General features: G+C 46.7%; 3 protein-coding genes and 1 long non-coding RNA gene across 4 annotated transcripts; 2 read left to right on the plus strand and 2 right to left on the minus strand.

Annotated features, from left to right (window-relative positions):
• Nucleotides 1–2,147: 2,147 nt before the first annotated feature.
• LOC135533247 (U2 small nuclear ribonucleoprotein A'-like) lies at nt 2,148–5,310 on the minus strand. Its single transcript, XM_064960654.1, has 9 exons — nt 5,104–5,310; nt 4,794–4,941; nt 4,617–4,695; nt 4,331–4,377; nt 4,053–4,155; nt 3,603–3,682; nt 3,164–3,242; nt 2,703–2,796; nt 2,148–2,517 (listed from the first exon to the last, which is right to left on the minus strand). The coding sequence occupies exons 1-9, from the start codon at nt 5,183–5,185 to the stop codon at nt 2,270–2,272; spliced, it is 960 nt and encodes a 319-aa protein (XP_064816726.1). The 5' UTR covers nt 5,186–5,310; the 3' UTR covers nt 2,148–2,269.
• A 2,122-nt stretch (nt 5,311–7,432) lies between these two features.
• LOC135533250 (uncharacterized) lies at nt 7,433–16,728 on the minus strand. The gene is made up of 2 exons (XR_010454466.1): nt 16,584–16,728; nt 7,433–8,712 (listed from the first exon to the last, which is right to left on the minus strand). It is a non-coding gene; the product is annotated as an uncharacterized LOC135533250 (long non-coding RNA).
• Nucleotides 16,729–17,531: 803 nt separating this feature from the next.
• Nucleotides 17,532–23,775, plus strand: LOC135533248 (selenoprotein S-like). Its single transcript, XM_064960655.1, has 6 exons — nt 17,532–17,783; nt 19,963–20,094; nt 20,404–20,510; nt 21,445–21,534; nt 21,979–22,051; nt 22,813–23,775. Exons 1-6 carry the CDS (start codon nt 17,690–17,692, stop codon nt 22,893–22,895), a joined length of 579 nt encoding a protein of 192 aa, XP_064816727.1. The 5' UTR covers nt 17,532–17,689; the 3' UTR covers nt 22,896–23,775.
• Nucleotides 23,776–24,437: 662 nt separating this feature from the next.
• LOC135533251 (chondroitin sulfate synthase 1-like) lies at nt 24,438–28,636 on the plus strand. Its single transcript, XM_064960656.1, has 2 exons — nt 24,438–25,127; nt 28,096–28,636. Exons 1-2 carry the CDS (start codon nt 24,817–24,819, stop codon nt 28,634–28,636), a joined length of 852 nt encoding a protein of 283 aa, XP_064816728.1. The 5' UTR covers nt 24,438–24,816.
• The last annotated feature ends 42,306 nt before the right edge of the window (nt 28,637–70,942 follow it).

A 70,942-nucleotide genomic window follows, 5' to 3' on the forward strand; every position in this document is an offset into this window, starting at 1 on the left:
TCACACCCTTTTGTTTGCAAGGACCAGCTCCTTTGAAGTATAGATACAAATAGGGCAGGTTTCCCCTGGTAACAGATTAGACATAGTCCTGTACTAAAAAGCTATTTAAATGGACATGCTTCATAACCCAGGAGGAAGCGTAATCTGTGTCCTGAAACCCGCCCATAGGCTTTCAGATAGAACACATCAATTAAACATTTCTGTAGGTAGATTACAATTGTGGATTGTTTATGTTAGCCATACCCAGTGAAAATCTGAGGTAAGGAGAAACTTCAGCATTTTTCAACTTCATATGCATCATCTCTAGCACCACCCCAACATCAACATAAATGAAAATGGTGCATTTCTATGTTTTGTTGTTAAAAAGATAAAGTAAGATAAGTGTTTCCAATGACATCATCGATGTGCATCGTGTCATTTTGACCAATTGTGAGTATGCATTGCCTACTAATTGGCTGATGATGTCATTGGAAACACTTGTCTTTCTCAATATTTTTTACTACAAAACATATAAACGTGCCATTTTGACATATGTTGTAAAAACAGATCTGAACTTTGATTACTTCAATACATTTGACATACACTCACCTCCATACGCACAGTATTTGGACAGTGAAGCAATTTTAATTTTAATTGTCTCTACACTCCAGCATTTTGGATTTGAGATCAGTACAGAACATCACCTTTTATTTTTATACATACATATTTTATACATATCTGTTTTATGAATGAAGACACTTTATGTTCGTCTGGGTACCAGTATTTTTAGCTAACACTCCACCGCACATTCACTCCACAATCACAGGAGTAGCAAGGAGTGGAATGTATGGCTGAACAGAGACTGGCAACTGGGCTAACTTTACATATCTAGTCCTCCCATTTCAGGAAGTCATAAATATTTGGACAAATTAACTTAAAGTGTATTAAAGTAGTCAAAAGTTTAGTATTTGGTCACATTTGCCTTTCACTCAATGACTACATCAATCTTTTGACTCTACACACTTGTTGACTGCATTTGCAGTTTGTCCAATTTGTAAGTCGCTCTGGATAAGAGCGTCTGCTAAATGACTTAAATGTAATGTAAATGTATGTTTTGGGTTATATTTTTCCCAATAAGGAACTGAATGATGAATAATGTATTGTGTAATTTTGGAGTCACTTTTACTGTAATTAGGAATAGAATATGTTTCTAAACACTTTTACATGAATGTGGATTTTACCATGATTATGGATAATCATAAATTAACTGTGAATAATGATGAGTGTGAAAGTTAGAGGCACAAACATCATACCCCCCAAATAAATTATATTATTGGTAATGGTGAAAGGTTTTATTGCAGCCTCTGTAATCTTATCACTCATAATTTTTCATGATTTTTATTAATCACTTCATTTTGAAGTGTTCAGGAACATCATATCTACTCCAGTCATAATTTACCATTCAGTTCCTATTGGGTAAAACATCATCCAAAACACACAATGCATCCAACGAGTTTGTAGTCACAAGCGGGACGTAGTCATTACATGCTAAGAATATGGGACCAAATACTACACTTTTGAGGGGAGGACAGCTCATGTTTTTCCAAGTGTTTGATACCATTCCATTGACTCCATTCCAGCATAGGCAGACTGTATAGAATACAGTATATACATATGAGATGAATAATGTAGGATATGTTGACTAGTGATATCTTTATTAAATGTATTAAAATGTCAGGAGATTTGTTGGCAGCAGCCACTGTCAGTGACGGCAGATTTTCTGGGCTAACAATGTAAGAAATACTAACTTTACATATCTAAAAGCGAGGCGACCATCTCTGTCGGCACCATCTTACTGTTGATGTCGAATTATGTTTTTACAAATTAAACATTTAAAGCTGAAATGTTTTGTGTCAAGTATTCAATCCCTTTGTTATTGCAAGCCAAAATAAGTTCAGGAGTAAAAATGTGTTTAAGTCACATAAGTTGCATGGACTCACTGTGTGCAATAATAAGTGTGATATTTAAAATAACCCACTGATCAATAAAATATACCACACCATTTTAAAGTGAAATAAAAATCTGGAAATGTATTAACAGATGTATGCCTGTATTAGATAAGACCGTATAGACATCAGTTTATTCTGGATCAGTAATCATTGGTTGCATTGTTTTGTAAAAAAATGTTTATTGTATTTTCATTTCTCAAAATAACAAAAATGGCATTACATGCATGCTCAACAAATATAAACTTACAAATCAAGCAAGACTTGAGATCTGCATAAAACGATCATGATCCGTTCACCGGTGAGTCTTCATCCATATCATCGTCCTCAGACTCATCTTCCTCAGACTCTTGTTTTTCACCCTCCTCCCCCTTGTCTACCTCCTTGACATCTACTTCCTCCACCTTTCCCTGTACCTCCTCCACCTTTCCCTGTACCTCCTCCACCACATCCTCTTCCATCTCCTCCACTCCATTTCCTTCCTCTGTCTTCTCCTCCTCTTCCTCTTCCACCTCCACCATTTCCGGGGGGACTGCAACAAGAGAAATAGTCCGGAACCAGTCAAAGAACCATATATACAAACCCCTCTGCCCCATAATGCTGTTTACTTTGTCCATCGATGGCTCATTTAAATCCTCAGACAACGCAGGACATGACAGACACACAGTACATGCCTTGGACATGTCATATGGAGAAGATCTAGTCGCCTGTACACACCTTGTCTGACCTCCCGTCCGGGGATCTGACCAGCCTGCAGCATCCCCTTCAACCTCTCCACCTCGGCCAGAGACGAGGCGTTAGCTATTGCATTCTGGGTAGGACACAGAATAAATGTATTAGTTCATACATACAGAACCATTACATTAGATGGGCATTTCGGTTTTGATGAACAGACTCTTTTTGAAAGAACCATTAGAGTAGATTGCCAGTCCCGTTACATTCATTTGTTTAGCAGACCATAAATTGACCATTAAAATTGTGAACATTACATTAGGTCAATGGAATAGTGGTATAGAAACTGAGCTGTCTGAAAACAATGACGTAGGTCTAATCCATGTGTTGCAATGAGTTTGAACACACAATCTGTGGAATGAAAGCTAGCCAAAAGGAACAAACTACACAGCGAGTGTACATTTTCTGGCGCTAAATAAAAATGTATAAATAAAATTATCAAGTGCCTTGATCGCTTCCACGTCAGCGGGAGACGGTCCCATCTTCTTCTTCTCAGGCTGCTGCACAGCAGCTCCGGGGGTGAACCTGAGAACGCACACCAGCAGAGTTAGAGAGAACATGGAGGGGAGGGGTGCTTCTCTAGCCTCTCAACCAGTGTAGTAGCTCAGGTGTAGTATCTTTTCTTATTGAGTCAAATAAACTGATACGACAGGAAATGCCATTGAGACGGCACTCCTAAGAAACACTGTTGCATGGGGGGTGTTTACAGTAGTTGGGTCAACACATATTTAGATACTCCAGTTGCTACGCAACACCCCATCTACAAGAGTGATCGGTGGTGCAGATAGTCCAATTCTAGAGTGTTCCGGTGATTGTCCGACACCCCCACCAGCCAGTGTCCAGTGATTCTAAGGAGCTGCCGTCCGACAGGGACTTTCATCTTACGTTTTGGTCCGCTTGGCAATATCCTTTGCAAGCTGAGCACCTCGTTTGCCCTTGAACATTTTCTCCGCCTCCTGACGCTCCTATGGTAATACATCACAGTTAAAGTGAGAGCTTTTCCAATCAGACAACGACACCTTCACGAGAAGGATGGACAGAGGTTTGGGAAAAACATACAAATACAGCACTCTCTGTATGGAAGACAGAGCTCTCCTATACATTTCCTTCTATTCTGCAGGCTTCTTTATCATTGCACTGCAAAGATGAAAAACTAGGGCCTTCGTAGGCCAAGTCCAACGGTATGTGATTGTTTGCCCTGACTAAAGGCCTACATCATTACAAAAAACAATGTTGTTTCATACAACCTGACCTGTGTTATAGACGACCACCCTTTGGACCTGGTAATGACAACGCTTTTCTATATTTAGTTTCTGAACGATGGCATGCACTTACCTTTAACTTGACCTTCTGGAAGTCAAGCACGTGAATCTGGGGAATTTTGTTGATGACATAGAGCCTGTAGTGTTTCTTGTTGGTCACTGGATTCCTTAGGAGACTGAGATGTCATAAAATCAGAGATTACGATATTGACTCACAAAACACAGGATTTAGGTGCACAAATATAGCAACTCATCTTGTCCTGCAATTTACAGTGAAATTGATAGCAACCTAATGCATGAATCTGACTTAACTAGGTGTTGTAGTAGAGACAAGTATTGATCATGAGATACCTGAGAAGGGTCAATGTCTTCACTGAGGCTAGCGGATCCAAATCACCCTGGAGGTAAAAGCACATTTAAAAACATGCCAACACATTAAAAATAAATCGATGGTTCAACCGCTGTAATTGAACACAGGAGCACAATCATGTCACAAATATTGCTAAATAACAGCACAGGTCATATTTTTCCAATCAACAACATGCATAAGTAAAATGCTCCCAATCAGTAATTATTTTAAAAGATCTGATCAGATAAGGCCTTGACCCATTCACTGATGGGATGTATGATAACTCACCAATTCCTGGATGTTGTTGCTTGTGAGGATCAGCTCCCTCATACTCGGCAATGCCTGTTCAAGGTTTTCACCAACACGACTGTAGGGAGCACACAAAACACAGTGATAGCTAGCTAGGAAGCTAACCTTTAAACGAATTCTAGCAATCATAGACAACACAATTGCTGCGAAAGTTACCATATTCTGTTGTTGTTCATGAGCAACGTTTTGAGCCTCTTGAGCAAAGGGAAGCCGTCCAGTTTTCTGATTTCATTGTCAGAGAAATCGATGGTATCAAACTGGTCAAGTGTAGCCCCAAGGTTTTCAAGTACAGGAATTTTGTAACCTAAATGAGAGCAGAGCATACCAGCATAAGGTTAGCCAGATAGTGTTGGTGGTGTAGCTAGCAGTTAGCAATCACTATCCATCAGTTATTACAGTGCGAAGGCCTAGCCAACCAGAGTTAGCTTTTCTAGCTAGCTAGCATGAAATGCGCAGGTTTATTTACCTCGCAGATCCAGCTCTCTGTCGCGCACGGGGTTTGTGTATTGAGCAGCCTGCTCAATTAGCTCTGCCGACAATTTTACCATATCGACGGCTAATTGGGAAAGCAAAAAATTTTAATAAGCGGGTTTCTTGATTTAAAAAAAAATCCAGTCCTTACAATGCTTTTTCAACACGCTGCCGTCCGGAAGTAAGACTACTCCCACAATGCAACTCGGTGTAAACTAATAACTGGTCAAATTTCATCGAGCGCGCTCTAGCGCTGAGATCTGATGATGACTAATTATCATTCAAAGACAACTGTCAGGATCTCACCGGGGTGACTATGTATTTGTCTAGAAGCTTCCCAGAACCGTATTCACTTGATAAGGGTTTCACCAGACCGAGATCGATGCACATCTCTATTGCCCCTTCTTCTTCAGTCAGTGAGATCTGGAATCCTTGGGACGTCCCTACCCAAAACTTAACCCCTTCCCTTAAACATTTAAAATGTCATATGTTATGGGGTAGGGATGTCCCAAGGATCCCGGATCGTCTTGTAACTTTCTGGCGGACTTGATGCTTTCCGGCTTATTGCTGCCACCCACAGGTCAGTTGAGGTGTTATCCAACTGGTATTATCAGAGAGGAAGAGGCGAGATGATAATTGAACGGTCAAACTACATCTCTTCATTTGGTTGAATTTTAGTAATTTAGCAGATGCTCTTATCCAGAGCAACTTACAGTAATGAGTACCTATATTTTCACATTGCTTCCTACTGGCCCCCCATGGGAATCAAACCCACAACCCAGTTGTTGCTAGTGCCATGCTCTACCAACTGAGCCACACACATATCAATAAGTGAGTGCAGTGATCTTTTGGTTTCTCAGTTAAGGCAACTTATTTGAAAGTCACCTAGGCATAACATGTTTCTGAATTACAATTAGATATCCTCTGTTCATATACAATGATAATCCCATTTAGCGTGTTATTTACCCACAGGTAGGTTATTAATAGATTTTTCTCAGCTTCACCTCGCCCAAAGGAAGGTAAGCAGGGCAACTCATCCTCATCTTTGCTATAATTGGGACCCGTCTCCATTTCTTCCCTCTCTAATCCTCTGATGGTGTGGTCATACTTTTATGTGTTATAAACAGATTGGTGCCGTAGCTCTGCAATTGTGTGCTTATTGTGTTTTAAGGGAGTAGTTAAATAATGGACATGGGTTCTGAGGGGGTATCCAGCAACCTGCTAGGTCAGCATCAAAGTGAAAGAAATGATTTAATCTTGAAGGGTAAGGAAGGGTGGGACCCACATTTAAGGGATTTTGATACTTTAAAAAAAACTGTGGAGTGAATGAATGAATGTGTGTGGGACACTGATAGTGGAATATGTTGTGATGTGAAGATGAACATTAACATGCACATTGCCATGTTGTCTGTCTCTCTTGTTTGTGATGCTGGGAATAACATCCCCATAACAGTTCAGTTCATCCTAAAAGATGACTCATGCACACAGGATCTACAGTATATGTACATTCAAATAAAACAGGTGTTATAGACTTACCGTGACATCATTGCTGATGAGTGTTGTCAACATTTCTGTTGTCTGTCTTGTCTTGCTGGTTACTGACCAAAACGCGGCAATACATGTGCAGAGGTAATTGTGCGTGTGGATGTAATCTTTTACAAAGATAATGAACATACTAAACTGTATTAGTTTTACTAAGCTACCTGCCTTTCTTCTCTCTGGGATCTCTCTCTGTCCCATAGGTATGGGACACAGAGAGAGAAAACCCACAGACACTCAGCCCTCTGTGGAATGAGCTTGACGCGTGATTTAGAGGAAAGACCTTTACACCTCACCCAACAACAGTAATGATGGCATGACTGTGTGAGAGACGTCCTCATTAAAAAACTGCAGTGGATACAGACACTATGAAGCTTTTCAACCAGACTGGAGAGACACAGAATCAGTCTCTTTCTACAGTATCTATTTCTATGCTCATTCATCTCAGGGTTTGAAATTTTGAAGTGATTCACACCAAAGTTCAAAGGCGCAATACATTTGCCATTGTTGGTTGTAATTTTCCTGAACCAAATATATTCAACTTTTACAAGTTGTGAAATTATTCACTGCCCTTGCCTAGTTTACATTTTCGCCTTAAATCAAAATAATACCAAATCTAAGATGTCTTGATTGCATTAGTATTGCTGTGCCACACCAAAATTATTTCAGGTGCAAACATTTCTTTAAGTTGAATGTACAATAACAGTAGTTCACATCAGTCCACAGTAAATGATCCCCGCCTTTGCCAGGTCCCTCAACACATTTAAACATGGGGGAAAACAGCATGTTAATGCAATATATTTATTTTAGCTTTATTTTTACATTTATTGTAGACCAACAGAAAGAAGCATTATCACAAGATTTATCAGAACAGCCGTATTCACTATTCATTAACCGAAAGGCTTGATAATCCAAATGTGTGCATGCAACAAGGCAAACACCCTGGTCTATGACCCACTTTGTAAGAATTGTGTTCTCTGAGAACCGCCAAAGGTTATTTCTTTCTTGAAGTGAACTTTCACAAAACCTGATGACTTACTGTTCAAGTGAAAACACTAAGGGCTGGTTTCCTGGATAGAGATTATTAAGCCTAGTCCTGGACTAAAAAAGCATGCTCAATGGAGAATCTCCATTTAAATAGCCTTTTAGCCCAGGATTTTACTTAATCTGTGCTGTCTGGGAATGTGATTCAATACTTTGTGAAGTTAGATGTTCTGGTGATGTTTTAGACATTCAAACAAAGTGGACATGGAATCAGTAAGAATCACAAAACCTTCTAGGCTGAAATTGTTACTATCTAAACATTTTGAGTTTGACTTGACTGAATATTCCAATATAGTAAATGTCACAAGTAAAATAAAAATAAAAATGGCATTTGAATTATAAAGCAGATCCCACTGGGCACAGACGTTAGTTAAATTTCTAGTTTATATTTGGTTGAATTGTTAACAACAACAAATGTCACCATGTCATTGGATTTAGGTTAAAAGTAGGGTGATAAAAAGACAAAATGCCCTTACGTTGATCTCTTTTTGCAAATCCAATCAGTTTTCCACGTTGATTCAGACTTCTTCACAGATTCTTTTGGTTGAAATGAAGTGGAAACAACATTTATTCAACCAGCTTTTGCCCAGTGGGATTTTGGTTTTGGATATTACACTTCAGCTAAACCACATGAGTTACAGATAACTAATTACATATTGAGATGTCATTTATGATGTATCAGTATGATCAAAACATTGTAAAAGATCAATACAACGTATTGGCCACATCGCCCACCCCTACTTGAAAGTGATCAAGTACTCAGGATATGCCTGACTGTCATGGAAGATTATGAACATGGATGGTTGAGATACACTATCAGTCACACTGTCATAGAGATGAATACTTGTGGTGCTTTTAGTTGGAGGTACTTTCATCCCCGGTGTTCCTGTTATGAAATCTCCAGTCAGAACTCGACATAGGTACATGTACTTCTGGCCTTGGGGATCCGGTTTTGAGTATGTGTCACTGGCAGAGTATTTTGCATTTACAGCAAAGTAGGTGCCGTCTCCATACAATGCAGCTGCAAAAAATATTTTGGACCTGTTATGAAATTCTCTCTTATTGCATTTGAATAGAAAATGTGCAAAAACATCATTCCAATATATACAGTGGGGAGAAGAAGTATTTGATACACTGCCGATTTTGCAGGTTTTCCCTACTTACAAAGCATGTAGAGGTCTGTACTTTTTTATCATAGATAAAATTCAACTGTGAAAGATGGAATCTAAAACAAAAATCCAGAAAATCACATTGTATGATTTTTAAGTAATTAATTTATATTTTATTACATGACATAAGTATTTGATACATCAGAAAGCAGAACTCAATATTTGGTACAGAAACCTTTGTTTGCAATTACAGAGATCATACGTTTCCTGTAGTTCTTGACCAGGTTTGCACACACTGCAGCAGGGATTTTGGCCCACTCCTCCCTACAGACCTTCTCCAGATCCTTCAGGTTTCGGGGCTGTCGCTGGGCAATACGGACTTTCAGCTCCCTCCAAAGATTTTCTATTGGGTTCAGGTCTGGAGACTGGCTAGGCCACTCCAGGACCTTGTGATGCTTCTTACGGAGCCACTCCTTAGTTGCCCTGGTTGTGTGTTTCGGGTCGTTGTCATGCTGGAAGACCCAGCCACACCCCATCTTCAATGCTCTTACTGAGGGAAGGAGGTTGTTGGCTAACATCTCGCAATACATGGCCCCATCCATCCTCCCCTCAATACGGTGCAGTCCTGTCCCCTTTGCAGAAAAACATCCCCAAAGAATGATGTTTCCACACCCGTGCTTCATGGTTGGGATGGTGTTCTTGGTGTTGTACTCATCCTTCTTCTTCTTCCAAACATGGTGAGTGGAGTTTAAACCAAAAAGCTCTATTTTTGTCTCATCAGACCACATGACCTTCTCCCATTCCTCCTCTGGATCATTCAGATGGTCATTGGCAAACTTCAGACAGGCCTGGACATGCGCTGGCTTGAGCAGGGGGACTTTGCGTGCGCTGCAGGATTTTAATCCATGACGGCGTAGTGTGTTACTAACGGCGTAGTGTGTTACTACGTCATGGATTAAAATCCTGCATTTTTTTAAGCCTGTCACATCTGTGAATGTGGAATGTGTTTTGTTGGTTGATTGAAAAACAAGAAAAATTTAAATTTAATTTTTTTTGTTGAAAAAATAAATAATCTCCAGCACCATCACCTCCAACATCAACATGTGTAAACATCAACATGTTTAAACAGCAGGTATTTATTGCAGTCAAAAAGATAGAAGAAGATGCATGTTACCAATGACAGAAACACTGCCATATTCTAGTGTGCATCATGTCATTGTAATACTGGAGTGGGCTAAATCATGGTCACACAGAGTGTTTCTTGGTAGTCTTCAAAAAATCTACTTCGAAAACAAAGGTATACACCAAACACAAATGGTTAAAGACCTGTACCATGTCAGATATACAGTTGAAATGTATACCATTTTGAGTTTGCATCCCACACTATATACATCACAGACGACTGAGATATAACAAACCCGTTTAACTTTTCTTTTTTCTTATTTTACTATTTTCTACATTGTAGAATAATAGTGAAGACATCAAAACTATGAAATAACACATGGAATCATGTACTAACCAAAAGACTGTTAAACAAATCAAAATATATTTTAGATTTTAGATTCTTCAAAGTAGCCACCCTTTGCCTTGATGACAGCTTTGCACACTTGGCATTCTCTCAACCAGCGTCACCTGTAATGCTTTTCCAACAGTTTTGAAGGAGTTCCCACATATACTGAGCACTTGATTGCTGCTTTTCCTTCACTCTGCAGTCCAACTCATCCCAAACCATCTCAACTGGGTTGAGGTTGAGTGATTGTTGATGCCAGGTCATCTGATGCAGCACTCCATCACTCTCCTACTTGGTCAAATAGCTCTTACACAGTCTGGAGGTGTGTTGGGTCATTATTCTGTTGAAAAACAAATGATAGTCCCACTAAGCGCAAACCAGATGAGATGGCGTATCGCTGCAGAATGCTGTGGTAGCCATGCTGGTTAAGTGTGCCTTGAATTGTAAATAAATCACTGACAGTGTCAGCAGCAAAGCACCATCACCCCTCCTCCTCCATGCTTCACGGTGGGAACCACACATGCGGAGATCATCTTTTCATCTACTCTGCGTCTCACAAAGAAGCGTTGGTTGGAACCAGAAAATCTCACATTTGGACTCATCAGACCGGTCTAATGTCCATTGCTTGTGTTTCTTGGCCCAAGCAGTCTTTTCTTCTTATTGGTGTCCTTTAGAAGTGGTTTCTTTGCAGCAATTCGACCATGAATGCCTGATTCACACAGTCTCCTCTGACCAGTTGATGTTGAGATGTGACTGTTTCTTGAACTGCAAAAGGGCTGCAATCTAAGGCTGGTAACTCTAATGAACTTATCCTCTGCAGGAGAGGTAACTCTGGGTCTACCTTTCCTGTGGTGGTCCTCATGGGAGCAGTTTCATCATAGCTCTTGATGGCTTTTTGCGACTGCACTTGAAGAAACTTTCAAAGTTCTTTAAATTTTCAGAATGACTTACCTTCAGGTCTTAAAGTAATGATGGACTGTCGTTTATCTTTGCTTATTGGAGCTGTTCTTGCCATAATATTGACTTGGTCGATTACCAAATAGTGCTATATTCTACATACCCCATCTACCTTGTCACAACACAACTGATTGGATCAAACACATTAAAAAAGAAAGAAATTCCACAAATGAACTTTTAACAAGGCACACCTGTTTAATGTAAAGCATTCCAGTTCCTCATGAATCAGGTTGAGAGAATGCCAAGTGTGTGCAAAGCTGTCTTTAAGGCAAAGTGTGGCTACTTTGAAGAATCTAGTATTTTCACTTTTTTGGTTACATAATGATTCCATATATGTGTTAGTTCATGTAGAAAATAGTAAAAACAAAAAACAACCCTGGAATGAGTAGGTGTGTCCAAACTTTTTACTGGTACTGTATATATTTGCATTTTATTGCATGACATAAGTATATATTTGCATTTTATTGCAAGACATAATAATTATTATATATATATATATATATATATATATATATAATTATGTCATGCAATAAAATGCAAATATATACTTATGTCTTGCAATAAAATGCAAATATATACTTATGTCATGCAATAAAATGCAAATTAACTACTTAAAAATCATACCATGTGAGTTTCTGGATTTTTGTTTTAGATTCCGTCTCTCACAGTTGAAGTGTACCTATGATTTAAAAAAATTATAGACCTCTACATGCTTTGTAAGTAGGAAAACCTGCAAAATCGGCAGTGTATCAAATACTTGTTCTCCCCACTGTATATATACACTGCTCAAAAAAATAAAAGGAACACTAAAATAACACACCCTAGATCTGAATGAATTAAATATTCTTATTAAATACTTTTTTCTTTACATAGTTGAATGTTCTGACAACAAAATCACACAAAATGATCAATGGAAATCAAATTTATCAACCCATGGAGGTCTGGATTTGGAGTCACACTCAAAATTAAAGTGGAAAACCACACTACAGGCTAATCCAACTTTTATGTAATGTCCTTAAAACAAGTCAAAATGAGGCTCAGTAGTGTGTGTGGCCTCCACGTGCCTGTATGACCTCCCTACAAAGCCTGGGCATGCTCCTGATGAGGTTGCGGATGATCTCCTGAGGGATCTCCTCCCAGACCTGGACTAAAGCATCCGCCAACTCCTGGACAGTCTATGGTGCAACGTGGCGTTGGTGGATGGAGCGAGACATGATGTCCCAGATGTGCTCAATTGGATTCAGGTCTGGGGAATGGGCGGGCCAGTCCATAGCATCAATGCCTTCCTCTTGCAGGAACTGCTGACACACTCCAGCCACATGAGGTCTAGCATTGTCTTGCATTAGGAGGAACCCAGGGCCAACCGCACCAGCATATGGTCTCACAAGGCGTCTGAGGATCTCATCTCGGTACCTAATGGCAGTCATGCTCCCTCAGGCGAGAATATTGAGGGCTGTGCGGCCCCCCAAAGAAATGCCACCCCACACCATGACTGACCCACCGCCAAACCGGTCATGCTGGAGGATGTTGCAGGCAGCCGAACGTTCTCCACGGCGTCTCCAGACTCTGTCACGTCTGTCACATGTGCTCAGTGTGAACCTGCTTTCATCTGTGAAGAGCATAGGGGGCCAGTGGCGAATTTGCCAATCTTGGTGTTCTCTGGCAAATGCCAAACGTCCTGCACGGTGTTGGGCTGTAAGCACAACCCCCACCTGTGGACGTCGGGCCCTCATACCACCCTCATGGAGTCTGTTTCTGACCGTATAGAGCAGACACATGCAGATTTGTGGCCTGCTGGAGATAATTTTGCAGGGCTCTGGCAGTGCTCCTCCTGCTCCTCCTTGCACAAAGGCGGAGGTAGCGGTCCTGCTGCTGGGTTGTTGCCCTCCTACGGCCTCCTCCACGTCTCCTGATGTACCAGCCTGTCTCCTGGTAGCGCCTCCATGCTCTGGACACTACGCTGACAGACACAGCAAACCTTTTTGCCACAGCTCGCATTGATGTGCCGTCCTGGATGAGCTGTACTACCTGAGCCACTTGTGTGGGTTGTAGACTACGTCTCATGCTACCACTAGAGTGAAAGCACCGCCAGCATTCAAAAGTGACCAAGGCATCAGCCAGGAAGCATAGGAAATGAGAAGTGGTCTGTGGTCACCACCTGCAGAACCACTCCTTTATTGGGGGTGTCTTGCTAATTGCCTATAATTTCCACCTGTTGTCTATTCCATTTGCACAACAGCATGTGAAATTTATTGTCAATCAGTGTTGCTTCCTAAGTGGACAGTTTGATTTCACAGAAAGTGTGATTGACTTGGAGTTACATTGTGTTGTTAAAGTGTTCCCTTTATTTTTTGAGCAGTGTATATATATAAAGGACAAACTCTTGAGGCCAAAGAGGGTGCATTTGGTAGTTGACTGCAGGAATGGCAAAGGGTACTTTAGTAAGAACATTGGGGGCATAAAGTAATAAAAAGCAAACATACACTGAGGGTACAAAACATTAAAAACATCAGAAAGTAAGAAAAAGTAGACATAGATGTTTACTGCAGGGTGTGATGAAATCTTTCAACTTTCACTTTATTCCTGACTAGCTTCACTAGAATAAACTGTGGCTGCTGTTCAGAATTCTCTGGAAGCCTCTTCCTGTTGGCAAACAGTCTGAAGCTTGTGAGGGATTCTCTACATTACATTCTACCTTCTGCACAGCCAGCCAGTTTTTTAAATATTTTTTAGCCTGGATAATACTTGCCAGTCTAGCTTCCTTGTCCCATCCACCGCTGCCCCCTGGACGGACACTGTGATCACTTGGCTACATAGCTGATGCCTGCTGGACTGTCCATTAATCACGGTACTCCATTCTGTTTGTTTATGTTTTATCTGTCGGCCGCACTCAGGCTCTGTGTGTAGTTATTCCGATCCTCTCTGCCTAGTCAACGCCATTTTACCTGCTGTTGTTGTGCTAGCTGATTAGCTGTTGTTATCTCACCTACTGTTTTAGCTAGCTCTCCCATTCAACACCTGTGATAACTGTATGCATCGCTGTGTGTCTCTCTCAAATGTCAATATGCCTTGTATACTGCTGTTCAGGTTAGTTATCATTGTTTTAGTTTACAATGGAGCCCCTCGTTCCACTCTTCATACCCCTGATACCTCCTTTGTCCCACCTCCCACACATGCAGTGACCTCACCCATTACAACCAGCATGTCCAGAGATGCAACCTCTCTAACCATCACCCAGTGCCTGGGCTTACCTCCGCTGTACCCACACCCCACCATACCCCTGTCTGCGCATTATGCCCTGAATATATTCTACCATGCCCAGAAATCTGCTCCTTTTATTCTTTGTCCCCAACACTCTAGGCGACCAGTTTTGATAGCATTTAGCCGTACCCTCATACTACTCCTCCTCTGTTCCGCGGGTGATGTGGAGGTAAACCCAGGCCCTGCATGTCCCCAGGCACCCTCATTTGTTGACTTCTGTGATCGAAAAAGCCTTGGTTTCATGCGTGTCAACATCAGAAGCCTCCTCCCTAAGTTTGTTTTACTCACTGCTTTAGCACACTCTGCTAACCCTGATGTCCTTGCCGTGTCTGAATCCTGGCTCAGGAAGGCCACCAAAAATTCTGAGATTTCCATACCCAACTATAACATTTTTCCGTCAAGATAGAACTGCCAAAGGGGGAGGAGTTGCAGTCTACTGCAGAGATAGCCTGCAAAGTAATGTCATACTTTCCAGGTCCATACCCAAACAGTTCGAACTACTAATTTTAAAAATTACTCTCTCCAGAAATAAGTCTCTCACTGTTGCCGCCTGCTACCGACCCGCCCCCCCTCAGCTCCCAGCTGTGCCCTGGACACCATTTGTGAATTGATCGCCCCCCCATCTAGCTTCAGAGTTTGTTCTGTTAGGTGACCTAAACTGGGATATGCTTAACACCCCGGCAGTCCTACAATCTAAGCTAGATGCCCTCAATCTCACACAAATCATCAAGGAACCCACCAGGTACAACCCTAAATCTGTAAACAAGGGCACCCTCATAGACGTCATCCTGACCAACTGGCCCTCCAAATACTCCTCCGCTGTCTTCAACCAGGATCTCAGCGATCACTGCCTCATTGCCTGTATCCGCTACGGATCCGCAGTCAAACGACCACCCCTCATCACTGTCAAACGCTCCCTAAAACACTTCTGTGAGCAGGCCTTTCTAATCAACCTGGCCCGGGTATACTGGAAGGATATTGACCTCATCCCGTCAGTTGAGGATGCCTGGTCATTCTTTAAAAGTAACTTCCTCACCATTTTAGATAAGCATGCTCCGTTCAAAATATGCAGAACTAAAAACAGATATAGCCCTTGGTTCACTCCAGACCTAACTGCCCTCGACCAGCACAAAAACATCCTGTGGCGGACTGCAATAGCATCGAATAATCCCCGCGATATGCAACTGTTCAGGGAAGTCAGGAACCAATACACGCAGTCAGTCAGGAAAGCAAGGGCCAGCTTCTTCAGGCAGAAATTTGCATCCTGTTGCTCCAACTCCAAAAAGTTCTGGGACACTGTGAAGTCCATGGAGAACAAGAGCACCTCCTCCCAGCTGCCCGCTGCACTGAGGCTAGGCAACACGGTCACCACCGATAAATCTGTGTTTGGCCTGGTATGCTTCTCAATCAGAGGCAGCTGTTTATCGTTGTCCCCGATTGAGAACCATATTTCGGTAGCCTGGTTTCACTTGAGTGGTGGGTGATTATTTTCCGTGTTCGTTACCGTTTCGTTTGTTGCACGTTGTTATTTTGTATTTTTGTAGTGTTCAGTGTGTCTTATTAAAATGGACACTTACAACGCTGCAAATTGTTCCGACCTCTCTTACTCCTCATCAGAGGAAGACGACGAACGTTACAATAAGGTTGTTTATAAGATATACTATTGTGAAATAACAACCCTAATTTATTTTCATTGTCCTAATGGAAGGGTCAAATGTAAACTAAAGATGTGAAGCCACTATCAGACATAATTGCATAACTTAAATGTCCTTTTGATTTAAAATGGGATGTGAAGTTGAAGCTTCAATCTTTATATGTGAAAAAAACAAAAGTACAATTTTACAAAATCATGTGTTTTTCAATGTGAAATGTCTGAAAGTGGCTTCACATCTTAGTTTACATTTGACCCTTCCATTAGGACAATGAAAATAAAATGAAATAAGGGTTGTTATTTCATAATAGTGTATCTTACAAACAACCTTATGCCTTTGATTTCAATATGCACATTAACCTGTATAATTTGTGGAAAAACAAGTGAACATTAATAAAACTTACCCTCCTCTGTCCGGAACCGCACAACTGCTCTTTGTCCATCTGAGACTTCAACTAGACAATCACCGCCGTTGGACTTTTTACTCTGGAAATATTTGATCAACTTGTTTTGTACTTTGGGGACATCATGGTTTCCTAGCTCAACAAGCAGAGAACGAGTATGCTTCTGCCATTGCTGCTGGCCATCAAAGAATGAACACATCTGTAGGCTGCTGTAGAGATAGACAGCGCATTCACTGCAGGGTGAGTCGTGTTGTTTCTGGTTTCACTTTCGCTTATGATCTTGTGAAAAAAGATCTTATTTGACAATGAAACATTATATTGCTGCAACATAACAAACATTTATTTAAGTTAAGAACAAATTCTTATTTTCAATGACAGCCCAGGAAGAGTGGGCTGATTTGTACCTTGTTAGCTCGGGGGTTTGCAACCTTCTGGCTACTAGCCCAACGCTTTAACCACTAGGCCACCCTATCGCCCGATATAAAAAGATCACAGAAATGATTCCTCCAAGACAATGACAAAACAACTACGGGCTGTGGAGTAAATCATTTATTTTCAGGAATGCACATACATGTGTGGTACTCGGTGACAAAACTGCTGCAACAGAATGTGTATTTAAGTCTGCATTGTTGAAAAATGACCCGTAAATTAGTATTTCACTGTTTGTGTACAACTGTTGCTTACAAAGCATGACAAATGGTATTTTATTAGAAAGAAACGGACTCTGCACACTGTGCTACAATGTAGATGGGTGAATGGGTAGGCTACTTGTGGAGTGAACTGGACTGCCCTCACAGGTCAGGTCTATGCTTCATTTTTGCCTTCCAATTTATAGAATGAAAAGCGGCATGACTTTGATAAGTGTGTATTGACATCTAGTTCCGCTTGCTAGGATACATTTATTGGACTCTGCCGACACCTCGTGTGTGACTGGTGTCTTGCTCAGAAGCACGAGAGGCTTCCACGTCATCTTTACTAGGGTGGTGTTTATAACACATAGACAGGAAATTTGTCAACTCACGAAGCATGGAAAAGTAACTAGTTGGAGCTGTGGTGACATTGAAACGCATAATTAGAGGACTATAGAGTCACCAATACGTTTAGAAATGGATGACGATGTTACCATTGAGGACGAAGGTGGACCAGAAATACAGAAGACACCCCTTGGAAACCAGGATTTAAGTTTCCTGCAACAAACTGGTAAATTGGCTAGCTAATATCAGCTGCGCATCTGTCAGTTTTCTGGCTTGTTTACCAAGCCTAGCTGGCCTGGCTAGATATCCTTCAAAGACTAAAGCTAATAATGCAGCTAGCTAACGTTGTAGCAGTGGTTGTAGCTAGTTTAGCTAGTGTAGGCTAAGATGGCTAGCTACAGTAGCTCGCTAGCAAAATAACTAGATACAGAGACGCCTCATTCATTGACAGGGCTGCCAACTTTTGAAGAAAGCAAATATAACTCCAAGCTATGTGAATTTAATTTCCCCTGGCACACTCCTAGATGGGAGAACATGTTACTGTTTTAAAGCTCTTTCCTGCAAGTCTACGTATTTTGACATGGTTTAGGCCCATGACCAGGGTAACAAATAACACCGGTCCTGTGGATTCACGAATCAGGATGCTTAGAAAATTGAATGAACACTCAACATTTTACGATTTACGATTTTGGGTGGCTGAAATATAAAGTATGTTAATATTTTTTTAAACATAAAAAAAATGTTTGACACCTCAGACAGTAATAAGATGGGGAGACAGGCAAATGTGAGACAGTGGAGAGGTTGGAAGCAGGGATTGATCCCTGTTCTCAGGTGGAAAGTACGGGAGTGTTCTCACTACACCAAAGCTTTGCACAGGACGTTCTAATGTTGATGGCAGTGGGTAACCAAATCCTAGATTGTAGTCTCCTTGTCCATAGACTGCCTTCAAGGTAAGGACACGAACGTTTTCAGTATTTTGTAATTTGGGTGAATTCTCTTTAAAATAGGTCTTGAATAAATTCCTGCTTTATTTCTCCTGCTTCAATCACCCAACCTTCAAGGAAACATCTAATACATATCAATATGGGTTCTGGCCATCATCTTACTCTATGTAGACAAAATATGTGTTTGAGTTGACTCCCCTACCATCTCTGCCTAGTATGTGCACCATACTAGAATGTGACATGTATTTGATTCCTGGAACATTTCATAACAATGCTTTTTTTTGTATGATCTATTCAAGACTGTCCATGAATGGCTGCAAAAATACATAGCCTCGTAACAATTCATTTTCAAAGACCCAAGTAGTCATATCAGATTTTGAATCTGTGATTACGCTGGCAACATTGGGAAGAAGTGGAATAATAAAATAATTGTTGGGAATGACATTTATGTTATTGCTGACATCACATTAATTACCCTGTATTTTAGCCCATTGTTAAGAATGAGAATTTTTACACTGATCAGTCTAAATAAAGTAAGTAGATAATCAAATCACCTGAAAATAAGATTACATTAATCTGCCCCCACACCCTAACCAAATATGGGTTTTATTTATTGTCCCTCCTCTAGAACCAAATTTACACATTTGGGTTCACAATCTGTTAGACAGTTTATTTATTTTTATTTTTTTTTGTATCGTTCCAAATCAGGTCACCCTACCAAACCTCCCTGCTAAAACATACTGTAGGTATGTCTGCTGTCACAGCCTCAATACTCAGGGTTGGCTCTAGACTTTTGAGAACCCTAAGATAGATTTGATTGGGGGGGGGGGGGGGGGGCATCGCGTGAAAAAATTGTGGTCCCCCATTTGATGTTGGAGAAAAAAATGTTGTGTTTTAAGTTAATTTCCAGTTCTACACGTTTTGCCGTAGAGGGGCCGTAGAGCGAATGTTGCCGCTTTAAAGCAAGTTTTCTGCAATTCTACGCTTTGGTATGGAGAGAACTTTGCAATGTTACAACACATTTCATGCAATTCTAATCATTTTGCCATGGGACAGAGAATTTTTGCAGTTTCACAGCTTATTTCCTGCAATTTCTACCCATTTTGCCGTGGAGTGGATCAACATGTTTCCCCTGCAATTATACACATTTTGTAATGAATTATGCCATGTTAATATAATATGAGTGTGCATGACTAACCAAATCAATAGGGGGCCCCTGTAGGTCAGGGCCCCTGGGCACGTTCCCTTCATGCCCGGTCCGTATTCGGCCAGGATTACTACTTGTTTCGATAGGATAGATTGGTTGGTAGTTAGCTTAAACTAAAAATTGTTAGCTGACATGGCTAAAAGAGAAAAGCTACTGATGCACATTTTTTTTCGAAATTGCACCTGATGTATTCTACTGTTTTTACACTCAATACTAAGTTGAGACCTCAACATAATTTCCCTTCCTGTCCACAGTTGGACCATTGGTGGCAGAATATGGATGGTATCTGTTGTTCATGTGTGTGGGGGTCTACCTGGTGGTCCAGCACCTGAGCAAGAGGAGAGCCAGCCAGGGACAGAGCAGCTCTGCGTCTGGAGCAGTGCAAGGTGAGTGGCCGTAACCAATAGTTTTTTATTTAACCAAGGAAGTCACTGAGTTTGACAAGTACATTTAGTCTCTTATGCAGACACTCCGTCAGACACACACATACACACACCTAGGACATGAGCATTCTTGTTGCAGCTCCAACAATGCCACATATTCTCAAGACAATGACAAGCTTGCTGAAGCAGAAACCAACTGGCACTCACAGGCTAGAGCCAGCTCTCATTCCATCCAGGCGTCTGACACATCAGGAACGGAATCTCGGAATGTCATGGAATTAATGGAGTCAGTAATATCATCCAATCTGGCAGATCCCAATGCAGTAGTGAGGAGACAAGAGGCACTGGAGGCGTCCAGGAGAAGAATGCAGGAGGAGCTGGATGCCAAGGCGGCCCTCTTCAGGCTGAAACAACAACAGGTATAAAGTGACACCCTTCACATAGACGAACCGTACATAGACCATGGGACGGACGGACCGTACATAGACCATGGATGAACCGTACATAGACCATGGGTCGGACGGACCGTACATAGACCATGGACGAACCGTACATAGACCATGGACGGACGGACCGTACATAGACCATGGGACGGACGGACCGTACATAGACCATGGGACGGACGGACCGTACATAGACCATGGGACGGACGGACCGTACATAGACCATGGGACGGACGGACCGTACATAGACCATGGGACGGACGGACCGTACATAGACCATGGGACGGACGGACCGTACATAGACCATGGGACGGACGGACCGTACATAGACCATAGACCATGGGACGGACGGGACCATGGGACGGACGGACCGTACATAGACCATGGGACGGACGGACCGTACATAGACCATGGGACGGACGGACCGTACATAGACCATGGGACGGACGGACCGTACATAGACCATGCGTCGGACGGACCGTACATAGACCATGGCTTCTTAGCAAAGAGCAATTTCTCAAGTAAGAATTTTGCTAGGACTGTCTGAATTGGGAGGGGAAAACTATCTATTGGTAGAGAGGTTTGGAACTCTTTCTTATTGGCCTATTAACAAATTTAACGCCTGGTGATGTCATCAGACAGGCCAAAACGCCATCCCACCAAAACAGGTGGAAATTTCAGGCGGTCTTTTCAAACAGCTCTCACACATTATCATTGTTTTCACAATTTCACAGTATTATTCTAACCTCATAGTGTGAAAATAAATATGTAAAGCACAGGAAAGTCACGTTTTTGACTGCACTGGGCCTTTAACACCGATCTGAAACCCAGGCACCATAACCAAGTGTGCCCATTGTCCCTGCCAAATCTGATCTTGAAGACTTTTTGGTACTTGTCTTTTGTTTGATAGCTGGAGGAGGAGAAGAGACAACAGAAAATTGAGATGTATGACAGCATGAAAGAGGGGAGAAGTTACAGAGGAAAAGCAAAGACAGCCCAGGTAATCTGCCTTCTCTATCGTAGGCCTACATACCATATGCCATTCAGCAGACTCTTTTATCCAAAGCGACTTGCATGCATTTCACATATGTGTGGGCCTGGGAATCGAACACAACCCTGGCATTTCAAGCGCCATGCTCTACCAACTGATTCATACAGGACCACCATACATAAAATGCAAAGTAAATGCATCATTTGATAGATATTATGGCTGAGTCAGGAGTTTTTTTTACGGGCAGGTCACGGGGTCAGAAAAATCTCTTGGCAGTGATAAGTCGTGATTAGCACCGAGGTTTTCCTGACCATGTCCATCCTGACCATGAAACTCCTGTCTCAGACATATTACATAAGTCGTAGTGCTTACATGAAACCCATGAACAAATCTGAGGTTTCTTGTCTGTACATGAAACTAGCTCATAATTATTATTATGATGTAACATTTCAGAACACTGAAGAGGCCAGCACATCGACTACAGTGTTGAAACCAAAGACTGACAAGAAGCCCCTACGGAGCAGTGGTATGTTGACATATTTGATGATGAGAGCAGTATTGTAATTGGGAGCTTCCAGAGGTATGTTTGTAATGGCTGGGAGGGTGTGTAAGCAACACAAAAAGGGGGTTAAGTGTAATTACATGTTTATGATTGTATTTCCCTTGTGACTCAATAATAAAACGTAAGACATCATGCTCACTGTTAAAGTAATTAAACAGGTTCTGAATCCTAGATTCGTTTCTGCCTCCATGCAATGATGAGCCACTTTCATAGTCATGCAATGCACTAATCTTACTGTAAATTAAAAGCACTGCTATTCTTACTGAAACCTATTCAAATGTTATACATTTAACATTTGCACCTGCAAATGGTGCCAAATATAAAGTACATACCAGTAGTAACGAAGGAATGAAATCCACAAAAGAAAAACAATTGAACACTGCGCAACGCACCTTTGTACTGCAACTAGTTGGTCTTGCAAGTTATGTACATCTGTCTGTATTATGATGCAGGAAAACAGATAATATTGCTAATATTTTGTATTTCAAAAACATTAGCGATACAAAATGTCCATCCTTGCAACTGATGTTTTTAGGATTATGATCCGGTAAGAAGCAGTACTAAGCTTTTTTTTGGGGGGGGAATATCCAAACAGTGTCTTTAAAAAAATGGCTAAACTGTGACGTTGCTCCTTTAAGGAATAAGTAGTAGGTAGGTGACTCTGGCGTCCTCCATCGCCTCTCTGTGCCAGTAACCTACATTCTGCCCTGCTGTGTGTATTTCAGGCTTTAATCCCCTGAGCGGAGAGGGAGGTGGATCCTGTGCGTGGAGACCAGGAAGGAGAGGGCCGTCAGCTGGCGGCGGATGAGGTTAAAGGAGGTCAGAGCCACAGGCTCAGGGTAGACATCTCCCCCTTAACCCAGATCTAGGATCAGAATACCCTACTATCGTTCCTAACATGAACTATTAGGAGGATGGAAGAAATATCTGACCCTGTATCTGTGGCTAGGTGTGACTTGTGCCTACTCTGAGGTGACCTGTGAACTCTGATATTTGACCCATCCGAGTCACACACACTGACCCACTGAAAGAAGCTGCCAGTAATCTCAAAGCCCTCTTAGTTTATTGATCTAAATCAATCTGTTATTTGTAACTCTCTGTGTTTGGGTTTAGGGATTGGTTTCACAACTGTCTGGGTTTTAGATCATGTTGCCTCAGTAATATTAGCATTGTCAAAAAATACAATGTGTTGCCACATGATAACAATGGATCCTTTCTGTTTGAATGCCTTTGGACAACTTCAAACTAACCAGTGTTGAAAACGATTGTCTTGTTTCCACATTCAAATTTTGGCTTATTGAATCATCATATTTCAGGACACCTGAGAAGGACTTCTGAGTACGACAGTTTCTAATGATGCTATTCCTGTAAATGGCATCTGTGCCAGTGGGTTTGGCTGATGACTTTCAGTGTAACTGTGTGTTTTCTTGTCTTCTTTTGGGGTTGGCATCTGTGTAAACTTTCAAATGTGCGCTGCCTACCAAGGCTTCATGTTGCGAGAGTAGATGCTAGCCAGATGGCTTTAGTAGTGCTGTGCACCGTACTGCTTTTTATACAATTACATAAATCAGATGTAACCGTTAGTCATCGTGTTATTTATTGGAATATCAATGATCATCAAGCAATTTTAGTTACTGAGAAATAAACTGACCTGCACCTTTTTATCACAATAAAGATATTATAGATAAGTTGTCTACGTATCTGTGATGTTTGCTGGGGAGGCTGACTGTGACAACACAATAGCTAATGTAATGGTCCAGTGGCGTAATCATACACCTGCCAACTCCATGTTGCCCACTAGATGGCGGCAGTGTAATGTAAATTAAGCCACAATCATAACGGTATAGGTACATCGTTTCTAAACTGTATTGGGTAAGATCGCACTGATTTCTATGGCTGTCATATACCTTATTGTTGTCGTCTTGCTCTTAAATTGATAATAATTTCATACAATCATTATAAACCTTATGTTCATTTTCTGCACACCATTTACATTAATTGAGTTCTAGAGCATTTTGTGGTTGGCCTAGTCGGTTATGATGTCTCAGAAATTGCTTTTTCATTTCACTATCAGTGCCGCATATTAACTCGGCTGACGTTTAATTTCAAGGTTCAACAATGCTTGCGCTGTCCTTTTTTCCATGTCTGCATGCATGGTCTTTCACCGGCTCATCACCAGGGCATTCTCAGCTTGTGATCAGACTTGCACGTCAAATATTGGAAGTAAAAAAAGCTGAGACCACTGCGTAATCACACACCCCAGCCAGTCAGAGCGCTCCTACGGAGTATCCACTAGGTCAAATCACACAGTTAAGCCGCGTTGCTACTAAGCGTTTTCGACATTCTCACAATGGCGAGGTAGTGGAAAGAATGGGTTGGCTACGCGTCTCTGGGCGAAGAAGAAACCATACATTTTGTTGAAGGTCGCAGTTTTTTGTCATTTATTGATAGGGACGGAATGCTTGCAGATTAGTAGGGCCACATGAAGAGAGGAGTGTACGTTCAGGTGGTGGGTTTATGGAGACTGCTACGTATGCAGCAGCCAGCTTACATCGGGACCAAAAGCGGGTTGGAGAAGAAAGAGGCTTTCCTACCATGAGAGCGAGTTAACCCCGCGAGTTAACCCCGAGGGTGAAACAATTTAACAAATATTGCTTTACAAAGACGCTGTGTTGGCAACAGCGAGAATAGGCTACGAGGCAAATCGGAGTTGGGTCAAGTTTTGGGGAATGGCAGGTCGAAGCCGAAGAGCATGGTTTAGTGTTCTGTTGGGGCTGGTTGTCGGGTTCACCCTGGCTTCCAGACTCATATTACCGAAGGCTACGGAGTTGAAGAAATCCGGTCAGAAACGCAAGGCGAACCCAGCCGGTTGCGGGTTGAACGGGGGTCTGAGGAGAGAATTCGGTGGGATATTATGGCCCCCGCAAGATAACGGATTTTCGGCCACCGAGAAGCCAGTTCCGAGGTCCAACAATTTCCTTTACGTCGGCGTCATGACTGCCCAGAAGTACCTGAATAACCGCGCCATCGCGGCACATAGGTAAGTTATGTGTAGAAATAGAAGGAATGTTGCTTTTTCTCTTTAACAAGATACAATTTTCAGCTATTAGTTTACTGTCCCAGTGTTTCTGTACGCATCAGTTCTGCTCATTCCTCTCCCCATTCTGAAATTGTCAGCCTACATTTTACATAGGCAATTAAAGATAAATATTGTTGCTAGTTTTCTGCCAAATAGGGATACCGAATTTCAACAATGTTGCCTACACTCTTAAGTCTTATGCAAAATTGTTATTCATCTAATCGATACAAATGTTGCTAGTCGCCATTTAACAGTGTATCAATGCCATGTGTTGCTGTGGCCTGTATTATGATATACCTTTTTCTTGTGAGCTATTAAACACCTCAACGTTAGGCAGATCATGTCCTATAAGTTGGCAAGACAAAACCTTGTTGGATATACTATTATAGATGATACACAGTCACTATAACTTGTCCTAAGTGACATTTAGAAGTCTTTGTTACAGGGTCTATGTTATAACATGCTCTCAACATTCACATTCACACCCACATTTACCCTACAAAAATCATACTTCAATAGGCAAACTCTTCTGTTCAGTTTTTCAGGCCTTTGCCAACTCTGAACACATTCACTTCACAATTGAGCTGTATCATTCTGTGGTGATGGTTTTGCCATCAGATGAGCTGCGTGGGCTCTTTGGTAGGATAGTTTTTAATTAGATTGAGTAGGCAATGGCTCCATCCAAGATATCTCCAATTGTGAGGGGTTTCTGTAGGTGTTTCGTTGTAGACTAGCACTGATGTTATTAGTATAGCTCTAAATGTAGAGATGTCTGTTTGGAAAGAGGGAATGTTAGTCATTAGCCTTGAAATGTCTTTCATCTAGGCCTGACTGAAATGCAGTGAATGTGAAGCTGAAGGTTTTATGAAATTATGGGTTGGACCGAGAAGACAGCCTGCAGACTCAACAGTGCTATCTTTTCATGTGTCCAGTCATGTGGAAGATTCAATATAATTCAGATAAATGTGTTTGCACATCTGCAAAGACATACAAGTATATCTGTATTCAATCAGATTAATTAGTAGAGTAGTTTATTTAGTCTCCCTCGAATGTCCTTTCAATGGACCGATCATGATGAACGTCAAGAGACCTGAGAAGGAGATATCTATCACAGTATTTTACATCCACTCCCATGTCTTTATTTTGGACCCAAAGTAAAGTCCCATTTAGTTTATTTTCAGTGCAGTGTCTCAGTTGTTAGTTAATTACTAGATTCCCCATTCAAATACAGTTCTTTATCCCAATGAAACATTACTGGTGCTCAGTTGGGTAGGGCTCAAGTCAGTGGGCTCAGTGGGCTCAAGTCAGTGGGCTCAAGTCAGTGGGCTCAAGTCAGTGGGCTCAGTGGGCTCAAGTCAGTGGGCCTCTTGTAAATACAGGTTATAAAACGTTATGCTGTGTTATTACATGACGTTCCTCCATCTATTTGACATTTTAGTCATTTATTAGACTCTTACAGTAGTGAATATTAGAGGTCAACCGATTATGATATTTCAACGCCGATACCGATTATTGGAGGACCAAAAAAGCCGATACCGACTAATCGGCCGATTTAAATAAAATATATATACTTAATATTTATACTTAATATAATACATAAATAAAATCAATTTAGCCTCAAGTAAATAATAAAACATGTTCAATTTGGTTTAAATAATGCAAAAACAAAGTGATGGAGAAGAAAGTAAAAGTGCGATATGTGCCATGTAAGAAAGCTAACGTTTCAGTTCCTTGCTCAGAACATGAGAACATATGAAAGCTGATGGTTGCTTTTAACATGAGTCTTCAATATTCCCAGGTAAGAAGTTTTAGGTTGTAGTTATTAATAGGACTATTTCCCTCTATACCATTTGTATTTAATTAACCTTTGACTATTGGATGTAGGCACTTTAGGCACTATAGGCACTTATAGGCACTTTAGTATTGCCAGGCTAACAGTATAGCTTCTGTCCCTCTCCTCACTCCTCCCTGGGCTCGAACCAGCAACACAATGACAACAGCCACCACATCGAAGCAGCGTTACCCATGCAGAGCAAGGAAACAACCACCCCAAGGCTCAGAGTGAGTGAAGTTTGAAACGCTATTAGCACGCGCTAACTAGCCAGCCATTTCACTTCGGTCACACCAGCCTCATCTCTTGGCAAAACGCACGAAAGTGCTGTTTGAATGAATGTTTACGCGCCTGCTTCTGCCTACCACCGTTCAGTCAGATACTTGTATGCTCAGCCAGATTATATGCAACACAGGACACGTTAGATAATATCTAGTAATATCATCAACCATGTGTAGTTAACTAGTGATTATGATTGATTGATTTTTTATAAGATAAGTTTAATGCTAGCTAGCAACTTACCTTGGCTTACTGCATTTGCGTAAAAGGCAGTCTCCTTGTGGTGTGCAACGAGAGAGAGGCAGGTCGTTATTGCGTTGGACAAGTTAACTGTAAGGTTGCAAGATAGAATCCCCCGAGCGGACAAGACACAATCTGTCTTTCTGCCCCTGAACAAGGCATTTAACCCACCGTTCCAAGGCTGTCATTGAAAATAAGAATATGTTCTTAACTGACTTGCCTAGTTAAATAAATATTAAATAAAGGTGTAAAAAATAATAATAATACATTTTTAAAAAAAATCGGCAAATCGGCGCCCAAAGATACCGATTTCCGATTGTTATGAAAACTTGAAATCGGCCCTAATTAATCGGTCGACCTCTAGTGAATATATATATATATATATATATATATATATACGTTTTCCCTGGTGGGAATTGAACCCACAACCCTGGCGTTGCAAGCATCATGCTTTACCAACTGAACCACATGGGACCATCTATCTATGTCCTTCGTGGGCCCAGACTTGTGTGTGTTAGTACTCTTACCCACTCTCCATCCTATAGAGTACCTGACCTCTTCCTGTGTCTCTCTCTGTAGAACGTGGGCTCAGACCATCCCGGGCCATGTGGAGTTCTTCTCCAGCGAGGGTTCGGACACCACCATCCCCATCCCCATCGTGGCGCTGCACAACGTGGACGACTCCTACCCACCGCAGAAGAAGTCCTTCATGATGCTCAAGTACATGCACGATCACTACCTGGACCAATATGAGTGGTTCATGCGGGCCGATGATGATGTGTACATCAAGAGTGAGCGCCTGGAGGGCTTCCTGCGCTCGCTCAACAGCAGCGAGGCCCTCTTCCTGGGCCAGACGGGCATGGGCGCCCGCGACGAGCTGGGCAAGCTGGCGCTGGAGCCCGGTGAGAACTTCTGCATGGGTGGCCCCGGCGTGATCATGAGCCGCGAGGTGCTGCGCCGGATGGTTCCTCACATCGGCCAGTGCCTGCAGGAGATGTACACCACGCATGAAGACGTTGAGGTGGGCCGCTGCGTGCGGAGGTTTGCCGGAGTGCAGTGTGTCTGGTCCTACGAGGTAAGAGCAAAGATGGCGTCTGGTCGTATTGTTTACTGCAGTTAGTCCATCTATCACGGCGTTTGAAGGTTTATTTTTAATTGGTGTTATACAAGAGAAGGCTGGGTAGAAAACCATCTGAGAATGAGGATGTAGTCGGTGGAAATTACCTTCAATGTAGTCCGTCTGAAGTGTACTAAAATGTGAGGGGAATCGCCAACAAGACGCCTATCTTGGTTTGAAGTCCTCTGTGAAGTGAAAGACACCATGCAGTGGATCTCCCACACACCACAGTAGTGTCAAGGGCATACGTTGATAGTCAGTCGATCTGGCACCTTCAGTAGGCTGTCCTTAGACTATCTCAGATTCACTATTCACATCTTATTCATGTGACCATATGATTGCTTGACTGATTAAAGAAGGGGACCATTCCATTAAATGATGCTGAGACCAGGGCCCTGAAGTGCCATTTTGGTTGCATATACTCCCACTGTAAATATTTTTCTGTGTGACCTGACATGTTATTTTGGGAGCACCAGTGCGTCTAGGAGAAACATGAGTCCGATATTAATTGCTGTAATGATTAGGGTTTGCTGTACCGTCGTTCCCCAGTGACCCACTGTAGAGTAAAAACCGAGCACATATTTGTTACTGTCATGGCTGCACCTTTACAACAGAGAAGATGGACTGTTTCTAACACAAACAGGTAAAACGATGTGACCCATACTACTGGCGCAATATTTGTTTCTTCCTGTCGTGGGATTGGTGGTCTGCATTTTGCATTGGTAAACCAGGAGTGTTTACACCTTGTTCCGTCATGTTACCTCTTTATCTAGCGAGCTAACAGCCTGGTTACTTCACCATTCTATCCACTACACATTAGAGGCACAGAAAGAAAGGAAAGGGCTGGCCTCTTCAGCAGAGGAAGGATCACACCAATGAGTGAATGACTGATCTCTTGCATGTCGTCACCCACAAACTCCACGTTCTTAGAGACCCTGTACAATTCTAATGTTTTGCATCTCAATAGGTACACAATGTAGAAACCTCATTTTTCAATGGCAGGTTTTTGTTTCAACATTTTAGCTTTTTATAAATGTCTTCAAATGTCTTTAAATATTCATTTACATAGCACAACGTGTGCTTCATATATAATGTATCTCAATCAATTTAAACTTTATTTTCTGGACAAACAATATATTTTTCCCGCATATACTGCAATCAAACTTCCTTGTTTCAGACTTTTGCTTTCTAACGTGTGTTGTTCTAAAATCAACCCCATTTAAGGTTCTGCAGGCGTAATTGAACAAGGTTCTGCAGGCATAATTGAACAAGGTTCTGCAGGCGTAATTGAACAAGGTTCTGCAGGCGTAATTGAACAAGGTTCTGCAGGCGTAATTGAACAAGGTTCTGCAGGCGTAATTTCGGCTATCAGAGATTATGGGTTGCAGCTTGGCAAAGGGTGTCAGTTTTCTGACTGCCAGCCTTTGTTAGTGTGTTCATTTCACAGTAACTGTGGAGCTTTCGTGCTGCTGTCCTCCTCACAAGCATTAGACAGAGACTAGAGAGGGAACTGTCAGACTAGAGAGGGAACTGTCAGACTCTTAATTCAACTGTCGATCAATTCATGTCTTTATTCATTAGGCCACTCGATCTGACGTGTGCGTTCGCTTACGCCCCGGCGCCCAGCTGGTCCTTTCATATCAAGGTTATTATGACCCAGAGTCACTTCGGTGTGTGTGTGTGTTTATTGACCAGTTTGTAAACCATAACAAGACATGTTCTGTTTGCAGTTGTCCACTGGGTTCCTTTGCAAACTACCAGAAACAGTATTTTGTGTATTTTGGCAGCAGGCACAAGGCCCGGCACCCACCCACCATACGGTTGACTTGGCATTCTTCACTTCAGTTAGTCATTTAGCCATAAATCAAGTCACGGGTTCCATCGTCACTGTTGAGACATGCAGCTAAATGCACATTTCCCCCATCCAAATAAATCTGCATATAATATCAGGCCTGTGAACAAATTGGTAAAACACAGCATCTGTTCAGTTTTTAAAGCTGCTAATTCATCTGGTTTGGCAGGTGGAATGAGACAGACATGTCTGCTGTCTCATATACAGAGTTCAGTCCCAGGCACCTTTACAACTGGCCTGGGGCCACTTTTAAACAGCCATTTGATGTGAGTTTTAATTACAGCTTATTGTTTATCTAGTTACAGAGAGCGGAGCCAAGCAACTGCACCATTAATATCAGTGAGAGTGTGTGTGTCTCTGTCTCTCTGTCCTCTTCCTCCTAAGTGTGTGTGTGTGTCTGTGTCTGGCTGTCCGTCCTTCCCTTCCTCTCTCCTCATCACATCTCCATGGTGAATCTAAATGACTGTTTAACATGACATTGTCTGAAATCTCAGACAATTTCCACATTTTGATGATTCAGTACGTTGGTAGGAAAACTCGCTGACATCACAGTGGAGGTCTTTACTACTAAAATACAACTTAAAACTCGCTGACATCACAGTGGAGGTCTTTACTACTAAAATACAACTTAAAACTTGCTGACATCACAGTGGAGGTCTTTACTACTAAAATACAACTTAAAAGTCGCTGACATCACAGTGGAGGTCTTTACTACTAAAATACAACTTAAAACTCGCTGACATCACAGTGGAGGTCTTTACTACTAAAATACAACTTAAAAGTCGCTGACATCACAGTGGAGGTCTTTACTACTAAAATACAACTTAAAAGTCGCTGACATCACAGTGGAGGTCTTTACTACTAAAATACAACTTAAAAGTCGCTGACATCACAGTGGAGGTCTTTACTACTAAAATACAACTTAAAACTCGCTGACATCACAGTGGAGGTCTTTACTACTAAAATACAACTTAAAAGTCACTGACATCACAGTGGAGGTCTTTACTACTAAAATACAACTTAAAAGTCGCTGACATCACAGTGGAGGTCTTTACTACTAAAATACAACTTAAAACTCGCTTCTGAAGATGTATTCCTTCAATAAGAGGCAGTTGTTTGGTCAGCCAAGCCATCGACAGTGTGTTTTGTGGGAGCGTTTGAATGAATGTCTGTACATTAGTCTATTTAATGTGGTGAAGGAAGAGAAAGAGGTGTGACCCAAACCAAGGCTTATTATTCATCTAGGAGTCCAGTCTTAGATGTGAGCCACACAGCCTCTCTTTGTGGTCCTGCTAATAAAACAAATCCCACTAACTAGTGGAGGGGTGGATGGAGGGGTGGAGGGGTGGATGGATGGAGGGGATGGATGGAGTCCAGTCTTAGATGTGAGACACACAGCCTCTCTTTGTGGTCCTGCTAATAAAACAAATCCCACTAACTAGTGGAGGGGTGGATGGATGGATGGAGGGTGGGATGGATGGAGGGGATGGATGGAGTCCAGTCTTAGATGTGAGACACACAGCCTCTCTTTGTGGTCCTGCTAATAAAACAAATCCCACTAACTAGTGGAGGGGTGGATGGATGGATGGAGGGTTGGATGGAGGGGATGGATGGAGTCCAGTCTTAGATGTGAGACACACAGCCTCTCTTTGTGGTCCTGCTAATAAAACAAATCCCACTAACTAGTGGAGGGGTGGATGGATGGATGTGGGATGGATGGATGGATGGAGGGGTGGGATGGATGGAGGGGATGGATGGAGTCCAGTCTTAGATGTGAGACACACAGCCTCTCTTTGTGGTACTGCTAATAAAACAAATCCCACTAACTAGTGGAGGGGTGGATGGAGGGTGGGATGGATGGAGGGGATGGATGGAGTCCAGTCTTAGATGTGAGACACACAGCCTCTCTTTGTGGTACTGCTAATAAAACAAATCCCACTAGCTAGTGGAGGGGTGGATGGAGGGGTGGGATGGATGGATGGATGGATGGAGGGATGGAGGGGTGGGATGGATGGAGGGGATGGATGGAGTCCAGTCTTAGATGTGAGACACACAGCCTCTCTTTGTGGTACTGCTAATAAAACAAATCCCACTAACTAGTGGAGGGGTGGGATGGATGGATGGAGGGGTGGGGATGGACGGAGGGGATGGATGGAGTCCAGTCTTAGATGTGAGACACACAGCCTCTCTTTGTGGTACTGCTAATAAAACAAATCCCACTAACTAGTGGAGGGGTGGATGGGGGGGGAGGGGTGGATGGAGTCCAGTCTTAGATGTGAGACACACAGCCTCTCTTTGTGGTACTGCTAATAAAACAAATCCCACTAGCTAGTGGAGGGGTGGATGGAGGGTGGGATGGATGGATGGATGGATGGAGGGATGGAGGGATGGAGGGTGGGATGGATGGAGGGGATGGATGGAGTCCAGTCTTAGATGTGAGACACACAGCCTCTCTTTGTGGTCCTGCTAATAAAACAAATCCCACTAACTAGTGGAGGGGTGGATGGAGGGGTGGGATGGATGGATGGATGGATGGATGGAGGGGATGGATGGAGTCCAGTCTTAGATGTGAGACACACAGCCTCTCTTTGTGGTCCTGCTAATAAAACAAATCCCACTAACTAGTGGAGGGGTGGATGGAGGGTGGGATGGAGGATGGATGGAGGGTGGGATGGATGGAGGGGATGGATGGAGTCCAGTCTTAGATGTGAGACACACAGCCTCTCTTTGTGGTCCTGCTAATAAAACAAATCCCACTAACTAGTGGAGGGGTGGGATGGATGGATGGAGGGATGGAGGGGGTGGGATGGATGGATGGAGGGGTGGATGGATGGATGGAGGGATGGAGGGGATGGATGGATGGAGGGGTGGGATGAGGGGATGGATGGAGGGGATGGATGGATGCAAATAATCACATGGGCTCACAGAGAAATATGGTCCTGAGTCACGTGATTGTGTCTGTATAGGCCCAGGTCTCACTCCCTGACCACAGAACCATATCTGGTTTCCTCAATAATGCCTGCCTGTGGAGATAGTTGCTATGGTAGCTGTGCATCCATGTCTCCCTTCACTACGAGTGAGTCAGTGTTGAGAGTCATTATCCAAATGGTGTTTTAGAAGAGCCCTCCAGTGATTCAGAAAGAGCAGCAGAACCGCCATCACTGGGCTTTGAGTCTATTGATCCTCTATCACAGCCACAGAACCCAGGGGTTTCTGTCAGACTAGCTGTTATCATACACTACAAGTATGTGGACGCCTGCTCCTCGAACATCTCATTCCAGAATCATGGGCATTAATATGGAGTTGGTCCACCCTTTGCTGCTATAACAGCCTCCACTCTTCTGGGAAGGCTTTCCACTAGATGTTGGAACATTGCTGTGGGGATTTGCTTCCATTCAGCCACGAGCATTAGTGAGGTCAGGCGGTGATGTTGGGCGATTTGGCCTGGCTCGCAGTCAGCATTTCAATTCATCCCAAAGGTGTTTGATGGGGTTGAGGTCAGGGCTCTGTGCAGGCCAGTCAAGTTCTTCCACACCGATCTCGACAAACCATTTCTGTATGGACCTTGCTTTGTGCACAGGGGCATTGTCATGCTGAAACAGGAAAGGGCCTTCCCCAAACTGTTGCCACAAAGTTGGAAGAACAGAACTGTCTAGAATGTCATTGCTGTAGCATTAAGAGTTTCCTTCATTGGGCTACACTAGTAGTTGTTGGTGACCATATTACTGCCACAACCTGCAGTCACCAGTCATGAATGCAGTCAAATTCCACGTGACCATTTAGTCACAGTAGTTCAGCTTCTCCAAGCTCAGATGCTGCTGCTGGTCATTAGTAACCTACCAAACGTACTAACTGCCTGGTACTCAGCACTCTATTGTCCCTCTAATCACTCAGACATCAATGTAAATGTAATGGAAGATCTAATTATACTCTTCATTAGAGCCCATGAGCTCATGTTCACAACATTTCTATAGGCTATGCAACTGTGTGAGAAAACATTAAACAGAGGAGGATCCCATCAGCTTTCTGAAGGCCAGGCCTACTATATTCTCAACGTTGCTTCTCTTCACAACAGGAGTACAGCCAACCTGGCTGGCATGGAAAAACAAAGCAGAGCTCATGACCTTTTTCAAATCATCATTAGAGTCGCTTCATGCAGCCTTACAATGTATTAAACATCTAAACATATCGCCCAACGTTTGTAGAACAACTAAAGTTCCATGAATACCTCTAAATGACGCTTATAGATGCCTATTTCTTTGTTAACCGCTCAACACAGAATGGCTGCATGTGCTCAACTCGGCTGAAGAAAACACTTTATTCAGCTTTGTTCAATTCTATTCTTCATACTATAAAATAGTGCCATGGAATTCTAAGCAAACCTTGTCTGCTAAATGAACTAGTGTAGCCCACAGCCATTTGGGATGGCCAGATCAGGGCCTAACATCAGCACAACTCAGAGTATGTTATTCTGTTCTTCTAAAATAGACTCCACTCCAGCTGACGCTTGGCATTGCACATGGTGATCTTAGGCTTGTGTGGGGCTGCTCAGCCTTGGAAACCCATTTCATGAATCTCCTGTTGCAACTCGGCAGTCCCGTTTTGTGAGCTTGTGTGGCCTACCACTTTGGTTGAGCCGTTGTTGCTAATAAACATTTCCACTTCACAATAGCAGAAAAAATAACTTGTTGGGAAGGTGCCATACGATGACAGTGACACGTTGAAAGCTCTTCCGTTTGGGCTATTCTACTGCCAATGTTTGTCTATAGAGATTGCATGGCTGTGTGCTCGATTTTATACACCTGGTTGCCGTAAGTGGATCTTCCATCGAGACAATAACCTCAAGCACACATCAAAATCCCCAAAGAAATGGTTAATTGGCCACAAAATCTACATTTTGCAATTGCCCATCTCAGTCTCCGGACTTGAACCACATTTAAAAACCAGTGGTTTGTAATGAAGAGGTCAGTCCATAAGTGCAGATGAAGGATATCCAGGATCTGGAAGGATTCTGTATGGAGGAATGGTCTAAGACCCCTCCCAATGTGTTGTCCAACTCAAACATTTTAGAAGTAGACTCCGTGCCGTAGTACTCGCAAGGTGAGGTATTGAAAACTCAGGTGTAAATAATTGACCCCTACCCTTTTGTATTTTTTTAAATTACTTGTTAAAGAATTGTATTAGTATTACATGTCATTTCCCGCCAAAATTTCTGCATACAGTAATTTTTGCACATCTTATAATAATCATTTTGGACCACACTATTTGGTTTGTGGCACATGCAAGGAGTTAACCCTGGTGTTACAAGCGTTATGCTCCAATCAAATGCGCCATTGAAATGATGTTAGGAAGGTCAAAGGGTGTCCTGCCAAGGGGAGAGAGGGAGATTCTAACTTGAAGATCCACACCTTCCAAGTCTTCCATTGATGATATGATTTACACAATCTCACATTAGGGTTCATCCCAGGGAGGCAGCAAGTGGGAGGGAAGGAAGGGCTCTTGGATTTCACAACATGTTTGTTGGTTCTTTAGTCTGTTTTTCTTTCGGAGGAGAACCAGTATTTCAGAGTATTTCAAGGTAAGGCAGGACTTCTCCTCCTGCCAGATGAATCCACAGGAAGTCAAACGCCCACATCTGTACTTTACTGTACAATGCCTCGACATGCTCTCTCTCATACTGTCCCATGCTCTCTCTCATACTGTCCCATGCTCTCTCTCATACTGTCCCATGCTCTCTCTCATACTGTCCCTCTCTCTCTCTCATGCTCTCTCTCTCTCATACTGTCCCATGCTCTCTCTCTCTCTCCCTCATACTGTCCCATGCTCTCTCTCATACTGTCCCATGCTCGCTCTCTCCCTCATACTGTCCCATGTTCTCTCTCTCTCTGTCCCATGCTCTCTCTCATACTGTCCCTCTCTCTCTCTCATACTGTCCCATGCTCTCTCTCTCATACTGTCCCCATCTCTCTCTCTCATACTGTCCCATCTCTCTCTCTCATACTGTCCCATGCTCTCTCTCATACTGTCCCATGCTCTCTCTCTCATCCTGTCCCATGCTCTCTCTCTCTGTCCCATCTCTCTCATACTGTCCCATGCTCTCTCTCATACTGTCCCATCTCTCTCATCTGTCCCATCTCTCTCTCTCTCTCATACTGTCCCATACTGTCCCATGCTCTCTCTCTCTCTCTCATACTGTCCCATGCTCTCTCTCTCTCATGCTCTCTCTCTCATATGTCCCATGTTCTCTCTCTCATACTGTCCCATGCTCTCTCTCATACTGTCCCATCTCTCTCTCTCATACTGTCCCATCTCTCTCATACTGTCCCATGCTCTCTCTCATACTGTCCCATGCTCTCTCTCTACTGTCCCATGCTCTCTCTCATACTGTCCCATGCTCTCTCTCATACTGTCCCATGCTCTCTCTCTCATACTGTCCCATGCTCTCTCTCATCTGTCCCATGCTCTCTCTCATCCTGTCTCATGCTCTGTCCCATCTCTCTCTCTCTCTCTCTCTCTCTCTCTCTCTCTGTCCCATGCTCTCTCTCTCTCTGTCCCATGCTTCTCTCTACTCTCTCTCTCTCTCTCATCACTGCTCTCTCTCTCTCTCATACTGTCCCATGCTCTCTCATCTGTCCCATGTCTCACTGTCCTCTCTCTCATACTGTCCCATGCCCTCTCTCTCTCTCATACTGTCCCATGCTCTCTCTCATACTGTCCCATGCTCTCTCTCTCATACTGTCCCATGCTCTCTCTCTCATACTGTCCCATGCTCTCTCTCTCATACTGTCCCATGCTCTCTCTCTCTCATACTGTCCCATCTCTCATACTGTCCCATGCTCTCTCTCATACTGTCCCATGCTCTCTCTCTCATACTGTCCCATGCTCTCTCTCTCATACTGTCCCATGCTCTCTCTCTCATACTGTCCCATGCTCTCTCTCATACTGTCCCATGCTCTCTCTCTCATACTGTCTCTCCCATACTGCTCTCTCTCTCATACTGTCCCATGCTCTCTCTCTCATACTGTCCCATGCTCTCTCTCTCATACTGTCCCATGCTCTCTCTCTCATACTGTCCCATGCTCTCTCTCTCATACTGTCCCATGCTCTCTCTCTCATCTCTCCTCATACTGTCCCATGCTCTCTCATACTGTCCCATGCTCTCTCTCTCATACTGTCCCATGCTCTCTCTCTCATACTGTCCCATGCTCTCTCTCTCATACTGTCCCTCTCTCTCATACTGTCCCATGCTCTCTCTCTCATACTGTCCCATGCTCTCTCTCTCATACTGTCATCTCTCTCTCTCATACTGTCCCATGCTCTCTCTCTCTCTCATACTGTCCCATGCTCTCTCTCCCTCTCATACTGTCCCATGCTGCTCTCTCATACTGTCATACTGTCCCTCTCGCTCTCTCATACTGTCCCATGCTCTCTCATACTGTCTCGCTCTCTCATACTGTCCCATGCTCGCTCTCTCATACTGTCCCATGCTCTCTCATACTGTCCCATGCTCTCTCTCTCATACTGTCCCATGCTCTCTCTCTCATACTGTCCCATGCTCTCTCTCTCATACTGTCCCATGCTCTCATGCTCTCTCTCTCATACTGTCCCATACTGTCCCATGCTCTCTCTCTGCTCTCTGTCATACTGTCCCATGCTCTCTGTACTGTCATGCTCTCTCATACTGTCCCATGCTCTCTCTCTGTACTGTCCCATGCTCTCTCTCATACTGTCCCATGCTCTCTCTCTCATACTGTCCCATGCTCTCTCTCTCATACTGTCCCATGCTCTCTCTCTCATACTGTCCCATGCTCTCTCTACTGTCATCATCCTGTCCCATCGCTCTCTCTCTCTCTCTCTCTCATGCTCTCTCTCATACTGTCCCATGCTCTCTCTCTCTCTCATACTGTCCCGTGTTCTTTCTCTCTCTCATACTGTCTCATGCTCTCTCATACTGTCCCATGCCATGCTCTCTCTCTCATACTGTCCCATGCCCTCTCTCTCTCTCATACTGTCCCATGCTCTCTCATACTGTCCCATGCTCTCTCTCTCATACTGTCCCATGCTCTCTCTCTCATCTGTCCCATGCTCTCTCTCTCATACTGTCCCATGCTCTCTCTCTCATACTGTCCCATGCTCTCTCTCTCATACTGTCCCATGCTCTCTCTCTCATCTGTCATCTCTCATACTGTCCCATGCTCTCTCTCTCATACTGTCCCATGCTCTCTCTCTCATACTGTCCCATGCTCTCTCTGTCCCATGCTCTCTCTCATACTGTCCCATGCTCTCTCTCTCTCTCTCTCTCATACTGTCCCATGCTCTCTCTCTCATACTGTCCCATGCTGCTCTCTCATACTGTCCCATGCTCTCTCTCTCATACTGTCCCATGCTCTCTCTCTCATACTGTCCCTCTCTCATACTGTCCCATGCTCTCTCTCTCATACTGTCCCATGCTCTCTCATGCTCTCTCTCTCATACTGTCCCATGCTCTCTCTCTCTCTCATGCTCTCTCTCTCTCTCTCATACTGTCCCATGCTCTCTCATACTGTCCCATGCGCTCTCTCTCTCTCTCATACTGTCCCATGCTCGCTCTCTCATACTGTCGCTCTCTCATACTGTCCCATGCTCGCTCTCTCATACTGTCCCATGCTCGCTCTCTCATACTGTCCCATGCTCGCTCTCTCATACTGTCCCATGCTCTCTCATACTGTCCCATGCTCGCTCTCATCATACTGTCCCATGCTCTCTCTCATACTGTCCCATGCTCTCGCTCTCTCTCTCATACTGTCCCATGCTCTCTCTCTCTCTCTCATACTGTCCCATGCTCTCTCTCTCTCTCATACTGTCCCATGCTCTCTCTCGCTCTCTCGTACTGTCCCATGCTCTCTCGTACTGTCCCATGCTCTCTCATACTGTCCCATGCTCGCTCTCTCATACTGTCCCATGCTCTCTCTCTCATACTGTCCCATGCTGTCTCTCTCATACTGTCCCCATCTCTCTCTCTCTCTCTCTCTCTCTCTCATACTGTCCCATGCTCGCTCTCTCATACTGTCCCATGCTCGCTCTCTCATACTGTCCCATGCTCGCTCTCTCATACTGTCCCATGCTCTCTCTCTCATACTGTCCCATGCTCGCTCTCTCATACTGTCCCATGCTCTCTCTCTCATACTGTCCCATGCTCTCGCTCTCTCTCTCATACTGTCCCATGCTCTCTCTCTCTCTCTCTCTCTCTCTCTCTCTCTCATACTGTCCCATGCGCTCTCTCTCTCCTCTCTCTCTCTCTCATACTGTCCCATGCTCGCTCTCTCATACTGTCCCATGCTCTCTCGTACTGTCCCATGCTCTCTCATACTGTCCCATGCTCGCTCTCTCATACTGTCCCATGCTCGCTCTCTCATACTGTCCCATGCTCGCTCTCTCATACTGTCCCATGCTCGCTCTCTCATACTGTCCCATGCTCTCGCTCTCTCTCTCATACTGTCCCATGCTCTCTCAGAGCTCTCTCTCATACTGTCCCATGCTCTCTCTCTCTCATACTGTCCCATGCTCTCTCTCGCTCTCTCATACTGTCCCATGCTCTCAGTACTGTCCCATGCTCTCTCATACTGTCCCATGCTCTCTCATACTGTCCCATGCTCGCTCTCTCATACTGTCCCATGCTCTCTCTCTCATACTGTCCCATGCTGTCTCTCTCATACTGTCCCATGCTCTCTCTCTCATACTGTCCCATGCTCTCTCTCTCATACTGTCCCATGCTCTCTCTCTCATACTGTCCCATGCTCTCTCTCTCATACTGTCCCATGCTCGCTCTCTCATACTGTCCCATGCTCGCTCTCTCATACTGTCCCATGACTCTCTCTCATACTGTCCCATGCTCTCTCTCTCATACTGTCCCATGCTCTCTCTCTCATACTGTCCCATGCTCTCTCTCTCATACTGTCCCATGCTCTCTTTAGCTCACTCTGTATCAGATAGTACCAACTGAAATACCCAGCAAGTCTTCAACAATCTCCCTTTTTCTCACTCTCCTTCTGTCCTCTTTCTCCTTGTCTGTTGTTTGTCTCTCTCTGCCTCTTCCGAACTCTCCATCTTTCTCAATTCAATTTCAATTTAAGGGCTTTATTGGCATGGGAAACATGTTAACATTGCCAAATCAAGTGAAGTAGATAATAAACTATGAAAATTAACAGTAAACATTACACTCACGAAAGTTCCAAAATAATAAAGACATTTCAAATGTTTGTACAGTGTTGTGACGATGTGCATATAGTAAGTACAAAAGGGGAAAATCAATAAACCCATGGTTTGTATTTATAGTGGTATCTTTTCTTATGTCAACAGATCTGTGATATCTCTCTCTCACACTGGTCTTTGAGACCGAGCCTATACATCTATATTTAGTTGTCTTCACAGGCTCAACTTATTACAAGGGGTTTTTCACACAGAAAATGACTGCCGTGAACAGCCTGCCTAAAGTGTAATCATATCACTGCTAGAAGAGGAATGGTAGTTCCAGCTGTAACCAACATGATCTTCCATCCTATCACTTGACTTCATCACCTTCTGGTGTGTCATGAGTTCAGAAGGTCGACCGGGCCAAATGCCATAAGACAATGCCACACCCAGTGAGCAGAGTCAGTCACCTGTTGTGCGTCTGATTTAGGTTGATTTGGCCACGTTAGCCTACGGTAAGTTCCCTATTCATGTCTTCAGTGGCATGCCCTCTATCAGACAGAGCGTTATTAGGGTTGCTAGTCTAGTGGATATCTGTAGGTAGGGCCTTCACAGCTTGGCACAATCTAAAGTGCTCCTGGTAGGATGTATCACTGCTAACCTCTTGGGCCATGTTCAGTTGGACAAACTGTAGCAAAAATGAACTATTGTTTAGTTGAGAAGCCATTCCACTCCAAACTGTTTTCTCCCTAGTGAACATAACACTTCTCTGGATTTCTCTAGAAGCACGTGTGAGCTGTGGAGTGGATTAAGTGTCCTAGTATGGTAAGAGTCCTCTCAGACAGAGGGTTTCATCGTACTGTGTAGGAGGCTTAGCCTGGTGTCCCAGATCAGTTCCTGTTGTATAGGCTAGCCAACTCCTTGTCAGTGACAGTTGTAAAGCCTCTCTCTCTCCCTCCTCTATCTCCGTCTCTCTATCCCTCTGAGGTTTTTCTGTCTCTCAGATGGCAAGGAATGTGGCGAACCTTGTGTATTTCTAGACATCCTGTGGCTGCTGGTGTATGTGTGTTCTCTCTTTTCAGCGTTGCCTCGCACCACGCTAAACTTAGACCCCAAACAAGCAAATAAATGTTGACAGAAATAAACACAAACAGTGGCCAAAAGAGATGGATTTTGCATGAATTACAGTGGGTTTTCTCGACATAAAATGCACCCTCTGTCTAGCTTCAGGAGATGCTAATGATAAGCATGGCAGTGACATGACTACTTTTGGGAGAAAATTACTTAGAATTAGATTTTATCTGCTTTAGTGAATCAAGTCTCTGTCTGTCTGAGGGCTGTTGGTCTGTATCTGTCTGTCTGAGGGCTGTTGGTCTGTCTCTGTCTGTTTGAGGGCTGTTGGTCTGTCTCTGTCTGTCTGAGGGCTGTTGGTCTGTCTGAGGGCTGTTGGTCTGTCTCTGTCTGTCTGAGGGCTGTTGGTCTGTCTCTGTCTGTTTGAGGGCTGTTGGTCTGTCTCTGTCTGTCTGAGGGCTGTTGGTCTGTCTCTGTCTGTCTGAGGGCTGTTGGTCTGTCTCTGTCTGTTTGAGGGCTGTTGGTCTGTCTCTGTCTGTCTGAGGGCTGTTGGTCTGTCTCTGTCTGTTTGAGGGCTGTGTCTGTCTGAGGGCTGTTGGTCTGGCTGTCTGTCTGAGGGCTGTTGGTCTGTCTCTGTCTGTTTGAGGGCTGTGTCTGTCTGAGGGCTGTTGGTCTGGCTGTCTGTCTGAGGGCTGTTGGTCTGGCTGTCTGTCTGAGGGCTGTTGGTCTGGCTGTCTGTCTGAGGGCTGCAGCTGAAGGATCTAGGCTGTGCAGTGTGTACCCATCCCCACAGAGAGAGAGAGAGAGAGAGAGAGAATTACACTGTCATTTGTTTGGAGACGTGTGCTGGGTGTTTCTTGTTTTACTCTCCTGTGTACATGAGCTCTCAGCAGTCCCCTTACTCTCGCTCGCTCTCTCACATTTAAACTAAGACTTGGTTTACATTAGGATGCATTTGAGCACTGTGTTGTTGAAGAAAACCGTCAGTGATTATAAACCGTCACCCATTATTATGGAGCCTTGAGAGTCCTTCTTTATAATAGTCTGATGTAACCATGTGGTTGTTGACCTCTGGACTTCCTCTCTGCCTCTTGTTGTACAAGTTGTCATTCACATTTTTGCGCAGGCCTAAATCATGCATCGGGACATACAAGATTTATGGGAAAATGGGAGTGGCCTTGTCCAACCACAGTCAGTCAATCACTCAAAATGGGATCTGATCTCCTGTATGTAAGAGAACAGCTGTGTGTATCCACTGAATTCCCATCCCTTTGTCAGCAGTAGCAGCTTTCCTTTCATGCCAACAGAGAAACCTGCAAGAACAGGGCTAATGGGAATCACAAGCATCCCCTGCTGCGTGGTATGAACCCACCGTTTTAATCCTAATTTCTCTTGAGTGGCCTGGCTTCCTCGGGGTCCTGCCTACCTTCCTCGGGGGGCTGCCTACCTTCCTCGGGGTCCTGCCTGCCTTCCTCGGGGTCCTGCCTACCTTCCTCGGGGGCTGCCTACCTTCCTCGGGGTCCTGCCTGCCTTCCTCGGGGTCCTGCCTACCTTCCTCGGGGGCTGCCTACCTTCCTCGGGGGCTGCCTACCTTCCTCGGGGTCCTGCCTACCTTCCTCGGGGGCTGCCTACCTTCCTCGGGGTCCTGATTGCCTTCCTCGGGGTCCTGCCTACCTTCCTCGGGGGCTGCCTACCTTCCTCGGGGTCCTGCCTGCCTTCCTCGGGGTCCTGCCTGCCTTCCTCGGGGTCCTGCCTGCCTTCCTCGGGGTCCTGCCTGCCTTCCTCGGGTCCTGCCTGCCATCCTCGGGGTCCTGCCTACCTTCCTCGGGGTCCTGCCTGCCATCCTCGGGGTCCTGCCTGCCATCCTCGGGGTCCTGCCTGCCTTCCTCGGGGTCCTGCCTACCATCCTCGGGGTCCTGCCTGCCTTCCTCGGGGTCCTGCCTGCCTTCCTCGGGGTCCTGCCTGCCATCCTCGGGGGTCCTGCCTGCCATCCTCGGGGTCCTGCCTGCCATCCTCGGGGTCCTGCCTGCCATCCTCGGGGTCCTGCCTGCCTTCCTCGGGGTCCTGCCTGCCATCCTCGGGGTCCTGCCTGCCTTCCTCGGGGTCCTGCCTGCCTTCCTCGGGGTCCTGCCTGCCATCCTCGGGGTCCTGCCTGCCTTCCTCGGGGTCCTGCCTGCCATCCTCGGGGTCCTGATTGCCTTCCTCGGGGTCCTGCCTGCCTTCCTCGGGGTCCTGCCTGCCTTCCTCTGGGTCCTGCCTGCCTTCCTGGGTCCTGCCTGCCATCCTCGGGGTCCTGCCTGCCTTCCTCTGGGTCCTGCCTGCCTTCCTCGGGGTCCTGCCTGCCTTCCTCGGGGTCCTGCCTGCCTTCCTCGGGGTCCTGCCTGCCTTCCTCGGGGTCCTGCCTGCCTTCCTCGGGGTCCTGCCTGCCTTCCTCGGGGTCCTGCGTACCTTCCTCGGGGTCCTGCCTGCCTTCCTCGGGGTCCTGCCTGCCTTCCTCGGGGGCCTGCCTGCCTTCCTCGGGGGACCTGCCTGCCTTCCTCGGGGTCCTGCCTGCCTTCCTCGGGGTCCTGCCTGCCTTCCTCGGGGTCCTGCCTGCCTTCCTCTGGGTCCTGCCTGCCTTCCTCGGGTCCTGCCTGCCATCCTCGGGGTCCTGCCTGCCTTCCTCTGGGTCCTGCCTGCCTTCCTCGTGGGTCCTGCCTGCCTTCCTCGGGTCCTGCCTGCCTTCCTCGGGGTCCTGCCTGCCTTCCTCGGGGTCCTGCCTGCCTTCCTCGGGGTCCTGCCTGCCTTCCTCGGGGTCCTGCGTCTTTCCTCGGGGTCCTGCCTGCCTTCCTCGGGGTCCTGCCTGCCTTCCTCGGGGGCCTGCCTTCCTCGGGGGACCTGCCTGCCTTCCTGGGGGACCTGCCTGCCTTCCTCGGGGACCTGCCTACCTTCCTCGGGGGCCTGCCTACCTTCCTCGGGGTCCTGCCTATCTTCCTCGGGGTCCTGCCTATCTTCCTCGGGTCCTGCCTGCCTTCCTCAGGGGGCCTGCCTGCCTTCCTCAGGGTCCTGCCTGCCTTCCTCGATGGCCTGCCTGCCTTCCTCAGGGGCCTGCCTGCTCCCGTACACTAGTGTATGTGTCTGAACCCCTAGGAACAAGAGAGCCCGTGTACTGGGGCTCTAGTAGGTCTTTTCTTCAGGCCCCACTACTGCCGTTCCCCTACCTTAACCTCAATTCAATTAGTCCTTATTAATATGTCACTTTGTTCACGCTGTGTTGCACACGGTTCAGGTTTAATCTGATAAATGTGGTGGTTAGGGACGCTCTTCCTCTTCCTGTCAGAGGTATGTGGGGGGGTGGAAAGTAAAAGCTGATTGGCCGTGCACACACACACACTGGCACACACACAGAGCTGTCACTCTCTCTCTCATTTTCTTTCTCACGTCTCTGAGCCCATGTAATGAATAGGTCTTCAAACAACAAAGAAGGTAATGGTTGGAGTTATTCATGTAGTCAGCCACTTTAAAGCTGCTACCATGTTTACTGATTCAACTGAAATGGTGTGGCTGTCACAGGGAATCAAAGTCCTCAATTACACGTGTTTTTCAGGACCGGGAGTTGGAGCTTTAAGCCAGACGTGACTAAGGACAGGTCATGTGACTCAGGAAGAGTGTTTGGTGTAGCAGCCTGGCTGAACTGCTTGTATTTCAGGCCTGTGGATCCGGTCCCCTTGTCCCCAGCATCAGCCTCTGGGAGAGGATCACCTTGAACAGTCAACGCAGCACAGTCGATACATCACGCATCACAATTAAACATGCAGCACAACAGCAGACAAGGCGCGTGTACCTTCACAAGGCCCATAAATGAACATGGACATGGCCTTCCTGCTATGTCAGTTCTAGAGGAAACCCAGACTCCTCAGACCAGCCGAAGCTGTGGAGACGAAAGCGGGTCATTAGCCCCTGTCTTACCGCCTTACCCTGTGTGCTCGGCTGATCCAGTAAGGGGAATTATTGTGTCAACAAGGTGTCACATTCAGGCTCTCAGAGAACAGAGCCCCCCCACAGGGCCTCTGCACCACACAGACAAAGAGAGATGGTATGGCCCAGCCACACAGCCTGGAGGCTGGTTGAAGTGAATAAGGCTTGCCAGCCATGATTCTAGGCTGATAGAGTTGATAGTAACTGCAGGTGGACAGCCATGCTAACTGGTGCTGTGATGGGCTAACTGGCTTTGTGCTAACTAGCCCTGTGCTACCTAGCTCTGTGCTAAATTGGCATGTTAAACAGGCACTTTTGGCGAACCAGCTCTGTGCTAGCTATGTACTAACTAAGCTAACTATCTCTATCTCTAACTAACTAGATTTGTGCTAACCAGCTCTGTGTCACAGGTCAAGCGCATCAAATGCAGTGTTTAGGTATCACAGAGCTGCAGACGTACGATCTGTTCTGGCTGTCACAGGGCCAAGAGGAGACATTATCTCTGCAATCGGTGATTTCTCTCATCTTTGTTCAGGGTACGGTGTTAGCCGGTGCGGAGCTAACTGGCTGCTGCGATGCTGTTCAGGCGTATGATCTGTTCTGGCTGTCACAGGGCCAAGAGGAGACATTATCTCTGCAATCAGTGATTTCTCTCATCTTTGTTCAGGGTACGGTGTTAGCCGGTGCGGAGCTAACTGGCTGCTGCGATGCTGTTCAGGCGTACGATCTGTTCTGGCTGTCACAGGGCCAAGAGGAGATATTATCTCTGCAATCAGTGATTTCTCTCATCTTTGTTCAGGGTACGGTGTTAGCCGGTGCGGAGCTAACAGGCTGCTGCGATGCTGTTCAGGCGTACGATCTGAGGAGATGTTATCAGAAAGCAGCATCAGTTAGCCTATCAAACACCCCACTGGTTTATCTGAGGTGAGCAGAAGTTCTCACTACTGGATCTTCTGATGTCTCTTTCCACCGTCTCAGTGCTAGTTCAGCTATTAGGCTACTTGATTTCCTGTTTGTCTGAATCGACTTGACTGATTGATCGCTGTCTCTGTGGTTAGGCTAGTCGTTAAGGTCATCATTAGGTTTCTTTGTCACTTCTGACTTGCCTTGTTAAATGAAGGTTCAATAGAAAATGTATAAAAATGTATTTATTTACCAAAATAAGTTTGGTAATGCTGGAAGGCAATTGAAACTCAATTCATGAATTGAAAATCCCTCATGGAAAGCATAGTCCATAGTGCTTTTCAATTCATTTCCTGAATGGACTTAATTGAAATGGAATTGGTCCTGGTTGAGATATACCTTGGTACAACACAGTTCTACACAATTGCCCAATTGTAGCCACTAATCGCCCAAGCGATCAACAATGGTTCTGCTTTAGCCTGTTTTGTCATGTAACTCTTGCTAAGTCATGTATTGACTTGAAAAATGAACAGTAAATATTACACTTATAAAAGTTCTTTCTTTCTCTGCCCACTTCTGCCTCTATCCTTTCTCTCTCTTCTGCACCTCCTCTCTCTGCCCTCTTTCTTTGTCTATCTGGCAGTTTGACACAGTCTGACAGGAAGTTGATTAGTTTGTCTGTTTGACGTGTCACTTCCACCACAGCCTTATCAAGTGATTCTGGACAAACCATTCGAGTAAGAGGCCTTTCCTGTTTAGGTTCTTGTCAAATATTTCCGAATTAAAAAGATATACGGTATCCACAACGGAAGATTTTGAACTTGGATGGTGATTAGCCCTTCAGCTCGTCTTTGGCCATGAGTTGGTGGGTAGTGATTAGCCCTTCAGCTCATCTTTGGCTATGAGTCGGTGGGTGGTGATTAGCCCTTCAGCTCGTCTTTGGCTATGAGTCGGTGGGTGGTGATTAGCCCTTCAGCTCGTCTTTGGCTATGAGTCGGTGGGTGGTGATTAACCCTTCAGCTCGTCTTTGGCTATGAGTCGGTGGGTGGTGATTAGCCCTTCAGCTTGTCTTTGGCTATGAGTCGGTGGGTGGTGATTAGCCCTTCAGCTCGTCTTTGGCTATGAGTCGGTGGGTGGTGATTAGCCCTTCAGTCTCGTCTTTGGCTATGAGTCAGTGGGTGGTGATTAGCCCTTCAGCTCGTCTTTGGCTATGAGTCAGTGGGTGGTGATTAGCCCTTCAGATCGTCTTTGGCTATGAGTCAGTGGGTGGTGATTAGCCCTTCAGTCGTCTTTGGCTATGAGTCAGTGGGTGGTGATTAGCCCTTCAGCTCGTCTTTGGCTATGAGTCAGTGGGTGGTGATTGCCCTTCAGCTCGTCTTTGGCTATGAGTCAGTGGGTGGTGATTAGCCCTTCAGATCGTCTTTGGCTATGAGTCGGTGGGTGGTGATTAGCCCTTCAGCTCGTCTTTGGCTATGAGTCGGTGGGTGGTGATTAGCCCTTCAGCTCGTCTTTGGCTATGAGTCAGTGGGTGGTGATTAGCCCTTCAGCTCGTCTTTGGCTATGAGTCAGTGGGTGGTGATTAGCCCTTCAGCTCGTCTTTGGCTATGAGTCGGTGGGTGGTGATTAGCCCTTCAGCTCGTCTTTGGCTATGAGTCAGTGGGTGTTTACACAAGTCATTCTGTTTACCATGGCTACTCAATACTGTCAATCTGTCTGATATCACCATCAAGAGATGAATGATGTTTGTGTATTTTTTGTGTGATTTCACAACTTTTCCTTTCTACAAACTAATTAATGAATCACCCACTACCGTGTGTGTGTGTGTCTGTGTGTCTGTGTGTGTGTGTGTGTGTGTTGGGCACAGACTTGTCTGAATGAATGCACACGACCTTGACTCTCCACGTCTCAAGTTGTCATCCCAACCAGTGACTCTTCACCTCTCTGTCTCTGTCCGCTATCTCTCTACCTCTCCAGTCTGCTGCCATCTCTCCTCTCCCCATCTTTTTTTACCAGTGTCTGTCTGTCTGTCTGTCTGTCTGTCTGTCTGTCTCTCTACCTCTCCAGTCTGCTGCCATCTCTCCTCTCCCCATCTGACTGAATTTTTTACCAGTGTCTGTCTGTCTGTCTGTCTGTCTGTCTGTCTCTGTCTCTCTCTCTACCTCTCCAGTCTGCTGCCATCTCTCCTCTCCCCATCTTTTTTACCAGTGTCTGTCTGTCTGTCTGTCTGTCTGTCTGTCTGTCTGTCTGTCTGTCTGTCTGTCTGTCTCTCTACCTCTCCAGTCTGCTGCCATCTCTCCTCTCCCCATCTTTTTTTACCAGTGTCTGTCTGTCTGTCTGTCTGTCTGTCTGTCTCTCTCTCTACCTCTCCAGTCTGCTGCCCCCTCTCCTCTCTCTGTTTCTCAGATGACCGGTCTCTCTCTGATCCTCATTGGGGACACCTGTACTGTGAGGTGAAGTGAAGGGGCTGGCCATGCTTAAAGGAAAATTCCCCTCAAACTCAAAATCTTTTGTAATTTATTTTGTTAGTCTACTGTTTATACAGTCATGTTTTTCATGTCAGCAATCAAGTTTTCAAGATCAAGAACTTCCAAAATATAGAAAGTGTCACAGTATGATGCATGTGTGAGTGTTTTAACATCACTGCACTCCCCCTCCCCCGCCATGCCCTGTGCCTGTGTGTCTGTGCTCCTGTCTGTGTCTATCCCTGTCTGTCTGTGTCTATCCCTGTCTGTCTGTGTCTGTCCCTGTCTGTCTGTGTCTATCCCTGTCTGTGTGTCCCTGTCTGTGTCTTCCTGTCTATCCCTGTCTGTCTGTCCCTGTCTGTGTCTATCCCTGTCTGTGTCTATCTCTGTCTGTGTCCCTGTCTGTGTGTGTCTATCCCTGTCTGTGTCCCTGTCTGTGTGTGTCTATCCCTGTCTGTGTCCCTGTCTGTGTCCCTGTCTGTCTGTCTGTCTGTCTGCCCCCTGTCTGTGTCTATTCCTGTCTGTGCCTATCCCTGTCTGTCTGTCTGTCTGTGTCTATCTCTGTCTGTCTGTGCCCCTGTCTGTGTCTATCTCTATCTGTGTCTATCTCTATCTGTGTCTATCTCTGTCTGTCTGTGTCTATCCCTGTCTGTCTGTGTCTATCCCTGTCTGTCTGTGTCTATCCCTGTCTGTCTGTGTCTATCCCTGTCTGTCCCTGTGTCCCCTGTCTGTGTCTATCCCTGTCTGTCTGTGTCTATCCCTGTCTGTCTGGTGTCCCTGTCTGTCTGTGACTATCCCTGTCTGTCTGTGTCTATCCCTGTCTGTCTGTGTCTATCCCTGTCTGTCTGTCTATCCCTGTCTGTCTGTCTGTGCCCCTGTCTGTGTCTATCCCTGTCTGTGTCTATCTGTGTCTGTATCCCTGTCTGTCTGTGTCTATCTGTCTGTCTGTCTGTGTCTATCCCTGTCTGTCTGTGTCTATCCCTGTCTGTCTGTGTCTATCCCTGTCTGTCTGTGTCTATCCCTGTCTGTCTGTGTCTATCCCTGTCTGTCTGTCTGTGTCCCTGTCTGTCTGTGTCTATCCCTGTCTGTCTGTGTCTATCCCTGTCGGTGTCCCTGTCTGTCTGTGTCTATCCCTGTCTGTCTGTGTCTATCCCTGTCTGTCGGTGTCTATCCCTGTCTGTCTGTCTGTGTCTATCCCTGTCTGTCTGTGTCTATCCCTGTCTGTCTGTGTCTATCCCTGTCAGTGTCCCTGTCTGTCTGTGTCTATCCCTGTCTGTCTGTATCTATCCCTGTCTGTCTGTGTCTATCCCCTGTCCCGGTGTCCCTGTCTGTCTGTGTCTATCCCTGTCTGTCTGTATCTATCCCTGTATGTCCCTGTCTGTCTGTGTCTATCCCTGTCGATGTCCCTGTCTGTCTGTGTCTATCCCTGTCGTCGGTGTCCCTGTCTGTCCTGTCTGTCTATCCCCGATGTCCCTGTCTGTCTGTGTCTATCCCTGTCGGTGTCCCTGTCTGTCTGTGTCTATCCTGTCTGCCCCTGTCTGTCTGTGTCTATCCCCTGTCTGTCTCTGTGTCTATCCCTGTCGGTGCCCCCTGTCTGTCTGTGTCTATCCCTGTCGGTGTCCCTGTCTGTCTGTGTCTATCCCTGTCGGTGTCCCTGTCTGTCTGTGTCTATCCCTGTCTGTCTGTCGATGTCCCTGTCTGTCTGTGTCTATCCCTGTCTGTCTGTGTCTATCCCTCCCTGTCTGTGTCTATCCCTGTCGATGCCCCTGTCTGTCTGTGTCTATCCCTGTATGTCCCTGTCTGTCTGTGTCTATCCCTGTCGATGTCCCTGTCTGTCTGTGTCTATCCCTGTCGATGCCCCTGTCTGTCTGTGTCTATCCCTGTCATGCCCCTGTCTGTCTGTGTCCCTGTCTGTCTGTGTCTATCCCTGTCGATGCCCCTGTCCCAAATGTTTCATGTTTGACACAATTAGGGTTACGTCCCAAATGGCACCCTAGTCCCTATATAGTGTAATATATTTGAGCAGGTCACATAGGGATAGTGTTTCTAATAGGGGGCCATCAATTACACACTAGAATATAACCTGTGTAGATAGTGGTCATTTAACCACGTACCACTAGTCCTAACTTGTCTGAAACTTCCGGCACTTCCTGCTTCTCACAGAGAACATAGTCCGTGTGGGTCTGTGTAAAGTACTGCAGGAGTAATACAACAGCACATACCCACCCGCTCTGCTAGAGTTCGGGAGAGATATCCACCCTCAACCATCCTGATTGGGACAGCTATAAATACACTGGTGCCATTGATTTGTTGTGGACAGTGGAAAGTGAGGCGGTGGTGGTGATTGAATGCAGACTGGCCTCTTTAACGCGCTGTATGAAGTGGTTTATTAGATCAGAGGCTCTGTTCGGACGTGTCCTGTTTTATTATGTGGGCTGGCTGCTTCCTGTGACTAACAACTCTATTCAGTCTGTATTGCAGAAGGTCAGCGTTACAGCGTGATCCACATGTGAAGGCAATGTTCCCATGGAGACTCCATTCACGGTAAACTCTGCTGCATGTCGGCTCAATCGGAAATTATCTTAATGTACACTGCTCAAAAAAATAAAGGGAACACTAAAATAACACATCCTAGATCAGAATTAATGGAATATTCTTATTAAATACTTTTTCTTTACATAGTTCAATGTGCTGACAACAAAATCACACAAAAATGATCAATGGAAATCAAATTTTTCAACCAATGAGGTCTGGATTTGGAGTCACACTCAAAATTAAAGTGGAAAACCACACTACAGGTTTATCAATATCCCCTGCATCTGTGGAGCCACAGGATCTCTGTTGATTTCCTCTGTCACCTGCTAGCCCAGTCACAGCCCCAGTTCACCAGCCCCCTGTCTTCCTAACCTGCTAGCCCAGTCACAGCCCCAGTTCACCAGCCCCCTGTCTTCCTAACCTGCTAGCCCAGTCACAGCCCCAGTTCACCAGCCCCCTGTCTTCCTAACCTGCTAGCCCAGTCACAGTCCCAGTTCACCAGCCCCTGTCTTCCTAACCTGCTAGCCCAGTCACAGCCCCAGTTCACCAGCCCCCTGTCTTCCTAACCTGCTAGCCCAGTCACAGTCCCAGTTCACCAGCCCCCTGTCTTCCTAACCTGCTAGCCCAGTCACAGCCCCAGTTCACCAGCCCCCTGTCTTCCTAACCTGCTAGCCCAGTCACAGCCCCAGTTCACCAGCCCCCTGTCTTCCTAAACCTGCTAGCCCAGTCACAGCCCCAGTTCACCAGCCCCCTGTCTTCCTAAACCTGCTAGCCCAGTCACAGCCCCAGCTCACCAGCCCCCTGTCTTCCTAACCTGCTAGCCCAGTCACAGCCCCAGTTCACCAGCCCCCTGTCTTCCTAACCTGCTAGCCCAGTCACAGCCCCAGTTCACCAGCCCCCTGTCTTCCTAACCTGCTAGCCCAGTCACAGCCCCAGTTCACCAGCCCCCTGTCTTCCTAACCTGCTAGCCCAGTCACAGCCCCAGCTCACCAGCCCCCTGTCTTCCAAACCTGCTAGCCCAGTCACAGCCCCAGCTCAGCCCAGTCCAGCCCCCTGTCTTCCAAACCTGCTAGCCCAGTCACAGCCCCAGCTCACCAGCCCCCTGTCTTCCTAACCTGCTAGCCCAGTCACAGCCCCAGCTCACCAGCCCCCTGTCTTCCTAACCTGCTAGCCCAGTCACAGCCCCAGCTCACCAGCCCCCTGTCTTCCTAACCTGCTAGCCCAGTCACAGCCCCAGCCCCAGCCCCCTGTCTTCCAAACCTGCTAGCCCAGTCACAGCCCCAGCTCACCAGCCCCTGTCTTCCTAACCTGCTAGCCCAGTCACAGCCCCAGCTCACCAGCCCCCTGTCTTCCAAACCTGCTAGCCCAGTCACAGCCCCAGCTCACCAGCCCCCTGTCTTCCTAACCTGCTAGCCCAGTCACAGCCCCAGCTCACCAGCCCCCTGTCTTCCTAACCTGCTAGCCCAGTCACAGCCCCAGTTCACCAGCCCCCTGTCTTCCTAACCTGCTAGCCCAGTCACAGCCCCAGTTCACCAGCCCCCTGTCTTCCTAACCTGCTAGCCCAGTCACAGCCCCAGCTCACCAGCCCCCTGTCTTCCTAACCTGCTAGCCCAGTCACAGCCCCAGTTCACCAGCCCCCTGTCTTCCTAACCTGCTAGCCCAGTCACAGCCCCAGTTCACCAGCCCCCTGTCTTCCTAACCTGCTAGCCCAGTCACAGCCCCAGTTCACCAGCCCCCTGTCTTCCTAACCTGCTAGCCCAGTCACAGCCCCAGTTCACCAGCCCCCTGTCTTCCTAACCTGCTAGCCCAGTCACAGCCCCAGTTCACCAGCCCCTGTCTTCCAAACCTGCTAGCCCAGTCACAGCCCCAGTTCACCAGCCCCCTGTCTTCCTAACCTGCTAGCCCAGTCACAGCCCCAGTTCACCAGCCCCCTGTCTTCCTAACCTGCTAGCCCAGTCACAGCCCCAGTTCACCAGCCCCCTGTCTTCCTAACCTGCTAGCCCAGTCACAGCCCCAGTTCACCAGCCCCTGTCTTCCAAACCTGCTAGCCCAGTCACAGCCCCAGTTCACCAGCCCCCTGTCTTCCTAACCTGCTAGCCCAGTCACAGCCCCAGTTCACCAGCCCCCTGTCTTCCTAACCTGCTAGCCCAGTCACAGCCCCAGTTCACCAGCCCCCTGTCTTCCAAACCTGCTAGCCCAGTCACAGCCCCAGCTCACCAGCCCCCTGTCTTCCTAACCTGCTAGCCCAGTCACAGCCCCAGCTCACCAGCCCCCTGTCTTCCTAACCTGCTAGCCCAGTCACAGCCCCAGTTCACCAGCCCCCTGTCTTCCTAACCTGCTAGCCCAGTCACAGCCCCAGTTCACCAGCCCCCTGTCTTCCTAACCTGCTAGCCCAGTCACAGCCCCAGCTCACCAGCCCCCTGTCTTCCTAACCTGCTAGCCCAGTCACAGCCCCAGTTCACCAGCCCCCTGTCTTCCTAACCTGCTAGCCCAGTCACAGCCCCAGTTCACCAGCCCCCTGTCTTCCTAACCTGCTAGCCCAGTCACAGCCCCAGCTCACCAGCCCCCTGTCTTCCTAACCTGCTAGCCCAGTCACAGCCCCAGCTCACCAGCCCCCTGTCTTCCTAACCTGCTAGCCCAGTCACCTCTGTCTGCCTGCCAGCAGCCCCCCCAGCTCACCAGCCCCCTGTCTTCCTAACCTGCTAGCCCAGTCACAGCCCCAGCTCACCAGCCCCTGTCTTCCAAACCTGCTAGCCCAGTCCAGCCCCAGCTCACCAGCCCCCTGTCTTCCTAACCTGCTAGCCCAGTCACAGCCCCAGTTCACCAGCCCCCTGTCTTCCTGGGAACCTGCTAGCCCAGTCACAGCCCCAGTTCACCAGCCCCCTGTCTTCCTAACCTGCTAGCCCGGCCTCAGCCTCCTTGTGCACTGTCCAACCAACATGGCCTCCATTCAGTCCCAGCTTCAGCCCTAGTCCCTATCCAGTCAAAGCCTCCTCTCTCCTGCACCGCCACGGTGCACTGCACTGGGGCCCTCCTGTCTGTCTGCCTGCCAACTCACCCGTCTTGGTTTCCTTATTCTCCTGTCTTGGCTTTATTCCCCTCTTTAATTGTCTCCTCCTCGCCCGCCCTGCCAGGAATCGTTTAGCAGGCGGCGGCCTGGGACACCTCTCCTTTCTTCCTCCTTCTCCTGGGACACTCCCTCTCCCTTTCCTTTCCTTCCACCCTTGCTCAGTCTCAGTCCTCTTCTCTCTCTGTCTGACAGCCTGGACAGTGCTGGCAGACGTCTGCCTGGTCAGCACTGGGACCTCTCCCTTCCCTGTACATTTGTCTGTCTGCCTGGTCTGGGACACTCTCTCTCTCTGTCCTATTCTAACCTTCAGTGCCCTTCTCAGCCTTTTCTCTTTTCTGTCTTCTGTCTGTCTGTCTGTCTGGTCAGCACTGGGACACTCCTCTCCTCTTCTGTCTGGGACACTCCTCTTCTGTCTGTGTGCCTGGTCAGCACTGGGACACTCCTCTTCTGTCTGTCTGCCTGGTCCGCGCTGGGACACTCCTCCTGTCTGTCTGTCTGTCTGGTCCGCGCTGGGACACTCCTCTTCTGTCTGTCTGCCTGGTCAGCGCTGGGACACTCCTCTTCTGTCTGTCTGCCTGGTCAGCGCTGGGACACTCCTCTTCTGTCTGTCTGCCTGGTCAGCGCTGGGACACTCCTCTTCTGTCTGTCTGCCTGGTCAGCACTGGGACACTCCTCTTCTTCTGTCTGTCTGCCTGGTCAGCACTGGGACACTCCTCTTCTGTCTGTCTGCCTGGTCAGCACTGGGACACTCCTCTTCTGTCTGTCTGCCTGGTCAGCACTGGGACACTCCTCTTCTGTGTCTCTGTCTGTCTGTGCCTGGTCAGCACTGGGACACTCCTCTTCTGTCTGTCTGCCTGGTCAGCACTGGGGACACTGGGACCTCTCTCTTCTGTCTGTCTGCCTGGTCAGCACTGGGACACTCCTCTTCTGTCTGTCTGTCTGGTCAGCACTGGGACACTCCTGTCTGCCTGGTCTGTCTGTCTGCCTGGTCAGCACTGGGACACTCTCTTCTGTCTGTCTGCCTGGTCAGCACTGGGACACTCCTCTTCTGTCTGTCTGCCTGGTCAGCACTGGGACACTCCTCTCCTCTGTCTGTCTGTCTGCCTGGTCAGTCAGCGCTGGGACACTCTCTTCTCCTCTTCTGTCTGTCTGTCCTGGTCAGCACTGGGACACTCCTCTCCTCTTCTGTCTGTCTGCTGTGGGACACTGGTCAGCACTGGGACACTCCTCTCCTCTTCTGTCTGTCTGCCTGGTCACTCCTCTCTCTTCTGTCTGTCTGCCTGGTCAGCACTGGGCACTTCTCTCCTCTTCTGTCCGTCTGCCTGGGACACACTCCTCTCCTCTTCTGTCTGTCTGCCTGGTCAGCACTGGGACACTCCTCTTCTGTCTGTCTGTCTGTCTGGTCAGCACTGGGACACTCCTCTCCTCTTCTGTCCGTCTGCCTGGTCAGCACTGGGACACTCCTCTTCTGTCTGTCTGTCTGTCTGGTCAGCACTGGGACACTCCTCTTCTGTCCGTCTGCCTCAGCACCTCTCTTCTGTCTGTCTGCCTGGTCAGCACTGGGACACTCCTCTCCTCTTCTGTCTGTCTCTGGTCTGTCTGTCTGCCTGGTCAGCACTGGGACACTCCTCTCCTCTTCTGTCTGTCTGCCTGGTCAGCACTGGGACACTCCTCTCCTCTTCTGTCTGTCTGCCTGGTCAGCACTGGGACACTCCTCTCCTCTTCTGTCTGTCTGCCTGGTCAGCACTGGGACACTCCTCTCCTCTTCTGTCCGTCTGCCTGGTCAGCACTGGGACACTCCTCTCCTCTTCTGTCCGTCTGCCTGGTCAGCACTGGGACACTCCTCTCCTCTTCTGTCTGTCTGCCTGGTCAGCACTGGGACACTCCTCTCCTCTTCTGTCTGTCTGCCTGGTCACTGGGACACTCCTCTCCTCTTCTGTCTGTCTGCCTGGGCACACTCCTCTCCTGCCTTCTGTCTGTCTGTCTGGTCAGCACTGGGACACTCCTCTCCTCTTCTGTCCGTCTGCCTGGTCAGCACTGGGACACTCCTCTTCTGTCTGTCTGCCTGGTCAGCACTGGGACACTCCTCTTCTGTCTGTCTGTCTGTCTGGTCAGCACTGGGACACTCCTCTCCTCTTCTGTCCGTCTGCCTGGTCAGCACTGGGACACTCCTCTCTCTTCTGTCTGTTCTGTCTGACACTCCTCTCCTCTTCTGCGTCTGCCTGGTCAGCACTGGGACACTCCTCTCTTCTGTCTGTTCTGTCAGCACTGGGACACTCCTCTCCTCTTCTGTCTGTCTGTCTGCCTGGTCAGCACTGGGACACTCCTCTCCTCTTCTGTCTGTCTGCCTGGTCAGCACTGGGACACTCCTCTCCTCTCCTCTTCTGTCTGTCTGCCTGGTCAGCACTGGGACACTCTCTTCTGTCTGTCTGCCTTCTGTCTTCTGTCCGTCTGCCTGGTCAGCACTGGGACACTCCTCTCCTCTTCTGTCTGTCTGCCTGGTCAGCACTGGGACACTCCTCTCCTCTTCTGTCTGTCTGCCTGGTCTGGGTCTGTCTGCCTGGTCAGCACTGGGTCACACTCCTCTCCTCTTCTGTCTGTCTGCCTGGTCAGCACTGGGACACTCCTCTCCTCTTCTGTCCGTCTGCCTGGTCAGCACTCTCCTCTTCTGTCCGTCTGCCTGGTCAGCACTGGGACACTCCTCTCCTCTTCCTTCTGCCTGGTCAGCACTGGGACACTCCTCTCCTCTTCTGTCCGTCTGCCTGGTCAGCACTGGGACACTCCTCTCCTCTTCCTTCTGCCTGGTCAGCACTGGGACACTCCTCTCCTCTTCTGTCTGCCTGGTCAGCACTGGGACACTGGGACACTCTCCTCTTCTGTCTGTCTGCCTGGTCAGCACTGGGACACTCCTCTCCTCTTCTGTCCTTCTCTGCAGTAGCCCAGTGCCCACCACCACTTCTCTCCACGCAGTCTGTCTGTCTGGCTGGGCAGTGCTGGCATCCACTGGCTATCCTTCCTCTCTGTGCCAGCGTAGTCCTCGTCATGCTCCTGGTGTCTGTCTCCCTCCAGCCTTCCCTTCTTTATCCTTTTAGGTTCATTCAGTTCATGTCTACGTTTTAGGGACATATTGAAGCCTAGATCCTTCCTGTCCCTGCAGTGTTGTGTTGTGTGTGTTGTCAGGCCATGTGTCACTCACTTTGTCTGTACTGTATTGATGTTCCTGCTGCTAGTACATTGCTCTTGTATTGTAGGCTAGTCTCTCATGTAATAGTATCTCATTTCTCTTTCAACAAAATATATGCACTAACGAGCAACACTCCTTTGGTGCATGAACAACTATCTGCCCGTTCCATGCAAGGCATGGTTCCCTGTCAACGATGAATAGATAAGTAAATGGCCGACAGCTAGGTTTTTAAACATTTTTGTCGATGTCAGCTTCTGTCCAGAGCCATGTCCATTAGTCACCAAACTGATAAAAACAGACTGAAACCGCGAGGGACTACCTGGACCCGACCAAATCACAAATGTTAATTTACATTTTTTCTGTAGCAAAACATAAGAAGTTGTGCCATAATGAACACAACCCAGGTGGCCTCAGGCAGGCCCAGTGTGGTCTGTCTGTAGGGGGTGTGCTCCTCTCTGCTGTGCCTTTTTACCTTGACCCAAACACACGTTTGATGAACAGGCTGGGATAAGTGGAGCCGTTAATAACCTGGGTAGTACCCTCTGTCTGGCTGTAGGGGACAGGCCTTCTGTAAGCCATCTGGTGCCTGGACTGGATAGGAGAGGCTGCACTAGTTATGATATGCTTCCCAAATGGTCCCCTATTCCCTATATAGTGCACTACTTTTGACCAGGGTGTATAGGGCTATGGTCTAAGTAGTGCACTATACAAGAAATAGGGTGACATTTGGTACATGTCCATGGTCATCACTGCACTGTGCTAGGAAGGACGTACCGAGAACCGCAAATAAAATGTTTAACTTTAACTCTGAATGAGCAACGAATAGGTTAGCCCATGTAGAAATAAATATGCTGCTCTTCTGTTGAGATTGTTCTAGCATGGCTACCTGGTACTGACCAGGTCCAGACTAGTAGCCTACAGTCAACTTGACTCCTGAGATTTGCACTGTGGATAAACAGTTTTGATCATAAATGCTCTTGATATCTGCACTCTGGTTTGGCTCGGGCATATTGTCACAATGGTCATTGCATTTCTCAGTAGTCCAATGTATTTGACTGTAGGCTCAAGCTATATGTCTGTGTTGCTATAGTTACTCATTGAGGCCTGCTCCAAGCCTCCAGCCTGGCAACTATCCTACCTACCTCACTCACTCACACACACACACAGGCCCAATGGCCACAGCCCATTATTTAGACAGAGATGTCTACGTTTATTCACTCCCTGCTGTTTCTCTTGTGTCCCAGTCCATAGCCAGCCCCTCTCCATGTCTGCCATCTTGGCTGCTTTCCTCAAATCCAGGAAGGAATTAGGAAAAGAGAACTGCTCACATAATAATTCCTCACCACGGCTTTTTGTCTTTCAATAATGTTTCAGAGACGGGCTAAGTATGTCTGTCAGCAAGACTATGTGTTCATATTTAGGCTGCATCCCAAATCACACCCTATTCCCTATAAAGTGCACAGCTTTTGACCAGAGCCCTATGTTAAAAGGATAGGGTACTATTTTGGACTCAGCCTTAGTGTGAAAAGACAGGCTTAGAGTATACTGTTACTGCAGCTAATAGTTTGGGGCAGCAGATTGTTATTGGTGGACCTGGTCTTCATTATGGCCTCTGTGTTTGTTGATGTCTCCAGGACCATGTATATCATAGTATCACAGTATTGTGCCAGATGTACTGGCTATAATAGGCCAAGCTAGTAGGCTACATACACCAGATGTAGCTAGGCTATGTGCTAGCCCCATTCACAATATGTAGCTAGGCTATGTGCTAGCCCCATACACAAGATGTAGCTAGGCTATGTGCTAGCCCCATACACAAGATGTGCTAGGCTATGTGCTAGCCCCATACACCAGATGTAGCTAGGCTATGTGCTAGCCCCATTCACAATATGTAGCTAGGCTATGTGCTAGCCCCATACACAAGATGTAGCTAGGCTATGTGCTAGCCCCATTCACAATATGTAGCTAGGCTATGTGCTAGCCCCATACACAAGATGTAGCTAGGCTATGTGCTAGCCCCATACACCAGATGTAACTAGGCTATGTGCTAGCCCCATACACCAGATGTGTATTAGCTTTCTATTAGCTACAGCTAATGTCCATCTGTAATCTCTGTCTATTGCCTAAACCTAAAACCCTGGGCATTAAACATCATGGAGTGGTCTCTAGTATCAATGACATAGACCTAAAACCCTGGGCATTAAACATCATGGAGTGGTCTCTAGTATCAATGACATAGACCTAAAACCCTGGGCATTAAACATCATGGAGTGGTCTCTAGTATCAATGACATAGACCTAAAACCCTGGGCATTAAACATCATGACAGAACAGAGAATACAGGACATACTCCAATCTGGGCACCAGGTGTGTAGGTCCTAGCCTGATCACAGATCTGTTTGTGCTCCTGCCAACTCCATTGCTGTTTGGCATGACAATGAATGACAACGATTTGGCATGACGGCACAAACCGACTGGTACTCAGGCTAGCATGGGTCAGATTGCGACAGATGCTATCATAGGGCTTCCATCCCTTTCCGTTCCTCCCATCCCCCTCCTTCCCTCTCTCCTTCCCTCCATTCCCAGTGGACCTGATGCCCAGATGGCTCCACCTGGTTAATGATGTCATGGCTCTTTATTGGGTTGGATTAAATGATTCACTGGCAGATCGTATTTATTGGCATCCTGCTGTGGGACTGATGGAGAGGGCTAACAGCTACTACAGCGCTTTGCTGGGACAGATGGGCACAGCTGGTGTGTGTGTATAATCACACATCTGCTGGCTGGCCTGGTTGCTGCTGTAGGCCATGCTAGTGAGAGGACGTGTCAGCGACGTGGCCCGGTGGTGATGGATTCACATTCCTCTATTTACTCTGGGGAGACGTCTGTCAGGGAGAGACCTGCTCTGTCACTGCAGGGTGGCGTGGGGTGTGTGTGTGATGTAGATGGAGGCTGTGTGTGTGTGCTGGGGATGGAGGTTACTGGACTAGGATGTCTGACAGGTGACCACAGGAAGGGGGTATGCCATGGATGTGTTCATCTCCCTGTAGCTCAGTCAGTAGAGCATGGTGCTTACAACACCAGGGTTGTGGGTTCAATTCCCACAGGGGACCAGGATGAAAAAAGGATGTATCACTACTTACTGTAAGTTGCTCTGGATAAGAGCGTCTGCAAATGACTAAGATATCAACTGTGTGTGGTTCTGCTAGTACTGCTCAGTGCCACTCAATCTCAGTAGCCGGCACAGAAACCACATACACACACTGACATAACCTGACTTTATCTGCATGACTCATGCTCTGTTTTGGAACCGCTTCCCTTGAACAGCTTTGTTTGGGAACTGTCTCAAATTCTTTCTGAGAGAGACCCATGTTAGGGAAAAATAGTCTGGTTTATTCACACAAGTTCACAATTTCCGTTTCCACAAACATACTTTGGCAGTTGACTTTAAAATGCTTCTATTGGATGCCTGTTCTGTTGGGGCAAGGGTGAAAGTAAGCCGGCAAAACAAATAGTGGAGGGTAATACGTCGTACCGGTAAAACATGAGCCTACAATAATTAAAACAAAGAAGCCAAGAAAATAATAGGCAATTACACCATTATGTAACTTTACCGCATGTCAGCTGCATGAAAATGAGCAAACTTCATTTGAAAACGGGCGGTATGCACTCCAAATTGCGTTGTGGGGTCGACAAGAACACAACATTTAGCCAAGGTGGAGATAAGTGGCCGAGACGCTCTTAGCCTACAGCAGACTACAAGAATAGTGGTCCTAATAGAGGTCGACCGAATAAGATTTTTCAACGCCGGTACCGATTATTGGAGGACCCAAAAAAGCTGATACCGATTTAATCGGACGATTTAAATGTATTTTTTATTTGTAATAATGACAATTACAACAATACTGAATGAACGCTTATTTTAACTTAATATAATACATCAATAAAATCAATTTAGCCTCAAATAAAATGAAACCTGTTCAATTTGGTTTAAATAATGCAAAAACAAAGTGTTGGAGAAGAAAGTAAAAGTGCGATATGTGCCATGTAAGAAAGCTAACGTTTAAGTTCCTTGTTCAGAACATGAGAACATATGAAAGCTGATGGTTCCTTTTAACATGAGTCTTCAATATTCCCAGGTAAGAAGTTTTAGGTTGTAGTTATTATAGGAATTATAGGACAATTTCTCTCTATACGATTTGTATCGACTATTGGACTATTGGATGTTCTTATAGGCACTTTAGTATTGCCAGTGTAACAGTATAGCTTCCGTCCCTCTCCTCGCTCCTACCTGGGCTCGAACCAGGAACACATCGACAACAGCCACCCTCGAAGCAGCGTTACCCATTCAGAGCAAGGGGAACAACCACTCCAAGTCTCAGAGCGAGTGACGTTTGAAACGCTATTAGCGTGCACCCCACTAACTAGCTAGCCATTTCACATCAGTTACACCAGCCTAATCTCGGGAGTTGATAGGCTTGAAGTCATAAACAGCTCAATGCTTGAAGCACAGCGATGAGCTGCTGGCAAAACGCACGAAAGTGCTGTTTGAATGAATGCTTACGAGCCTGCTGGTGCCTACCATCGTTCAGCCAGACTGCTCTATCAAATATCAAATCATAGACTTAATTATAACATAATAACACACAGAAATACGAGCCTTCGGTCAATATGGTCGAATCCAGAAACTATCATCTCGAAAACGAGACATTTATTCTTATTCTTTCAAGTGAAATATGGAACCATTCCGGATTTTATCTAACGGGTGGCATCCATAAGTCTAAATATTCCTGTTCCATTGCACAACCTTCAATGTTGTGTCATAATTACGTAAAATTCTGGCAAATTAGGCGGCCCAAACTGTTGCATATACATTGACTCTGCGTGCAATGAACGCAAGAGAAGTGACACAATTTCCCTGGTTATTATTGCCTGCTAACCTGGATTTCTTTTAGCAAAATATGCAGGTTTAAAAATATATACTTTTAAGAAAGGCGTTGATGTTCATGGTTAGGTGTAACGATTGTGCTTTTTTTCGCAAATGCGCTTTTGTTAAATCGTCCCCCGTTTGGCGAAGTCTTTGTACGGAAGAAGTAGTCTTCAGAGTTTGCAACGAGCAGGTTAGCAGGCTATATCAACTAAATATGCAGGTTTAAAAATATATACTTGTGTAGTGATTTTAAGAAAGGCATTGATGTTTATGGTTAGTTACACATTGGAGCAACGACAGTCCTTTTTCAGAACACGCACCGCATTGATTATATGCAACGCAGGACACTCTAAATAAACTAGTAATATCATCAACCATGTGTAGTTAACTAGTGATTATGATTGATTGATTGATTGATTGTTTTTTATAAGATAAGTTTAATGCTAGCTAGCAACTTACCATGGCTTCTTACTGCATTCTCGTAACAGGGAGGCTCCTCATGGAGTGCAATGTAATCAGGTGGTTTGAGCGATGGACTAGTTAACTGTAAGGTTGCAAGATTGAATCCCCGAGCTGACAAGGTAAAAATCTGTCGTTCTGCCCCTGAACGAGGCAGTTAACCCACTGTTCCTAGGCCGTCATTGAAAATAAGAAGGCGTTCTTAACTGACTTGCCTAGTTAAATAAAGGTGTACAACAACAAAAACATCTGCCAAATCGGTGTCCAGATTTACCGATTTCCAATTGTTATGAAAACTTGAAATCGGCCCTAATTAGTCGGCCATTCCGATTAATCGGTCGACCTCTAGGTCCTAATGACCATATCTGAATCTCATACATTTTTTAGTTTTTTTGAAACCAGAGGTGGCACCGTGGGTCCCAGCGTGCTGTGCCCCAGAGGTGGCACCGTGGGTCCCAGCGTGCTGTGCCCCAGAGGCGGCACCGTGGGTCCCAGCGTGCTGTGCCCCAGAGGCGGCACCGTGGGTCCCAGCGTGCTGTGCCCCAGAGGCGGCACCGTGGGTCCCAGCGTGCTGTGCCCCAGAGGCGGCACCGTGGGTCCCAGCGTGCTGTGCCCCAGAGGCGGCACCGTGGGTCCCAGCGTGCTGTGCCCCAGAGGCGGCACCGTGGGTCCCAGCGTGCTGTGCCCCAGAGGCGGCACCGTGGGTCCCAGCGTGCTGTGCCCCAGAGGCGGCACCGTGGGTCCCAGCGTGCTGTGCCCCAGAGGCGGCACCGTGGGTCCCAGCGTGCTGTGCCCCAGAGGCGGCACCGTGGGTCCCAGCGTGCTGTGCCCCAGAGGCGGCACCGTGGGTCCCAGCGTGCTGTGCCCCAGACACCGTGGATCCCAGCGTGCTGTGCCCCAGAGGCGGCACCGTGGGTCCCAGCGTGCTGTGCCCCAGAGGCGGCACCGTGGGTCCCAGCGTGCTGTGCCCCAGAGGCGGCACCGTGGGTCCCAGCGTGCTGTGCCCCAGAGGCAACGGCACCGTGGGTCCCAGCGTGCTGTGCCCCAGCGGCACCGGTCCCAGCGTCTGTGCCCCAGAGGCGGCACCGTGGGTCCCAGCGTGCAGCCCCAGAGCGGCACCGTGGGTGTGTGTGTGCCCCAGTGCGGCACCGTGGGTCCCAGCACTGCCCCAGAGGCGGCACCGTGGGTCCCAGCGTGCTGTGCCCCAGAGGCGGCACCGTGGGTCCCAGCGTGCTGTGCCCCAGAGGCGGCACCGTGGGTCCCAGCGTGCTGTGCCCCAGAGGCGGCACCGTGGGTCCCAGCTGCTGTGCCCCAGAGGCGGCACCGTGGGTCCCAGCGTGCTGTGCCCCAGAGGCGGCACCGTGGGTCCCAGCGTCTGACCCCAGAGGCGGCACGGGGTCCCCTCTCCCCAGAGGCGGCACCGTGGGTCCCAGCGTGCTGTGCCCCAGAGGCTGACACCGTGGGTCCCAGCGTGCTGTGCCCCAGAGGCGGCACCGTGGGTCCCAGCGTCTGTGCCCCAGAGGCGGCACCGTGGGTCCCAGCGTGCTGTGCCCCACACCACCGTGGGTCCCAGCGTGCTGTGCCTCCAGGCCCCGTGGGTCCTCCGTGCTGTCTGAGGCGGCACCACACCACGTGCTTCTCCTCGGCACCGTGGGTCCCATCCCCCTTTTATTTCGTCTGACACCAAACCTAACCTTAATGTAGCAGAGACCAGTCGTACTAGTTGAGCCCTATAAAGTTGAGCCTGCTATAAAGTTTCCCCCGGTAAGTTAGATTTACTGATGAACAACAGCCCTGAACTGTCACCCACAACAGCTCAAGGTCATCCCTCTGCTACTCCTCTTGCTTGACACCACACCACGAGTGTGTGTGCTTCTCCTCTCCCTCCATGGCCCCCTCTCCTCAGGGGTCAGTTGTCTGGTTGTATGGCAGTAAGCTGTCTGTCTGGCTGCTCCACCACACCACGGCTTCTCCTCCCCTCCATCCCCCCTCCTCTCCTCGTCTGACACCACACCACAGATTCTCCCTCCCTCCATCCCCCTCTCCTCTCCTCGTCTGACACCACACCACAGATTCTCCCTCTCCCTCCATCCCCCTCTCCTCTCCTCGTCTGACACCACACCACGGCTACTCCTCTCCCTCCATCCCCCTCTCCTCGTCTGACACCACACCACAGATTCTCCCTCCCTCCATCCCCCTCTCCTCTCCTCGTCTGACACCACACCACAGATTCTCCCCCCCTCCATCCCCCTCTCCTCTCCTCGTCTGACACCACACCACAGATTCTCCCCTCTCCATCCCCCTCTCCTCTCCTCGTCTGACACCACACCACGGCTTCTCCTCCCCCTCCATCCCCTCTCCTCTCCTCGTCTTACACCACACCACAGCTTCTCCTCCCCTCTTCATCCTCCTCTCCTTCACCTCATCGGTGAAAGGAGCCATCTTCACTAGAAACTAGTCAGCATGAACATCGCACGCTAGCTGCTAGCTAACTGGTTAGCTTAGCATTGATGAAATCAAAATGGGCGTGTGCACTCCACTGGTATGTGACAGAATCAGTGACATTAGAATTAGGAATTAGAATACGAATACTACACTGATCTAAAATATAAATCAACATGTAAAGTGTTGGTCCCATGTTTCATGAGCTGAAATAAAGATTCCAGATATTTTCCATACGCACAGAAAGCTGATCTCAAATGTTGTGCGCATCTGTTTACATCCCTGTCAGTTTTGTTGAGCAGTTGTTTCAATGCCACTACAGAGGGTATCACGTCTGCTGCAGGCACAGTTGATGAGCTTATTTCTCGAGTCAGTTGTTTTGAATGGAGCTAGCTAGTGTGTTCATGTTTCAAACATGTTCTCAAATGCCATTGAAATGGCAGCAGCAGTATGAGAACCAGCATGTTCATGAGCATCCAATACGACTTTCCTCAGTACGAAATCCTCAACGACCCACTATGCTGTCAGACTCGACATGCTCATGGGGCAAATGTCAGTCGCAAAGCTAATAGCATTGACGCTATTACTGTGTATCTCTGGTAGGGCATCATCTGGAAAAATAGTTTAAAAATATATATTAAAAAAGTGTAACCTGGGCTCGACCAGTCAGCGAAAGCCAACATCACCCACGACGGAGAACAGTTGATTGTCAAGGGAAATTAATTCCATTATCTTGGCGTTAATGAATTTTGCCTTTGAGTTGTCTCGCTGAAATTTCCTTACTCTTTCAAATGACTGCTCGGCAACAACGTCGCCTATGGGCACAATCCCACCGTCGCTGGACCAGACAGGACGGGCAAAAAGTGCTCTTCACTGACGAGTCGCTGTTTTGTCTCACCAGGGGTGATGGAGGGGTGACGGATTCACGTTTATCGTCGAAGGAATGAGCGTTACGAGACCTGTACTCTGGAGCGGGATCAATTTGGAGGTGGAGGGTCCGTCATGGTCTGGGGTGGTGTGTCACAGCGTCATCGGACTGAGCTTGTTGTCATTGCAGGCAATCTCAATGCTGTGCGTTACAGGGAAGGCATCCTCCCTCGTGGTACCCTTCCTGCAGGCTCATCCTGACATTACCTTCCAGCATGATGCCACCAGCCATACTGCTCGTTCTGTGCGTGATTTCCTGCAAGACAGGAATGTCAGTGTTCTGCCATGGCCAGTGAAGAGCCCGGATCTCAATCCCATTGAGCACGTCTGGGACCTGTTGGATTGGAGGGTGAGGGCTAGGGCCATTCCCCCCAGAAATGTCCAGGAACTTTTAGGTTCCTTTGTGGAAGAGTGGGGTAACATCTCACAGAAAGAACTGGCAAATCTGGTGCAGTCCATGAGGAGGAGATGCACTGCAGTACTTAATGCAGCTGGTGGCCACACCAGATACTGACCGTTACTTTGTTCAGGGACACATTTTTCAATTTCTGTTAGTCACATGTCTGTGGAACTTGTTCAGTTTATGTCTCAGTTGTAGAGTCTTATGTTCATACACATATTTACACATGTTAAGTTTGCTGAAAATAAAAGCAGTTGACAGTGAGAGGACGTTTTATTTTTTTGCTGAGATATATATATTATTTATTGACAAAAATCTAAGGGGGTTTGGAAATGAAGCAGACAACTACATTGATGGAAGCTACAATCTATCTGCAATATTAAAGCTCATCTACCCCTAAAAGAAAAGAGCACCTCTCCTCACCTATCTCCCAACTACTTCTCACAGGAAAGTCACAAGTCATTTCTTTCAAGGTACATAGAAACAGTAGCCTGATGGCCCAGATCCCAGCTCTAGTAATCCTCAGTAAGAGTCCCACGCTAAGACCTCAGCCTGATGGCCCAGATCTCAGCTCTAGTAATCCTCAGTAAGAGTCCCACGCTAAGACCTCAGCCTGATGGCCCAGATCCCAGCTCTAGTAATCTTCAGTAAGAGTCCCACGCTAAGACCTCAGCCTGATGGCCCAGATCCCAGCTCTAGTAATCCTCAAGTAAAGTCCCACGCTAAGACCTCAGCCTGATGGCCCAGATCCCAGCTCTAGTAATCCTCAGTAAGAGTCCCACGCTAAGACCTCAGCCTGATGGCCCAGATCCCAGCTCTAGTAATCCTCAGTAAGAGTCCCACGCTAAGACCTCAGCCTGATGGCCCAGATCCCAGCTCTAGTAATCCTCAGTAAGAGTCCCACGCTAAGACCTCAGCCTGATGGCCCAGATCCCAGCTCTAGTAATCCTCAGTAAGAGTTCCACGCTAAGACCTCAGCCTGATGGCCCAGATCCCAGCTCTAGTAATCCTCAGTAAGAGTTCCACGCTAAGACCTCAGCCTGATGGCCCAGATCCCAGCTCTAGTAATCCTCAGTAAGAGTCCCACGCTAAGACCTCAGCCTGATGGCCCAGATCCCAGCTCTAGTAATCCTCAGTAAGAGTCCCACGCTAAGACCTCAGCCTGATGGCCCAGATCCCAGCTCTAGTAATCCTCAAGTAAAAGTCCCACGCTAAGACCTCAGCCTGATGGCCCAGATCCCAGCTCTAGTAATCCTCAAGTAAAAGTCCCACGCTAAGACCTCAGCCTGATGGCCCAGATCCCAGCTCTAGTAATCCTCAAGTAAAAGTCCCACGCTAAGACCTCAGCCTGATGGCACAGTCTCCTGCCACGCACACACACACACACACACACACACACACACCCCCATCCCCACCTCTAATTGACCTAAGCCCCTGTGGTTTACTCTAGGAGGAAGGATGTAGGTGGGTAGCCTAGCTGTACCCCATGGACCTCCAGACCACCCTGTTCTCCCCTGGCCACCTGGCCTGGCCTGCCCCTGGCTGGGGGGTTAATTATTTCACCATGTCCTTTAATCCACGAGTTGGTCCCCTCTCTTTCTCTATGGCTGACCACCCACTGGACTGAGATCGTGTTCTAAATGTCACCATATAGCCTTTCTAGGTCACTACTTTTGACCAAGACCCATAAGACTCTGGTCAGAAGTAGTGCATTCTATAGGGTGCCATTTTAGAATGCACTCTTAGTCTCTCTTTCTTTCTACCTCTCAAGGCTCTACTATTACTGCTACTATTACTAGTACTGCCGAGCCCCCGTCCAGGCCATTACTCAGGGTTAGAGGAGGAGCGGAGGATGTGGGTCACCATGTTTATCCAACCTATTGAGAATACTTCCTGTCTATATATGATGTTGTGATATGTACACATTCATGTTGTATGGGGTCCGACACCGCCGTGGTTATAAAGGATACTGTATGCAGGCTGTACAAGTTTGAGCGTCGACCGTTGACCGTTAAGGGAAAATAAATGAATAAAATGAAATCCCAAAAAGGGTCATCCATTGTTTCCAAACACTGAAAGGTGAGGAAGCAAACGCAGCTTTCAGATCTGCATTGAAGTCAGCTTATCGGCTCCAAGCAGGGGACTCGAAAGCAGAATATGACCAATCTTGTTTAAGGTTGATCAGTGTGTATAGGTCTTGAGGTTTGAGGTGTCGTTGTAGCCCAACGGTGAAGTCACAGAAAATGTATTAATTGAAGATGAGCCTATAGCAACATAACTAATAGTAACTATCTTCATAAACATATTCATTAGGAACTAACATGTAACAAACTTCATGAAGGTGACCTTTGAACATCTTGTCATGGGATGTACTGGTCAATGAATCGATTGCACATATGATCAATGAGTTGTGGTGTGTTGAGCGTTCCCATGACGACCTGTCAGTCTGTCTGGACGTATGAAGGTTAGTGGCAAGATGATTTGGAGAATGTCTAAGTTGCCCCTTAATGGTTAAAGTTGGGTTTGGTCGAAGGGAAGCTGATCCTAGATCTGTATGTATGGGAAACTTCACCCTGGGGCGCCCACATTGATGAATGAGGTCACTGTTGTGGTCCTATAGACAAAACCTAAAGTCCTAGTCGCCATAAACATGTTTTGTGAAATGGAAAAACGTTGAACATATCCTAAATCTCTCAATTATGTGAGGACAACGTCCACAAAACATGTTGGGAATGATGAGAATTCGTCCTCCTCCTCAGACAAACCAGAGCAGAGTCGTTTCAAGGTCTTAGTCTCCAATGGAACCCCATTTTCCTTTTATAGTGCACTACTGTAGACGAGGGCACACTAGGGTTCTGGTCAAAAGTAGTGCACTATATAGGAATTAGGGTTCCATTTGGGAAGCATCCAAGGTCTTCGTGGTATGTTGTCTCGCAATGAGGCAGCTAGTCAACCTGCAACAAGCGCTTCTAAAAACCAAACAGCCCATAAAAACAGCTCAGTCGATCTCTGGCCTTCCAAAACCAACCACATGATTGTTCTCCATTGTACACTTTATATTTAGCAGAAATACAGCTTTTACCACTGTGGTATGTATGCTAGTCTGTAGTAGACGGTTTTACCACTGTGGTATGTATGCTAGTCTGTCAGCTAGTCTGTAGTAGACAGGCTTTTACCACTGTGGTATGTATGCTAGTCTGTCAGCTTGTCTGTAGTAGACATGGTTTTACCACTGTGGTATATATGCTAGTCTGTAGTAGACATGGTTTTACCACTGTGGTATATATGCTAGTCTGTAGTAGACAGGCTTTTACCACTGTGGTATGTATGCTAGTCTGTAGTAGAAGGTTTTACCACTGTGGTATGTATGCTAGTCTGTCAGCTAGTCTGTAGTAGACAGGGTTTTACCACTGTGGTATCTATGCTAGTCTGTCAGCTAGTCTGTAGTAGACAGGCTTTTACCACTGTGGTATGTATGCTAGTCTGTCAGCTAGTCTGTAGTATACAGGGTTTTACCACTGTGGTATGTATGGTAGTCTGTAGACATGGGTTTACCACTGTGGTATGTATGCTAGTCTATAGTAGACAGGCTTTTACCACTGTGGTATGTATGCTAGTCTGTAGTAGACAGGCTTTTACCACTGTGGTATGTATGCTAGTCTTTCAGCTAGTCTGTATGTATGCTAGTCTGTAGTAGGGTTTTACCACTGTGGTATGTATGCTAGTCTGTCAACTAGTCTATAGTAGACAGGCTTTTACCACTGTGGTATGTATGCTAGTCTGTAGTAGACAGGGTTTTACCACTGTGGTATATATGCTAGTCTGTAGTAGACAGGGTTTTACCACTGTGGTATGTATGCTAGTCTGTAGTAGACAGGGTTTTACCACTGTGGTATGTATGCTAGTCTGTAGTAGACAGGGTTTTACCACTGTGGTATGTATGCTAGT

This window comes from Oncorhynchus masou, unplaced genomic scaffold (assembly GCF_036934945.1).
Source record: "Oncorhynchus masou masou isolate Uvic2021 unplaced genomic scaffold, UVic_Omas_1.1 unplaced_scaffold_2292, whole genome shotgun sequence".
Classification (NCBI taxonomy): domain Eukaryota; kingdom Metazoa; phylum Chordata; class Actinopteri; order Salmoniformes; family Salmonidae; genus Oncorhynchus; species Oncorhynchus masou.

What these genes read in the sequence shown, in the direction of transcription:
- LOC135533247 (XM_064960654.1), bottom strand. Translation starts at nt 5,185, where the DNA reads ATGGTAAAATTGTCGGCAGAGCTAATTGAGCAGGCTGCTCAATACACA. An exon ending in AAGACATTGACCCTTCTCAG is followed by an intron (nt 4,156 to 4,330) that starts GTATCTCATGAT and finishes ATGACATCTCAG; the next exon opens with TCTCCTAAGGAATCCAGTGA. An exon ending in ATTGCCAAGCGGACCAAAAC is followed by an intron (nt 3,243 to 3,602) that starts GTAAGATGAAAG and finishes GTGCGTTCTCAG; the next exon opens with GTTCACCCCCGGAGCTGCTG.
- LOC135533248 (XM_064960655.1), top strand. Translation starts at nt 17,690, where the DNA reads ATGGATGACGATGTTACCATTGAGGACGAAGGTGGACCAGAAATACAG. An exon ending in AAGTTTCCTGCAACAAACTG is followed by an intron (nt 17,784 to 19,962) that starts GTAAATTGGCTA and finishes TCCTGTCCACAG; the next exon opens with TTGGACCATTGGTGGCAGAA. An exon ending in TCAGGCTGAAACAACAACAG is followed by an intron (nt 20,511 to 21,444) that starts GTATAAAGTGAC and finishes TTTGTTTGATAG; the next exon opens with CTGGAGGAGGAGAAGAGACA.
- LOC135533251 (XM_064960656.1), top strand. Translation starts at nt 24,817, where the DNA reads ATGGCAGGTCGAAGCCGAAGAGCATGGTTTAGTGTTCTGTTGGGGCTG. An exon ending in CGCGCCATCGCGGCACATAG is followed by an intron (nt 25,128 to 28,095) that starts GTAAGTTATGTG and finishes CTCTCTCTGTAG; the next exon opens with AACGTGGGCTCAGACCATCC.